Raw genomic sequence first — 72,089 nt, forward strand, 5'->3', positions numbered from 1 at the left:
CTGTACCAGCCCCCAAGTCTGTTACTTATGAATAAATATGCTATAGACTTAGAAAAATTGTTAGAGCTGCTTGCCCGGCTTAAAGAAAAATATTTAAACCTGATGTAACACAATACCTTTAACTTGCGATACACATTAGCCCCCAAGTGCCAAGTATCTTTGCTTGCAAAGTATTTGGGACTTAATATCCAGGTCCGACTTAATAATTTAGAAAGCTTTGTATACATTAGCCCCCAAGTGTCAAGTATCTTTGCTTGCAAAGTGCTTGGGACTTAATATTATTTACCGTAATCTTGACTACTATCCGGTGCAATGCAGGCCATCATAAGTCAATTTGAATCGGAGATTGTTGACCTGAAGAACCGCGTGGCAGCCCAGGAGATTGAAACTCAAAAGGCTAACTCCAAATTTGAATTCAGCGTCTCTGAACAAGAGAAGCTGAAGAAAAATTTTGAGTCGGAGAAGAAAATTTGGACTGACGAAAAGGCCGGACTAGTGACCCGGGCCGAGACAGCAGAGGCGTCGCTGGCAAATGCAACAGCCGAACTGACCGGCTTACAACGCCAGATATCTCGGATGGTCTCAGCGATCTTTGGTAAGTTATCTTAAGCAAGCATTAAATATTGTAAATATTCCTTCAATTGTTACCTGAGGTTTACCTTATACTTACCAATACAGGCCCCAGGAGCACAAACCTCAAGAAGAATATGCTGATCAAATTGAAGGCGGTGTATACTCTAGTAGAGCAACTGTACATCGGGTCACAACGTGCCTTGGCCGTTGTATCCTTATCAAATGATGTGCCCTACCTCTTGCAAGATGTGTTACAACGGCTTGCTGTACTTCCTCAGCGGATTCAAGAGTTGAGACGGGCCCAAGCAAGAGCCGGAGCAATAGCCGCTTTGAGTCGGGCCAAAGCCTGGTTACGAGGGCTAGACCCGGCCGACATCGCTCTTGGGTATCCAAGTTTAAAGGAGGATGGCACTCCATTTGATGAAAATGATTTCACCACCTGCGTGAGGGATATACGCCCTGTGGCCACTCAAATTGGAAACGACACTGACCTCACCAAGTGTCAGCCGGGTTATGACAAGGAGAATCGGAGAATCTCCACGCCGCATTATGACGATGTCAGCTTGATCCCTCCAATCCGTAAGCACACCTTTGCCCCTGAAGTCGACCCAACGGGTTTAATAGATAATGAAGCTGAGTTTGAGGCTTTGAGTGGCATTGACTGGGCCTCATCATCCTTCCAGGACAAAGCAGCCGGCGGAGAGGCGGAGAAGGATAACCCGGAAGCTTCAAGTCAACCCCAAGAGTAGATTGCCAGGCGCCACCTGCTTATGTCGTTGTAGAAAAACAATGCCACATCATTCAGACTCGGGGAGTCTTGTAATAGAGTAGAAAATACTTTGAGTTTTGCTATGCCTTTGCGCACGCTTATGGCCCTTAATACTTGCATAAGCCACTGTCACTATGCACTTTGTAGTTTATATGAATCTATTATGTCCTTTGCAGAAATGTCTTGCATTGCCTTGCCATGCTTACAGCTGCTTTTCTGGCTTATATAAGCCAACCCCTGAGGGTAAGTTTAACTCCTGAAAATTGGCACATAAAAGTTCACCTGGTACTTAACAACCTGATGTAACCAGTATTAATCCTGGAGGATTGCAATGTATTCCATTGTATTTTCAAGAGGGTCACAAGATATCCAATGTTGATACTTGTAAAATATGATGAACAAAATTCAAGGGTTTCTGATTCGAATACGATCAGTGAACCATTCCAAAGGGGTTGAGCTAAGATTCGGATACGATCTGTTAGCCCCCAGTGGCTGTGGCGATGCCGATCAAGTGGGTATCGACAGCTATGTTCTCTTTGGTTCAAATACGACCTATATTTGAACAGGAAGCCCCCAAGTGACCATAAGAGTTGTTTAATGACGCTGATTCGAATACGATCCACATCAGACCCAAAGGGGTTAAGCTATGATTCAAATATGATCAAGAAGCCCCCAAGTGGGTTTGGCAGTATGCCGATCAAGTGGGTATCGACAGCTATGTTCTCTTTGGTTCGAATACGACCTATGTTTGAACAGGAAGCCCCCAAATGATCACGGCTAGATTCAGATATGATCATAAGCCGGACCAAAGGAAAGCCGGATTCAGATATGATCCGCCTTTCCTTGGTTATCTCCACCACCTGACAAAGAAAACACATAAACCTTTTTGGGAGTGGAAAAAAGGACAGAGGTCCTGCTTTATTGCTTTATGTAATATACATAGTATAAGTATATACACATTAGAGCCGATGGCTCAAGTATAATAAGGCCGAAGATGAGCGATATTCCACGGCCGACGGGTCTCCTCCTCCGACTTACGTGAGTCTTTATGCTCCCGAATGTCGATAAGGTAGTATGATCCGTTGTTCAGATTCTTGCTGACCACAAAGGGTCCTTCCCAAGGAGGGGATAGCTTGTGCATGTCAGATTGATCCTGGATGAGTTGGAGCACTAAGTCGCCTTCCTGAAAGGTTCTGGACCTAACCTGGCGGTTGTGGTAGCGGCGTAGGTCTTGCTGGTAAATCGCCGAGCGGGCTATTGCCAAGTCTCGCTCTTCATCCAACAGGTCAAGTGCGTCTTGCCGAGCTTTTTCATTGTCTTCCTCAACATAAGCCGCCACACGGGGTGAGTCATGACGGATGTCAGTTGGCAGGACCACCTCTGCTCCATACACCATAAAGAAAGGCATGTAACCCGTAGATCTGTTAGGTGTAGTATTGATGCTCCAAAGTACAGAAGGTAACTCCTCCACCCAACAACCCGGCGTCCGCTGCAAGGGGACCAAGAGCCGGGGCTTGATACCCCTCAAGATTTCTTGATTAGCTTGTTCTGCTTGACCATTGGATTGAGGGTGAGCCACAGCTAAAACGTCAAGCCGGATATGCTCTCGTTGACAAAACTCTTCCATAACTCCTTTGGAGAGGTTAGTGCCATTATCAGTTATAATGCTGTGTGGAAAACCAAAGCAAAAAATCACCTTTTTCATAAACTGGACCGCCGTGGCTGCATCACACTTCCTGACTGGCTCTGCCTCCACCCACTTTGTGAACTTGTCAACCGCCACCAAGAGGTGCGTCTTTTTATCCTTAGACCTTTTGAAAGGACCGACCATATTAAGCCCCCAGACTACAAATGCCCAAGTAATTGGAATCATCCTCAATTCTTGAGCAGGCACATGGGCTCGTCGTGAGAATTTATGACATCCATCACATTTACTGACCAGGTCTTCTGCATCAGCATGAGTCGTCAGCCAATAAAACCCATGACGGAAAGCTTTGGCCACAAGAGATTTTGAGCCGGCGTGATGACCATAATCGCCTTCATGAATGTCATGAAGGATCTCCTGACCCTCTGTAGGTGACACGCAACGTTGAAATGCTCCAGTGACGCTGCAGTGATGTAACTCGCCATTGACAATTGTCATGGACTTGGACCGCCGGGCGATTTGTCTTGCCAAGGTCTCATCTTCAGGCAACTCTCCCCGGGTCATGTAAGCCAAATAAGGCACTGTCCAATCCTGGATAATGTGGAGAGCCGCCACCAACTGTGCCTCCGGGTCTGGTACTGCCAGATCTTCCTCTGTAGGTAACTTAACAGAAGGATTATGCAAAACATCAAGAAAGGTGTTAGGCGGCACCGGCTTACGCTGAGACCCCAGCCGGCTTAAGGCATCAGCCGCCTCATTCTTCCTTCAATCAATGTGTTCCACCACATAACCCTTGAAATGTCCAGCCACGACATCGACTTCACGACGGTAAGCTGCCATAAGGGGATCTTTAGAGTCCCACTTGCCTGACACCTGTTGATCCACAAGGTCTGAGTCTCCCAAGCATCTTACCCGGCTCAAGTTCATCTCTTTGGCCATCCAGAGACCATGGAGTAGGGCCTCGTACTTAGCTGCATTGTTAGTACAAGGAAACATAAGCCGGAGCACATAACAAAATTTGTCACCTCGAGGGGAAGTTAACACGACTCCAGCCCCCGAGCCTTCCAACTGTCTGGACCCATCAAAGTGAATAGTCCAATAAGTGTTATCGGGCTTCTCCTCAGGTGCATGTAGCTCTGTCCAGTCATTGATGAAATCCACCAAAGCTTGAGACTTAATGGCAGTGCGTGGTACGTATTTCAGACCATGAGGCCCGAGCTCGATGGCCCACTTGGCGACTCGTCCTGTAGCCTCTCTGTTCTGAATAATGTCTCCCAAGGGGGCAAAACTTACCACAGTGATAGGGTGACCTTGGAAGTATTGCTTCAGCTTCCATCTTGCCATGAACACCCCGTAAACAAGTTTCTGCCAATGAGGATATCTTTGTTTTGACTCGATGAGTACTTCACTGACATAATAAACCGGCCGTTGAACCGGATGTTCCTTACCAGCCTCCTTGCGCTCTACCACAATTGCCACACTGACGGCTCGTGAATTAGCAGCGACATATAACAGCAAAGGCTCTTTGTCAATGGGAGCTGCAAGAACTGGCGGCTCAGATAACTGCCTCTTCAAATCCTCAAAAGCAGCATTAGCAGCATTACTCCAGACAAAGGTGTCTGCCTTCTTCATCAGTTGGTACAGCGGTAGGGCCTTCTCACCTAACCGGCTTATGAAACGGCTTAAAGCGGCAACACGACCCGCCAGTCGCTGAACATCATTGATACATGCCGGTTAGCCAAAGAAGTGATTGCCTTAATCTTCTCCGGATTAGCCTCGATGCCCCTGTTTGAGACCAAGAATCCCAAAAGCTTGCCTGCAGGCACACCAAATACATGTTGGAAATATGCCCTAGAGGCAATAATAAATTGATTATTATTATATTTCCTTGTTCATGATAATCGTTTATTATCCATGCTAGAATTGTATTGATAGGAAACTCAGATACATGTGTGGATACATAGACAACACCATGTCCCTAGTAAGCCTCTAGTTGACTAGCTCGTTGATCAATAGATGGTTACGGTTTCCTGACCATGGACATAGGATGTCATTGATAACAGGATCACATCATTAGGAGAATGATGTGATGGACAAGACCCAATCCTAAGCATAGCTCATAGATCGTGTAGTTCGTATGCTAAAGCTTTTCTAATGTCAAGTATCATTTCCTTAGACCATGAGATTGTGCAACTCCCGGATACCGTAGGAGTGCTTTGGGTGTACCAAACGTCACAACGTAACTGGGTGACTATAAAGGTGCACTACGGGTATCTCCGAAAGTGTCTGTTGGGTTGGCACGAATCGAGACTGGGATTTGTCACTCCGTGTGATGGAGAGGTATCTCTGGGCCCACTCGGTAGGACATCATCATAATGTGCACAATGTGATCAAGGAGTTGATCACGGGATGATGTGTTACGGAACAAGTAAAGAGACTTGCCGGTAACGAGATTGAACAAGGTATCAGGATACCGACGATCGAATCTCGGGCAAGTGTCGTACCGATAGACAAAGGGAATTGTATACGGGATTGATTAAGTCCTTGACATCGTGGTTCATCCAATGAGATCATCGTGGAACATGTGGAAGCCAACATGGGTATCCAGATCCCGCTGTTGGTTATTGACCGGAGAACGTCTCGGTCATGTCTGCATGTCTCCCGAACCCGTAGGGTCTACACACTTAAGGTTTGATGACGCTAGGGTTATAAAGGAAGCTTGTATGTGGTTACCGAATGTTGTTCGGAGTCCCGGATGAGATCTCGGACGTCACGAGGAGTTCCGGAATGGTCCGGAGGTAAAGAATTATATATAGGAAGTGCCATTTCGGCCATCGGGACAAGTTTCGGGGTTATCGGTATTGTACCGGGACCACCGGAAGGGTCCCGGGGGCCCACCGGGTGGGGCCACCTGCCCCGGGGGGCCACATGGGCTATAGGGGGTGCGCCTTGGCCTACATGGGCCAAGGGCACCAGCCCCAAGGGGCCCATGCGCCTAGGGTTTCACAAAAGGGAAGAGTCCCAATAGTGGAAGGCACCTCCTAGGTGCCTTGGGGGGAAGGGAAACCTCCCTGGCCGCCGCCCCCCCTAGGAGATTGGATCTCCTAGGGCCGGCGCCCCCCCCTTGGCCCTCCTATATATAGTGGGGGAAGGAGGGATTTTCATCGATGCCTTTGGTTGCCTCCTTCTCCCTCTCCAACACCTCTTCCTCCTCTTCTGCGGTGCTTGGCGAAGCCCTGCAGGATTGCCACGCTCCTCCATCACCACCACGCCGTTGTGCTGCTGCTGGATGGAGTCCTCCTCAACCTCTCCCTCTCTCCTTGCTGGATCAAGGCATGGGAGACGTCGTCGGGCTGTACGTGTGTTGAACGCAGAGGCGCCATCCGTTCGGCACTAGGATCTCCGGTGATTTGGATCACGACGAGTACGACTCCATCAACCCCGTTCTCTTGAACACTTCCGCTTAGCGATCTACAAGGGTATGTAGATGCACTCTCCTTCCCCTCGTTTCTAGTCTCTCCATAGATAGATCTTGGTGACACGTAAGAAAATTTTGAATTTCTGCTACGTTCCCCAACAGTGGCATCATGAGCTAGGTCTATGCGTAGTTTCTATGCACGAGTAGAACACAAAGTAGTTGTGGGCGTTGATTTTGTTCAATATGCTTGCCGTTACTAGTCTTATCTTGATTCGGCGGCATCGTGGGATGAAGCGGCCCGGACCGACCTTACACGTACTCTTACGTGAGACAGGTTCCACCGACTGACATGCACTATTTGCATGAGGTGGCTAGCGGGTGCCAGTCTCTCCCACTTTAGTCGGATCGGATTCGATGAAAAGGGTCCTTATGAAGGGTAAATAGAAATTGGCATATCACGTTGTGGTTTTGCGTAGGTAAGAAACGTTCTTGCTAGAAACCCATAGCAGCCACGTAAAACATGCAAACAACAATTAGAGGACGTCTAACTTGTGTTTGCAGGGTATGCTATGTGATGTGATATGGCCAAAAGGATGTGATGAATGATATATGTGATGTATGAGATTGATCATGTTCTTGTAATAGGAATCACGACTTGCATGTCGATGACGTGACAAGATGATCATGGAGCCCCAAGATGGAGATCAAAGGAGCTATATGATATTGGCCATATCATGTCACTATTATTTGATTGCATGTGATGTTTATCATGTTTATACATCTTATTTTCTTAGAACGACGGTAGTAAATAAGATGATCCCTCATTACAATTTCAAGAATGTGTTCTCCCCTAACTGTGCACCGTTGCTAAAGTTCGTCGTTTCGAAGCACCACGTGATGATCGGGTGTGATAGATCCTTACATTCACATGCAACGGGTGTAAGACAGTTTTACACATGCAAAACACTTAGGGTTAACTTAACGAGCCTAGCATGTGCATAGACATGGCCTCGGAACACAGAAGACCGAAAGGTCGAGCATGAGTCGTATGGTAGATACGATCAACATGAAGATGTTCACCGACGTTGACTAGTCCGTCTCACGTGATGATCGGACACGGCCTAGTTGACTCGGATCATGTAATCGCTTAGATGCCTAGAGGGATGTCTATCTGAGTGGGAGTTCATAAGATGAACTTAATTATCCTGAACATGGTCAAAAGGTCTTCGCGAATTATGTCGTAGCTCGCGCTTCAGTTCTACTGTTTAGATATGTTCCTAGAGAAAATTTAGTTGAAAAGTTGATAGTAGCAATTATGCGGACTAGGTCCGTAAACTGAGGATTGTCCTCATTGCTTCATAGAAGGCTTATGTCCTTAATGCACCGCTCAGTGTGCTGAACCTCGAACGTCATCTGTGGATGTTGCGAACATCTGACATACACATTTTGATAACTACGTGATAGTTCAGTTAAACGGTTTAGAATTGAGGCACCGAAAACGTTTTTGAAACGTCGCGAAACATATGAGATGTTTCGAGGGCTGAAATTGGGATTTCAGGCTCGTGCCCACGTCAAGAGGTATAAGACCTCCGACGATTTTCTTAGCCTGCAAACTAAGGGAGAAAAGCTCAATTGTTGAGCTTGTGCTTAGATTGTCTGAGTACAACAATCGCTTGAATCGAGTGGGAGTTGATCTTCCAGATGAAATAGTGATGGTTCTCCGACGTCATTACCACCAAGCTACTTGAGCTTCGTGATGAACTATAATATATCAGGGACATATATGATGATCCTTGAGATATTCGCAATGTTTGACACCACAAAAGTAGAGATCAAGAAGGAGCATCAATTGTTGATGGTTGGTGAAACCACTAGTTTCAAGAAGGGCAAGGGCAAAAAGGGATGCTTCATGAAACGGCAAATCAGCTGCTGCTCTAGTGAAGAAACCCAAGGTTGAACCCAAACCCGAGACTAAGTGCTTCTGTAATAAAGGGAACAGCCACTGGAGCAGAATTACCCTAGATACTTGGTAGATAAGAAGGCTGGCAAGGTCGATAGAAGTATATTGGATGTATTATGTTAATGTGTACTTTACTAGTACTGCTAGTAGCACCAGGGTATTAGATACCGGTTCGGTTGCTAAGTGTTAGTAACTCGAAACAAAAGGCTACGGAATAAACGGAGACTAGCTAAAGGTGAGCTGACGATATGTGTTGGAAGTGTTTCCAATGTTGATATGATCAAGCAACGCACGCTCCCTCTACCATCGAGATTGGTGTTAAACCTAAATAATTGTTATTTGGTGTTTGCGTTGAGCATAGACATGATTGGATTATGCCTATCGCAATACGATTATTCATTTAAGAAGAATAATGGTTACTCTGTTTATTTGAATAATACCTTCAAATGGTCTTACACCTGAAATGAATGGTTTATTGAATCTCGATCGTAGTGATACACATGTTCATGCCAAAAGATAGTAATGATAGTACCACCTACTTGTGGCACTGCCACGTAAGTCATATCGGTATAAAACGCATGAAGAAGCTCCATGTTGATGGATCTTTGGGCTCACTCGTTTTTGAAAGGTTTGAGACATGCGAACCATGTCTATTGGTGTATTTGCATGAAGAAACTCCATGCAAATGGACCGTTTAGACTCACTTGATTTTGAATCACTTGAGACATGCAAATCATACCACATGGGCAAGATGACTGAAAGCCTCGGTTTTAGTAAAATGGAACTAGAAAGCAACTTGTTGGAAGTAATACATTTTGATGTGTGCAGTCCAATGAGTGCTGAGGCATGTAGTGGATATCGTTATGTTCTTACTTCACAGATGATTTGAGTAGATGTTGAGTATATTTACTTGATAAATCACGAGTCTGAATTATTGAAAGGTTCAAGTAATTTCAGGGTGAAGTTGAAAGATCGTCGTGACAAGAGGATAAAATATCTATGATATGATCATAGAGATGAATATCTGAATTACGAGTTTGGCACAGAATTAAGACATTGTGGAAATTGTTTCACAACTAATACAGCCTGGAACACCATAGTGTGATGGTGTGTCCGAACATCATAACTGCACCCTATTGGATATGATGCATACCATGATGTCTCTTATCGAATTACCACGATAGTTTATGGGTTACGCATTAGAGACAACCACATTCACTTTAAATAGGGCACCACGTAATTCCGATGATATGACACCGTATGAACTATGGTTTAGAGAAACCTAAGCTGTCATTTCTTAAAGGTTTGGGGCTGCGACGCTTATGTGAAAAAGTTTCAGGCTGATAAGCTCGAACCCAAAGCGGATAAATGCATCTTCATAGGACACCCAAAACAGTTGGGTATGCCTCCTGTCTCAGATCCGAAAGCAATAAGGGATTGTTTCTAGAATCGGGTCCTTTCTCGAGGAAAAGTTTCTCTCGAAAGAATTGAGTGGGAGGATGGTGGAGACTTGATGAGGTTATTGAACCGTCTCTTCAATTAGTGTGTGGCAGGGCACAGGAAGTTGTTCCTGTGGCACCTACACCAATTGAAGTGGAAGCTTATGATAGTGATCATGAAACTTCGGATCAAGTCACTACCAAACCTCGTGGGATGACAAGGATGCGTACTACTTCAGAGTGGTACGTAATCCTGTCTTGGAAGTCATGTTGCTAGACAACAATGAACCTACGAGCTATGGAGAAGCGATGGTGGGCCTGGATTCCGATAAATGGCTCGAGGCCATAAAATCCGAGAGAGGATCCATGTATGAAAACAAAGTGTAGACTTTGGAAGAACTACTTGATGGTCGTGAGGCTGTTGAGTACAGATGGATTTAAAAGGAAGGCGGACAATGATGGTAAATGTCACCATTTAGAAAGCTCGACTTGTCGTTAAGAAGTTTCCCGACAAGTTCAAGGAGTTGACTACGGTGAGACTTTCTCACTCGTAGCGATGCTAAGAGTCTGTTGGAATTATATTAGTGATTACTGCATTATTTATGAAATCTTGCAGATAGGATGTCAAAACATTGTTTCCTCGACGATTTTCTTTGAGGAAAGGTTGTATGTGATACAACCGGAAGGTTTTGTCAATCCTGAAAGATGCTGATAAGTATTCAAAGCTCCAGCAATCCTTCTGAGGACTGGAGTAAGCATCTAGGAGTTGGAATGTATGCTTTGATGATGATCAAAGATTTTGGGTTTATACAAAGTTTATGAGAAACTTGTATTTCCAAAGAAGTGAGTGGGAGCACTATAGAATTTCTGATGAGTATATGTTGTTGACATGTTGTTGATCAGAAATGACGTAGAATTTCTGGAAAGCATATAGGGTTATTTGGAAAGTGTTTTTCAATGGAAAGCCTGGATTAAGCTGCTTGAGCATTGAGCATCAAGATCTATAAGGATAGATCAAAACGCTTAATGGAACTTTCAAATGAGCACATACCTTGACATGATCTTGAAGGTGTTCAAGATGGATCAGTCAAAGAAGGAGTTCTTGCCTGAGTAGTAAGGTATGAAGTTGAGACTTAAAGCTCGACCACGGCAGAAGAAAGAGGAAGGACGAAGGTCGTCCCCTATGCTTAAGACATAGGCTCTGCAGTATGCTATGCTGTGTACCGCACCTGAAGTGTGCCTTGCCATGAGTCAGTCAGGGGGTACAAGAGTGATCCAAGAATGGATCACAGGACAGCGGTCAAAGTTATCCTTAGTAACTAGTGGACTAAGGAATTTTCTCGATTATGGAGGTGGTAAAAGAGTTCGTCGTAAAGGGTTACGCCGATGCAAGCTTTGACACTAATCCAGATTATTCTGAGTAGTAAACTGGATTCGTATAGTAGAACAGTTATTTGGAATAGCTCCAAATAGAGCGTGGTAGCTGCATCTAGGAGATGACATAGAGATTTGTAAAGCACACACGGATTTGAAAGGTTCAGACCCGTTGACTATAACCTCTCTCACAAGCATAACATGATCAAACCCAGAACTCATCGAGTGTTAATCACATAGTGATGTGAACTAGATTATTGACTCTAGTAAACTCTTTGGATGTTGGTCGCATGGCGATGTGACCTGTGAGTGTTAATCACATGGCGATGTGAACTAGATTATTGACTCTAGTGCAAGTGGGAGACTGTTGGAAATATGCCCTAGAGGCAATAATAAATTAGTTATTATTATATTTCCAACAAGTACTATTAGCAAATAATAGGTACGATCTTAACATAACTATCCTTTGAGTCTATGTACACACCTATGTATCTGTTGTGGTACAGGGATCATTCGGAGATCAACTGATCGAGCAACTAGTTATCTACCAATGCCAAAGGACTGGTACCTGTAACCTACAGCAACTATTGCCCTAGTGTAGTAATCCTCTTACTACACTACCTGTTCTGGGTTAGGATTCGGATCGTGTTTCTAGCACATCATCGTATGCTAAAACTTTTCTAATGTCAAGTATCATTTCCTTAGACCATGAGATTGTGCAACTCTCGGATACTGTAGGAATGCTTTGGGTGTACCAAACGTCACAACGTAACTGGGTGGCTATAAAGGTACATTACAGGTATCTCCGAAAGTGTCTGTTGGGTTGGCACGAATCGAGACTGGGATTGGTCACTCCGTGTGACGGAGAGGTATCTCTGGGCCCACTCGGTAGGACATCATCATAATGTGCACAATGTGATCAAGGAGTTGATCACGGGATGATGTGTTACGGAACGAGTAAAGAGACTTTCCGGTAACGAGATTGAACAAGGTATCGGGATACTGACGATCGAATCTCGGGCAAGTATCGTACCACTAGACAAAGGGAATTGTATACGGGATTGATTAAGTCCTTGACATCGTGGTTCATCCGATGAGATCATCGTGGAACATGTGGGAGCCAACATGGGTATCCAGATCCCGCTGTTGGTTATTGACCGGAGAACGTCTCCGGTCATGTCTGCATGTCTCCCGAACCCGTAGGGTCTACACACTTAAGGTTCGATGACGCTAGGGTTATAAGAAGCTTGTATGTGGTTACCGAATGTTGTTCGGAGTCCCGGATGAGATCCCGGACGTCACGAGGAGTTCCGGAATGGTCCGGAGGTAAAGAATTATATATAGGAAGTGCCATTTCGGCCATCGGGACAAGTTTCGGGGTTATCGGTATTTTACCGGGACCACCGGAAGGATCCCGGGGGCCCACCGGGTGGGGCCACCTGCCCCGGGGGGCCACATGGCTATAAGGGGGTGCGCCTTGGCCTACATGGGCCAAGGGCACCAGCCCCAAGGGGCCCATGCGCCTAGGGTTTCACAAAAGGGAAGAGTCCCAATAGTGGAAGGCACCTCCTAGGTGCCTTGGGGGGAAGGGAAACCTCCCTGGCCGCCGCCCCCCCTAGATGATTGGATCTCCTAGGGCCGGCGCCCCCCTTGGCCCTCCTATATATAGTGGGGGAAGGAGGGCCTTTCATCGATGCCTTTGGTTGCCTCCTTCTCCCTCTCCAACACCTCTTCCTCCTCTTCTGCGGTGCTTGGCGAAGCCCTGCAGGATTGCCACGCTCCTCCATCACCACCACGCCGTTGTGCTGCTGCTGGATGGAGTCCTCCTCAACCTCTCCCTCTCTCCTTGCTGGATCAAGGCATGGGAGACGTCGTCGGGCTGTACGTGTGTTGAATGCGGAGGTGCCGTCCGTTCGGCACTAGGATCTCCGGTGATTTGGATCACGACGAGTACGACTCCATCAACCCCGTTCTCTTGAACGCTTCCGCTTAGCGATCTACAAGGGTATGTAGATGCACTCTCCTTCCCTCGTTGCTAGTCTCTCCATAGATAGATCTTGGTGACACGTAGGAAAATTTTGAATTTCTGCTACGTTCCCCAACAATACACACTTCTCCGGGTTAAGCATCATTTTGTAAACCCGGAGATTGTCAAAGGTTTCTCTGAGATCAGATATAAAAGTTTCCGCCTCTCTGGATTTCACCACTATGTCATCCACATAGGCATGAACATTGCGCCCAATCTGATTGTGGAGACAATTCTGTACACACCGTTGATAAGTCGCCTGGGCACTCTTGAGCCAAAAAGGCATAGACACACAGCAGAAGGCTCCAAACGGAGTGATGAAAGCCGTCTTCTCCTGGTCCTTAACTGCCATCTTGATCTGATGATAACCAGAGTAAGCATCCAAAAAGCTCAAACGCGCACAGCCTGCCGTAGCATCAATGATTTGATCAATACGGGGGAGAGCGAAAGGATCAGCCGGACAAGCCTTATTTAAGTCCGTGTAATCCACACACATCCGCCAGGTGCCGTTTTTCTTGAGCACGAGCACCGGGTTAGCTAACCACTCCGGGTGAAAAACTTTGACAATGAACCCAGCCACCAAGAGCCGGGCGACCTCTTCTCCTATAGCTTTTCGTCGTTCCTCATTGAATCGCCGCAAAAACTGCCGGACCAGCTTATACTTCGGATCAATATTAAGAGTGTGCTCAGCGAGTCCTCTCGGTACACCCGGCATGTCAGAAGGCTTCCATGCAAAGATGTCCCGGTTCTCACGGATGAACTCGATGAGCGCGCTTTCCTATTTAGGATCCAAGTTGGCACTGATGCTGAATTGCTTAGACGAATCGCCCGGAGTAAAGTCAACAAGCTTAGTCTCTGCAGCCGATTTAAAATTCATGGCCGGGACATGCTCCGTAGTCGGCTTCTTGAGAGAGGTCATATCCGCCGGGTCAACGTTATCTTGATAAAATTTGAGCTCCTCTGCTGCACAGACAGACTCGGCATAAGCCGCATCGCCTTCTTCGCATTCCAGGGCCACCTTTCGGCTTCCATGCACGGTGATGGTACCCTTGTAACCCGGCATCTTGAGCTGTAAATAAACATAACACGACCGCTCCATGAACTTGGCATAAGCCGGCCCCGAACAAAGCGTGATATGGACTCTTGATTTTTACCACCTCAAAAGTGAACTTTTCCGCCCTAGAATCATGCTCGTCTCCAAAGGCCACCTCTAGCTCAATCTTACCCACAGGATACGCCGATTTACCAGGCACCACTCCATAGAAGACGGTGTTGGAAGTCTTTAAATTCTTGTCAGTTAAGCCCATGCGCCGAAAGGTCTCGTAATAGCGGATGTTGATGCTGCTACCTCCATCCATGAGCACCTTAGTAAATTTATAACCACCAACCTGCGGTGCCACTACCAAGGCCAGTTGACCCGGATTATCAACCCGGGGAGGGTGATCCTCCCTGCTCCAGACAATAAGCTGTTCCGACCACCTCAAGTAACGAGGGACTGCCGGCTCAACAGAATTCACCGCCCTCCTATGAACTTTCTGATCACGTTTACACAAACTTGTGGTAAACACGTGATACTACCCTGTTGGAAATATGCCCTAGAGGCAATAATAAATTAGTTATTATTATATATTTCATTGTTCATGATAATCGTTTATTATCCATGCTAGAATTGTATTGATAGGAAACTCAGATACATGTGTGGATACATAGACAACACCATGTCCCTAGTAAGCCTCTAGTTGACTAGCTCGTTGATCAATAGATGGTTACGGTTTCCTGACCATGGACATTGGATGTCGTTGATAACGGGATCACATCATTAGGAGAATGATGTGATGGTCAAGACCCAATCCTAAGCCTAGCACAAAGATCGTGTAGTTCGTATGCTAAAGCTTTTCTAATGTCAAGTATCATTTCCTTAGACCATGAGATTGTGCAACTCCCGGATACTGTAGGAGTGCTTTGGGTGTGCCAAACGTCACAACGTAACTAGGTGGCTATAAAGGTACACTACATGTATCTCCAAAAGTATCTGTTGGGTTGGCATGAATCGAGACTGGGATTTGTCACTCCGTGTAACGGAGAGGTATCTCTGGGCCCACTCAGTAGGACATCATCATAATGTGCACAATGTGACCAAGGAGTTGATCACGGGATGATGGGTTACGGAACGAGTAAAGAGACTTGCCGGTAACGAGATTGAACAAGGTATCGGGATACTGACGATCGAATCTCGGGCAAGTATCGTACTGCTAGACAAAGGGAATTGTATACGGGATTGATTGAATCCTTGACATCGTGGTTCATCCGATGAGATCATCGTGGAATATGTGGGAGCCAACATGGGTATCCAGATCCCGCTGTTGGTTATTGATCGGAGAGTTGTCTCGGTCATGTCTGCATGGTTCCCGAACCCGTAGGGTCTACACACTTAAGGTTCGATGACGCTAGGGTTATAGGGAATAGATATACGTGGTTACTGAATGTTGTTCGGAGTCTCGGATGAGATCCCGGACATCACGAGGAGTTCCGGAATGGTCCGGAGGTAAAGATTTATATATGGGACGTCCTGTTTTGGTCGCCGGAAAAGTTTCGGGTTTTATCGGTAATGTACTGGGACCACCGGGAGGGTCCCGGTGGTCCACCAAGTGGGGCCACCAGCCTCGGAGGGCTGCATGGGCCAAGTGTGGGAGGGGACCAGCCCCAGGTGGGCTGGTGCGCCCCCCCCCCCACAAGGGCCCAAGGCGCCTAGGGTTTGGGGAGGGGGCGCCTCCACCTAGCTTGGGGGGCAAGTTTCCCCTCTCCCCCCCCTTGGCCGCCACCATAGATGGGTTTGGGGCTGCCGCACCCCTTGGGGTGGAAACCCTAAAGGGGGCTCACCCCCTCCCTCTCCCCTATATATACTTGAGAACTTTGGGGCTGCCAACACATGAGTTTTGACCTCTCCATGGCGCAGCCCTGCCTCTCTCCCTATTCCTCTCCCGCGGTGCTTGGCGAAGCCCTGCAGGATTGCCACGCTCCTCCACCACCACCACGCTGTCGTGCTGCTACTGGATGGAGTCTTCCCCAACCTCTCCTTCTCCCCTTGCTGGATCAAGGCGTAGGAGAAGTCACCGGGCTGCACATGTGTTGAACGCGGAGGTGCCGTCCGTTCGGCACTAGGATCTCCGGTGATTTGAATCACGACGAGTACGACTCCATCAACCCCGTTCACTTGAACGCTTCCGCTTAGCGATCTACAAGGGTATGCAGATGCACTCTCCTTCCCCTCGTTGCTAGATTACTCCATAGATTGATCTTGGTGATGCGTAGAAAATTTTGAATTTCTGCTACGATCCCCAACAGTGGCATCATGAGCTAGGTCTATGCATAGTTTCTATGCACGAGTAGAACACAAGTTGTTGTGGGCGTCGATTTTGTCAATTTGCTTGCCATTACTAGTCTTATCTTGATTCGGCGGCATCGTGGGATGAAGCGGCCTGGACCGACCTTACACGTACTCTTACGTGAGACTGGTTCCACCGACTGACATGCACTAGTTGCATAAGGTGGCTAGCGGGTGTCTGTCTCTCCCACTTTAGTTGGATCAGATTCGATGAAAAGGGTCCTTATGAAGGGTAAATAGAAATTGGCATATCACGTTGTGGTTTTCGCATAGGTAAGAAACGTTCTTGCTAGAAACCTATAGCAGCCACGTAAAAACTTGCAACAACAATTAGAGGACGTCTAACTTGTTTTTGCAGCATATGCCTTGTGATGTGATATGGCCAAAAGGATGTGATGAATGATATATGTGATGTATGAGATTGATCATGTTCTTGTAATAGGAATCATGACTTGCATGTCGATGAGTATGACAACCGGCAGGAGCCATAAGAGTTGTCTTTATTTATTTATGACCTGCGTGTCAACATAAACGTCATGTAATTACTTTACTTTATTGCTAAAGCGTTAGCCATAGTAGTAGAAGTAATAGATGACGAGACAACTTCAAGAAGACACGATGATGGAGATCATGATGATGGAGATCATGGTGTCATGCCGGTGACAACGATGATCATGGAGCCCTGAAGATGGAGATCGAGAGGAGCAAAATGATATTGGCCATATCATGTCACTATTTGATTGCATGTGATGTTTATCATGTTTTACATCTTATTTGCTTAGAACGACGGTAGCTTAAATAAGATGATCCCTCATTAAAATTTCAAGAAAGGTGTTCCCCCTAACTATGCACCGTTGCGAAGGTTCGTTGTTTCGAAGCACCACGTGATGATCAGGTGTGATAGATTCTAACGTTCGAATACAACGGGTGTAAGCCAGATTTACACAGCAAAAACACTTAGGTTGACTTGGCGAGCCTAGCATGTACAGACATGGCCTCGGAACACGGAAGACCGAAAGGTCGAGCATGCGTCGTATAGAAGATACGATCAACATGAAGATGTTCACCGATGTTGACTAGTCCGTCTCACGTGATGATCGGACACGGCCTAGTTGACTCGGATCATGTTTCACTTAGATTACTAGAGGGATGTCTATCTGAGTGGGAGTTCATTAGATGAACTCAATTATCATGAACATACTCTAAATTGTCTTTGCAAATATGTTGTAGATAAATAGCTCACGTTGTAGCTCCCTGTTTCAATACGTTCCTAGAGAAAGATTAAGTTGAAAGATATTGTAAGCAATGATGTGGACTGGGTCCGTAGTCCGAGGAGTGTCCTCACTGCTACACAGAAGGCTTACGTCTTTGCTGCACCGCTCGATGTGCAAACCCCTACAACGTCGTCTGTGGATGTTGTGAACACCTGACAGACACGTCCTGATGACTACTTGATAGTTTTGTGCACCATACTTTACGGCTTAGAATCGGGATTCCAATGATGTTTTAAACGCCATAGAACATATGAGATGTTCCAAGAGCTGAAATTGGGATTTCAGGCTCATGCCCGTGTTGAGAGGTGTGAGACCTCTGACAAGTTCTTTAGCCAACAAGATGGAGGAGAATAGCTCAGCTAGTGAGCATGTGCTCAGAATGTCTGGGTGCTACAATCACTTAAATCAAGTGGGATTTAAACTTCCAGATAAGATAGTGATTGATAGAGTTCTCTAGCCACTATCACTAAGCTACTAGATCTTCGTGATGAACTATGACATGCAAGGGATGGAGTTGATCCCGGAGCTGTTCGCGGTGCTTAAGACCGTAAAGGGTAGAAATCAAGAAGGAGCATCAAGTGTTGATGGTTTAACAAGACCACTGGTTTCAAGAAGGGCAAGGGCTAGAAGGGAAACTTCATGGATGGCAAACCAGTTGCCGCTCCAGTGAAGGAACCCAAGGTTGAACCCAAACCCAAGACTAAGTGCTTCTATTGTAAGGGGAACGGTCACTGGTAGCGGAATTACCCCAAATGCATGGTAGATAAGAAGGCTGGCAACTTCAACAAAGTATATACGTGTTATTAATATGTACCTCGCTAGTACTCCTGGTAGCACCTGGGTATTGGATACCGGTTCAGTTGCTATTACTGGTGACTTGAAGCAAAAGCTACGGACTAAATGGAGACTGGCTAAGGGCAAGGTGACGACGTGTGTTGGAATTGCTTCCAAAGTTGATGAGATCACCATCGCACGCTCCATCTGCCTTTGGGATTAGTATTGAACCTAGATAAATGTTATCAGGTGTCTACGTTGAGCATGAATATGATTAGATCATGTTCATTGCAATACGGTCATTCATTCAAGTTAGAGAATAATGGTTATTCTGTTTACATGAATGATACCTTTCATGGTCATGCACCCTATGTGAATGGTTCATTGAATCTCGGTTGGGGTAATACACATGTTCACGCCAAAAGATGTAGAGTTAATAATGATAGTACCACTTTCTCGTGGCACTGCCGCTTAGGTCATATTGGCGTAAGATGCATAAAGAAACTCCATGTCGATGGATGTTTGGAGTCACTTGATTTTGAATCGCTTGACACATGCGAGCCATGCCTCATGGGCAGGATGACTAAGACCCCGCTTTCAGGTACAATGAAATGGGCAAGTGACTTGTTGGAAATCATACATGCTGATGCATGTGATCCAATGAGAATTGAAGCGTGCGGTGGATATCGCTATTTTCTCATCTTCACTGACGATATGAGTAGATATAGGTATATTTACTTAATGAAGCACAAGTCTGAAACGTTTGAAAAGTTCAAGCGATTTCAGAGTGAAGTTAAGAATCACCATAACAAGAAGATCAAATTCCTACGATCTGATCAATGAGAATATCTGAGTTATGAGTTTGGCAATCACTTAAGACATTGTGGAATTATTTCACAGTTGAAGCCACCTGGAACACCACTGAGTTATGATGTGTCCGGATGTCGTAATCGAACCTTATGAGATATGGTGCGATCTATGATGTCTCTTATCAATCTACCATTTTCATTTTGAGGTTATGCGTTAGAGACAGCTGCATTCACTTTAGATAGGACACCATATAAGTCCATTGAGACGACGTCGTGTGAACATTGGTTTGGCAAGAAACCAAAGTTGTCGTTTCTTAATGTTTGGGGCTGCGATGCTTAAGGCTTCAGCCGGAGAAGCTCGAACCCAAAGCGGACAAACACATCTTCATAGGAAACCCAAAGGTGACAGTTGGGTACACCTTCTATCTCAGATCCGAGGGCAAATTGTTTGTCGCTAAGAACGGGTCCTCTCTCGAGAAGGAGTTTCTTTCAAAAGAATTGAGTGGGAGGAAGATAGAACTTGATGAGGTTGTCGAACCATTACTTCAACTAGAGAGTTATGCAACATAGCAAGATGTTTTCTGTGACGCCTACGTCTGTTGAATAGGAAGTTAATGATAGTGATCATGAAGCTTCGGATCAAGTTGCTATCGAACCTCATAGGTCGACAAGGATATGTACTACTCCTGAGTGGTACGGTAATCCTGTCTTAGATTGTTGGGGAACGTAGTAATTTCAAAAAATTTCCTACGCACACGCAAGATCATGGTGATGCATAGCAACGAGAGGGGAGAGTGTGATCTACGTACCCTTGTAGACCGACAGCGGAAGCGTTAGCACAACGCGGTTGATGTAGTCGTACGTCTTCACGGCCTGACCGATCAAGCACCGAAACTACGACACCTCTGAGGGAGTCCTGGATTAGGGGGTGTTCGGGTAGCCGGACTATACCTTCAGCCGGACTCCTGGACTATGAAGATACAAGATTGAAGACTTCGTCCCGTGTCCGGATGAGACTTTCCTTGGCGTGGAAGGCAAGCTTGGCGATGCGGATATTCAAGATCTCCTACCATTGTAACCGACTCTATGTAACCCTAACCCTATCCGGTGTCTATATAAACCGGAGGGTTGTAGTCCGTAGGCAATCAACTCCATATACAACAATCATACCATAGGCTAGCTTCTAGAGTTTAGCCTCCTTGATCTCGTGGTAGATCTACTCTTGTACTACCCATATCATCAATATTAATCAAGCAGGACATAGGGTTTTACCTCCATCAAGAGGGCCCGAACCTGGGTAAAACATCGTGTTCCCTGCCTCCTATTACCATCCGGCCTAGACGCACAGTTCGGGACCCACTACCCGAGATCCGCCTGTTTTGACACCGATTTGGTGCTTTCATTGAGAGTTCCTCTGTGTCGTCGCCTTTAGGCCCGATGGCTCCTTTGATCATCAACAACGATGCGGTCCAGGGGAGACTTTTCTCCCCGGACAGATCTTCGTCTTCGGCGGCTTTGCTCTGCGGGCCAATTCGCTCGGCCACCTGGAGCAGATCGAAAGCTACGCCCCTGGCCATCAAGTCAGGTTTGGAAGCTTAAACTACACGGCTAACATCCGCGGAGACTTGATCTTCGACGGGCTCGAGCCACGGCCAAGCGCGCCGCACTATCTCGAGGGGCATGATCTAGCTCTGCCCCCGGACAGTGTCCTGGAGGCCACACATGCATCGGTTCCGACCCCTAACTCGGAGCCTATTGCGCCAATCGAGGATGAGCGGTTGGACGTCACCTCGGGGGCTGCGATCCCGAAAGCGATCGAGCCGAACGCTAGCCCCGCACTCTGCACGACTCGTGACTCTGAGGATCCGGACTCCTCCCCGGACTCCGAACCCCCCGCGCCCCTGCCAATCGAATCCGATTGGGCGCCGATAATGGAGTTCACCGCCGCAGACATCTTTCAGCATTCGCCTTTTGGCGACATCCTGAATTCTCTTAAGTCTCTCTCTTTATCAGGAGAGCCCTGGCTGGACTACGGTCAGCGAGGGTGGGATACGGACGATGAGGAAATTCAAAGCCCACCCACCACCCACTTTGTAGCCACTATCGACGATCTAACCGACATGCTTGACTTCAGCTCCGAAGACATCGACGGCATGGACGACGAAGTAGCAGACGAACAGGAACCAGCACCTGTAGGGCGCTGGAAGGCCACCTCGTCATATGACATATATATGGTGGATACTCCAAAAGATGGAGATGGCGATGGAACAGTGGGGGATGACGCCCCCAAGAAACAGCCAAAGCGCCGCGTCAGCGGCGCCACTCTAAATCCCGCCAAAGCAAAAACGGTGATTCTGGCACGGGAGATAATACTACCCTGGATAGCGTCGAAGAGCACCCACCTCAGCAAGATTCGGCACAGGAAAATGGAGAAGCCAGCCCTCATGAGAGAGCGGCAGACCGAGAGGTCGAGGATGATAACTATACGCCTCCCTCCGAAGACGAGGCAAGCCTCGATGACGACGAATTCGTCATACCATCAGACCCCGCCGAACAAGAGCGTTTTAAACGCAGGCTTTTAGCCACGGCAAGCAGCCTCAAGAAAAAGCAGCAACAGCTTAGAGCTGCCCAAGATTTGCTAGCTGACAGATGGACTGAAGTCCTTGCGGCCGAAGAGTATGAACTCGAACGCCCCTCCAAGAGTTACCCGAAGCGCAGGCCGCTACCCCGATCAGAGGAGGAAGCACCTACATCACCAGCGCATGACATGGCAGACCGGCCACCTCGCGGCCGTGACAGAGAGGCCTCTCGACCCTCCACCCAAGCCATGTCCCGACGCCGCTCAACTAAGGCACGGGAAAATGCGCCCGACCTGCGAGACATACTGGAGGATAAGGCAAGACAAACAAGATCGATCTACGGATCGCGCAGGCGCCCTACGGCATGTGACAATGATCTTCACTCCGGATACAACAAATCCGGCCGGGCCGAACACAACAGACATAGCTCTTCCGAGCTGCGTCGTGATATAGCCCAGTACAGAGGCGCCGCACACCCGCTATGCTTCACGAATGAAGTAATGGATCATAAAATCCCAGAGGGTTTCAAACCCGTAAACATCGAATCATACGATGGCACAACAGATCCGGCGGTATGGATCGAGGATTATCTCCTTCACATCCACATGGCACGCGGCGATGATCTACACGCCATCAAATACCTCCCGCTCAAACTTAAAGGACCGGCCCGGCATTGGCTTAATAGCTTGCCAGCAGACTCAATCGGTTCTTGGGAGGACCTGGAAGCCGCATTCCTCGACAACTTCCAGGGCACTTACGTGCGACCACCGGATGCCGACGACTTAAGCCACATAATTCAGCAGCCAGAGGAATCGGCCAAACAATTCTGGACATGATTCCTAACAAAGAAAAACCAGATAGTCGACTGTCCGGACGCAGAGGCCCTAGCAGCCGTCAAGCATAACATCCGCGACGAGTGGCTTGCCCGGCACCTGGGACAGGAAAAGCCGAAATCCATGGCAGCCCTCACGACACTCATGACCCACTTTTGCGTGGGAGAAGACAGCTGGCTAGCTCGCAGTAACAACTTATCAAAGAACCCTGGTAATTCGGATACCAAGGACAAAAGTGGCAGGACACGTCGGAATAAGCAAAAACGCTGCGTTAGCAGCGACAACAATGAAGACACGACAGTCAATGCCGGATTCAAAGGCTATAAATCCGGTCAGAGGAAAAAGCCATTCAAAAAGAATACTCAGGGCCCGTCCAGTTTGGACCGAATACTCGATCGCTTGTGCCAGATACATGGCACCCCCGAAAGACCAGCCAATCACACTAACAGGGATTGTTGGGTGTTCAAGCAGGTAGGCAAGTTAAGGGCCGAAAACCGAGACAAGGGGCTGCACAGCGACGACGAGGAGCCCAAGCCGCCAAACAACAATGGACAGAAGGGTCTCACAAGAGTCCTCATGGACGGCGGCAGTAGCCTGAACCTGCTTTATCAAGATACAGTGCGGAAAATGGGCATAGATCCCTCAAGGATTAAGCCCACAAGAACGACCTTTAAAGGCGTTATACCAGGTGTAGAAGCCAACTGTACAGGCTCAGTAACACTTGACGTGGTCTTCGGATCCCCGGACAATTTCCGAAGCGAAGAGTTAATCTTCGATATAGTCCCGTTTCGCAGTGGCTATCACGCCCTGCTCGGACGAACCGCATTCGCAAAGTTCAATGCGGTGCCGCACTACCATATCTCAAGCTCAAGATGCCAGGCCCTCAAGGAGTAATTACGGTCAACGGAAACACCGAACGCTCCCTCCGTATGGAGGAGCATACGGCGGCTCTCGCAGCGGAGGTACAAAGTAGCCTTCTCAGGCAATTCTCCAGTCCGGCCATTCAAAAGCCAGACACTGCCAAGCGCGCCCAGAGTAACCCACAGCAGGACCGCCTGGCACACTCTGAGCAAGCGTAGCAATGCGGCCCAACCCCAGCTTTCGCAACATAGCGAAACCAGTACCTCGCGTACATAACTACGCCCTTGAAATACCATGGGCACAGGGGAAGGGGCACAATAACGGCACGCCCAAAATACGGCTTAAAACGTACTAGGGGCTGCTGGATTTTTTTTAATTTTTTCTTACTTTCAGGACTCCATACTTCGGACGACCTGTTCGGCAATTCGACTGCCGCACAAACGATGCAAGATCCAGGGAGGCAGACAAGCCATGCTGCATTATGGAACTCCCATGTGGTCTCTGTTACGAGCGGTATACCTGTTTTAAATACAATTCCGCGGCCTGCCCCTGGTCAGGACACACTGAATAGTCCAATATCTTTTGCTTACCGCACTATTTGTATCGTTCGGCTTTGATAAATAGCCTCTCTATAAACAATGCTTAGCTTCTTGTCTATTTTTTGCATTATCTTCTTTTCACATTTATGTTTATTAAATGACATGATTGCACCCGTACACCATGGTACGGCAAACACGCCAGGGGCTTTAGTACCCCTCATAATGGTGTGAGAAGTCCGTACACTTTCACAAGTGCGGCACCCCGAACTTATAGCACTATATGCATCGGCTCCGAATCATGATTTGGGTCAATAGTTGGGTTTGCCCGGCTCCTATGTTTTGGTGCCTTACGTTCCGCTCTATCGGCTAAGGTAGCACTAGGAGAACCACTGCGATTGTGCCCCGATTCAGCTGGGTTAAGCACCTTAGTGGAGAAAGCTAAAACTGATTGTCATGATGTGGCGAGAGACCGATCGCTGTTCGAGAGGTTTTTCGAGTCCCTAAAGGCTTATGCCGCTTCGAGCGAGGAGCTGGCTTTTTCCGGCCAAGGCGTGGATAGCGCCCCGAACTCGGTCTTCCGAACTAGGGGCTTCGCCAAAATTTAAAATTATAGAGTTCTATGGCTAAGTGAGAGTGTTCAAGCATTATAGTCCGATTGCCTGGTTCGTTGTGCTGAGCGCCTCCCTCGAAGGACCCAACTATGGGAAAAAGAGCGCTCAGGTTTATCCCAAACACCCCAGCACTAGTGGCACGGGGGCAGAAGCCGACGACTGGCCATCTCTCAATTTTTGATAAACGGCCGCACAGAAAGTAATATTTTAAATTCAATAAGCATTGCTTAGCGCATATGAACAAGTTTTCAGCGCACAGGATAAACACGAGCGAGTTCATTCAAATATCACATCCTTGGTACATTCATCCGCCACAAGGCAGGCACCTACAAGAACATCCTTGTAGTAGTTCTCGGGCTTGCGATGCTCCTTCCCCGGCGGCGGCCCGTCCTTCACAAGCTTCTCACCGTCCAGCTTACCCCAGTGCACCTTTGCACGAGCAAGGGCCCGACGGGCACCTTCGATGCAGACGGAGCGCTTGATGACCTCAAGCCTCGGACAGGCCTCCACCAGCCGCCGCACCAGCCCGAAATAGCTCCCAGGCAGGGCCTCTCCGGGCCACAGCCGAACTATGAAGCCCTTCATGGCCTGCTCGGCCGCCTTGTGGAGCTCGACCAGCTGTTTCAGCTGGTCGCTCAAGGGCACAGGGTGTCCGGCCTCAGAATACTGAGACCAGAACACCTTCTCCGTCGAGCTGCCCTCTTCAGCTCGGTAGAATGCGGCGGCATCAGATACGCTGCGGGGAAGATCTGCGAACGCCCCTGGAGAGCTCCGGATTCGGGTAAGTAACAGGTAGTTCACTTTTATATTTCTGCTTTGCATAAAGAATGCCTTACCCGCTGCTATCTTCCTCATCTCCTCCAACTCTTGGAGGGCCTTTTGGGCTTCGGCCTTGGCAGACTTGGCAGCCTCTAGGGCCGTTGCAAGCTCGGATGCTTGCGCCTTCGACTCCAGCTCCAAACTCATGTTTTTTCATGAGAGCCTGCAGCTCTTGCTGCACCCCGCCGACCTGAGCCCCAAGTCTGTCTCGCTCGGTGCGCTCCGCGGCCGTTTTCTTTTTGGCCTCAGACAGCGCCTGCTTAAGTGTCGCCACCTCAGTCGTGGCCCCTACAATAAGCAGTACAATCCTGTTACTCTTTTTTGCAATCAACCTTTTATAGGCACTTTTTTTGTAAGGTATTTCTTACCTTCTTCCTCCTCGAGCCGCCGCTTGGCAAGGCCGAGCTCTTGCTCGGTCCGCTCGAGGTCTTGCTTCAGGACACCCACCTCCGCAGTCAGTGCGGCGGTGGATAGCAGCGAAGCCTGCATACACATATTGACTCTTTTTTTAGACTCCTGCGAAATTTAATAGATCCTCTATTCGGCTTTTCTTTCCGAACGCCAAACAGAGCATCAGGGGCTACTGTCTATGCGGTAATATTTTTACATATTTTTACTTACCTCGAAGCCTGTTAGAAGGCTAGCGCAAGCTTCAGTCAGTCCGCTCTTGGCAGACTGAACCTTCTGGATCACCGTACTCATAATAGTACGGTGCCCCTCGTTGATGGAGGCGTCGTCAAGCACCTCCAACAGATTGTCCGGCACCTCCGGTTGGACGGAGGCTGCCGGCTCAGAGGGCTTGCTCCTCTTGGAAGGAGTTCGCCTACCGCGGTCCGAAACTGATTCCGGCGCGGTGTCCGGCACAAAGCCGGACTTAGAGCCCTGGGGAGCCTTACCCCCTTCACTCCTGGATTCCGGGAGGTTGCCTTGCGGCTCCTCCGGGACCACCTCCTCCTGCCCCGGAGCTTGTCACGACGCCACTTCGACGTCGTCTGCAGTGCGGGGGGAGACAGCGGGCGGAACTGAGTTCACATCGGATGAGTCCAGGGAGCCGCCCGACGATTCGTCGAATTCGGCCCGGGGCGGACTGCATAATTACATTCGGCATTAGGGAAAGCTGTGCAACAAAGGAACATCATGAGTTACTCTGATATCTGAACTTAAGATTTCGCCGGACGCTTGGCCCTATTTGGCCACTCCTCTTTGCCCTCTTCGGCGTTGGGGGCATAGTCCGGCGGAGGGGTCTTCCTTTTCCTAGACCCCTCGGCCTCCCCCGTTGGGGCAGCCTTCCCCTTCTCTCCTCCCTCCGCTGGGGGGGGAGAGTTTTCTTCTTCCTCCTCCTCGTTTTCGCGGGAGGAGGGCGTCTCGGACTGTCAGATGACGAGTCCGACACCACCACGTTGCGGGCACTCTTTCGAGTCCCCGTGGTCTTCTTCTTCTTGGCCTTCTTCTCCGGCACCAAATAAGGCACCGGAACCAGCAGCTTCGCTAGCAGAGCTGGGGCTGGGTCTTCAGGCAGCGGAGCCGGACAGTTAATCGGTCCGGATATCGCCCGCCAAGCCTGTCAAAGGTAAGGGAGTTTAGATCCCGCATAGAGTCAAACTATGAAAAAAGCTTAACATCCTGTAAAAGGCGTTGATGGCATACCTCGCTAGCGTGACGCTGCAAGCTGTATCCGCGGTCCTCGGAAGCGGATGCGGGAGCCTCGGCGCCCTTGAATAGCATCTTCCAGGCGTCTTCGTACGTCGTGTCAAAGAGCCTGCTGAGGGTTTGATGCTGCGCCGGGTCGAACTCCCATAGATTAAAATCCCGTTGTTGGCACGGGAGGATCTGGCGGACGAGCATAACCTAGATTATATTAACAAGCCGGACTAGCTTGTTCACCAGGGACTGGATGCATGTTTGCAATCCGGTCACCTCTTTTTCGTCACCCCACGACAGGCCCGTCTCTTTCCAGGACATAAGCCGCGTGGGGGGTCCGGATCGGAACTCGGGGGCTGCAGTCCATTTCGGATCGCGCAGCTCGGTGATATAAAACCACCCGGATTGCCATCCCTTTAGGGTCTCCACGAAAGAGCCCTCGAACCATAGGACGTTGGCCATCTTGCCCGCCATGGTGCCTCCGCACTCCGCCTGGCTGCCACGCACCACCTTGGGCTTGACGTTGAAGGTCTTGAGCCAGAGGCCGAAATGGGGGCAGACGCGGAGAAAAGCCTCGCACATGACGATAAACGCCGAGATGTTGAGGATGAAGTTCGGAGCCAGATCATGGAAATCCAGGCCGTAGTAGAACACGAGTCCCCGGAAAAATGGGTGGAGTGGAAAACCCAGTCCGCGGAGGAAGTGGGGGAGAAATACTACCCTCTCATGGGGCCTTGGGGTGGGGAGAAGCTGCCCCTCTTCGGGAAGCCGGTGCGCGATGTCCTTGGACAGGTATCCGGCCTTCCTTAGCTTCTTGACTTTACCCTCCGTGACGGAGGAGACCATCCACTTGCCTCCCGCTCCGGACATTGCTGGAGAAGGTTGAGGTGGGAAGTGCGGGCTTGGGCGCTGGAGCTCGGGTGCGCAGGAGATGGATAGGCAAAGGAGGAAGAAGGCGTAGGTAAAAAGGTGGATCCTTGTCCCCTTATATGGGCGGATGCGGTTGTGCGTCTCCACCTGCCTAGTAAAACTCGCTTGCCTCCCAAGCGCCGTGATAAGTGGCGCGGTTGGGTTACCCACGTCCGTATTGATGAGAATCCCGTAAAAGGGGGGGTACACGATCTCTGCTTTGACAAGACATGCCAAGGAAACCGCCTCGCAAAACACGCTGAGGTGGAAAAGTCAACACGATTCGAGTGAAGGACTTGGCTGTAGTGTGATGACGCACTGCGGAATACGTCAGCAGATTTGATTTGTGTTAATATTATTCTCTCTATGGCAATATGTGGAAGCTTATTTTGCAGAGCCGGACACTACTCTTGGTGTTTACAATCTTCTATGAAGGACTTGGAGGAGGAACCCGCCTTGCAATGCCGAAGACAATTTGCGTGCCGGACTCGTCGCCATTGAAGCCTGGTTCAGGGGCTACTGAGGGAGTCCTGGATTAGGGGGTGTTCGGGTAGCCGGACTATACCTTCAGCCGGACTCCTGGACTATGAAGATACAAGATTGAAGACTTCGTCCCGTGTCCGGATGAGACTTTCCTTGGCGTGGAAGGCAAGCTTGGCGATGCGGATATTCAAGATCTCCTACCATTGTAACCGACTCTATGTAACCCTAACCCTATCCGGTGTCTATATAAACCGGAGGGTTGTAGTCCGTAGGCAATCAACTGCATATACAACAATCATACCATAGGCTAGCTTCTAGGGTTTAGCCTCCTTGATCTCGTGGTAGATCTACTCTTGTACTACCCATATCATCAATATTAATCAAGCAGGACGTAGGGTTTTACCTCCATCAAGAAGGCTCGAACCTGGGTAAAACATCGTGTTCCCTGCCTCCTGTTACCATCCGGCCTAGACGCACAGTTCGGGACCCACTACCCGAGATCCGCCGGTTTTGACACGGACAACCTCCGAGTTCTAGCACACGTTCAGCTCGATGACGATCCCCGAACTCCGATCCAGCAAAGTGTCAGGGAAGAGTTCCGTCAGCACGACGGCGTGGTGACGATCTTGATGTACTACCGTCGCAGGGCTTCGCCTAAGCACTGCTACAATATTATCGAGGAATATGGTGGAAGGGGGCACCGCACACGGCTAAGAATATGATCACGTGGATCAACTTGTGTCTCTATGGGGTGCCCCCTGCCCCCCGTATATAAAGGAGTGGAGGAGGGGAGGGCTGGCCCTCTCTATGGTGCGCCCTAGGGGAGTCCTACTCCCACCGGGAGTAGGATTCCCCCTTTCCTAGTCCAACTAGGAGTCCTTCCATGTAGTAGGAGTAGGAGACAAGGAAGGGGAAGAGGGAAGAGAAGGAAGGAGGGGGCGCATCCCCTCCCCCTAGTCCAATTCGGACTAGGCCTTGGGGGGGCGCGTGGCCTGCCTCTCCCTCTCCCCTAAAGCCCAATAAGGCCCATATACTTCTTCTCCCGTATTCCCGTAACTCCCCGGTACTCCGAAAAATACCCGAACCACTCGGAACCTTTCCGATGTCCGAATATAGTCATCCAATATATCGATCTTTATGTCTCGACCATTTCGAGACTCCTCGTCATGCCCCCGATCTCATCCAGGACTCCGAACTCCTTCGGTACATCAAAACTCATAAAATCATAATATAACTGTCATCGAAACCTTAAGCATGCGGACCCTACGGGTTTGAGAACAATGTAGACATGACCGAGACACGTCTCCGGTCAATAACCAATAGCGGAACCTGGATGCTCATATTGGCTCCTACATATTCTACGAAGATCTTTATCGGTCAGACCGCATAACAACATACGTTGTTCCCTTTGTCATCGGTATGTTACTTGCTCGAGATTCGATCGACGGTATCTCAATACCTAGTTCAATCTCGTTACCGGCAAGTCTCTTTACTCGTTCCGTAATACATCATCTCGCAACTAACTCATTAGTTGCAATGCTTGCAAGGCTTATGTGATGTGCATTACCGAGAGGGCCCAGAGATACCTCTCCGACAATCGGAGTGACAAATCCTAATCTCGAAATACGCCAACCCAACATGTACCTTTGGAGACACCTGTAGAGCTCCTTTATAATCACCCAGTTACGTTGTGACGTTTGGTAGCACACAAAGTGTTCCTCCGGTAAACGGGAGTTGCATAATCTCATAGTCATAGGAACATGTATAAGTCATGAAGAAAGCAATAGCAACAAACTAAACGATCGAGTGCTAAGCTAATGGAATGGGTCAAGTCAATCACATCATTCTCCTAATGATGTGATCCCGTTAATCAAATAACAACTCTTTGTCTATGGTTAGGAAACATAACCATCTTTGATTAACGAGCTAGTCAAGTAGAGGCATACTAGTGACACTCTGTTTGTCTATGTATTCACACATGTATTATGTTTCCGGTTAATACAATTCTAGCATGAATAATAAACATTTATCATGAAATAAGGAAATAAATAATAACTTTATTATTGCCTCTAGGGCGTATTTCCTTCAGTCTCCCACTTGCACTAGAGTCAATAATCTAGTTCACATCGCCATGTGATCTAACATCAGTAGTTCACATCTTTATGTGGTTAACACCCATGTTTCACATCGATATGTGACCAACACCCAAAGGGTTTCCTAGAGTCAGTAATCTAGTTCACATTGCTATGTGATTAACACCCAAAGAGTACTAAGGTGTGATCATGTTTTGCCTGTGAGAGAAGTTTAGTCAACGGGTCTGCCATATTCAGATCCATAAGTATTTTGCAATTTTCTATGTCTACAATGATTTGCACGGAGCTACTTTAGCTAATTGCTCCCACTTTCAATATGTATCCAGATGAAGACTAAGAGTCATCCGGATCAGTGCCAAAACTTGTATCGACATAACCCTTTTATGACGAACCTTTTGTCACCTCCATAATCGAGAAATATATCCTTATTCCACTAAGGATAATTTTTGACCGCTGTCCAGTGATGTACTCCTAGATCACTATTGTACTCCCTTGCCAAAATTAGTGTAGGGTATACAATAGGTCTGGTACACAGCATGGCATACTTTATAGAACCTATGGCCAAGGCATAGGGAATGACTTTCATTCTCATTCTATTTTCTGCCGTGGTCGGGCTTTGAGTCTTACTCAATTTCACACCTTGTAACACAGGCAAGAATTCTTTCTTTGACTGTTCCATTTTGAACTACTTCAAAATCTTGTCAAGGTATGTACTCATTGAAAAAAAACTTATCAAGCGTCTTAATCTATCTCTATAGATCTTGATGCTCAATATGTAAGCAGCTTCACCGAGGTTTTCTTTGAAAAAAAATCCTTTCAAACACTCATTTATGCTTTGCAGAATAATTCTACATTATTTCCGATCAACAATATGTCATCCACATATACTTATCAGAAATGTTGTAGTGCTCCCACTCACTTTCTTGTAAATACAGGCTTCACCGCATGTCTGTATAAAACTATATGCTTTGATCAACTTATCAAAGCGTATATTCCAACTCCGAGATGCTTGCACCAGTCCATAGATGGATCGCTGGAGCTTGCATATTTTGTTAGCACCTTTAGGATTGACAAAACCTTCTGGTTGCATCATATACAACTCTTCTTTAAATCCATTAAGGAATGTAGTTTTTTTTATCCATTTGCCAGATTTCATAAAAATGCGGCAATTGCTAACATGATTTGGACAGACTTAAGCATCGCTACGAGTGAGAAAATTTCATCGTAGTCAACACCTTGAACTTTGTCAAAAACCTTTTTCGACAAGTCTAGCTTTGTAGATAGTAACACTACTATCAGCGTCTGTCTTCCTCTAGAAGATCCATTTATTTTCTATGGCTTGCCGATCATCGGGCAAATCCATCAAAGTCCATACTTTGTTCTCATACATGGATCATATCTCAGATTTCATGGCCCTCAAACCATTTCGCGGAATCTGGGCTCATCATCGCTTCCTCATAGTTCGCAAGTTCGTCATGGTCTAGTAACATGACTTCCAGAACAGGATTACCGTACCACTCTGGTGCGGATCTCACTCTGGTTTACCTACGAGATTCGGTAGTAACTTGATCTGAAGTTACATGATCATCATCATTAGCTTCCTCACTAATTGGTGTAGTAGTCACAAGAACAGATTTCTGTGATGAACTACTTTCCAATAAGGGAGCAGGTACAGTTACCTCATCAAGTTCTACTTTCCTCCCACTCACTTCTTTCGAGAGAAACTCCTTCTCTAGAAAGGATCCATTCTCAGCAATCGAATATCTTGCCTTCGGATCTGTGATAGAAGGTGTACCCAACATTTTCTTTTGGGTATCCTATGAAGACGCACTTCTCCGATTTGGGTTTGAGCTTATCAGGTTGAAACTTTTTCACATAAGCATTGCAACCTCAAACTTTAAGAAACGACAGCTTAGGTTTCTTGCCAAACCATAGTTCATACGGTGTCGTCTCAACGGATTTAGATGGTGCCCTATTTAACGTGAATGCAGCTGTCTCTAATGCATAACCCCAAAACGATAGTGGTAGATCGGTAAGAGACATCATAGATCGCACCATATCTAATAAAGTACGGTTATGACGTTCGGACACACCATTACATTGTGGTGTTCCAGGTGGCGTGAGTAGTGAAACTATTTCACATTGTTTTTAACTGAAGGCCAAACTCGTAACTCAAATACTCTTCTCTACGATCAGATCGTAGAAACTTTATTTTCTTGTTACGATGATTTTCACTTCACTCTGAAATTCTTTGAACTTTTCAAATGTTTCAGACTTATGTTTCATCAAGTAGATATACCCATATCTGCTCAAATCATCTGTGAAGGTCAGAAAATAACGATACCCGCCGCGAGCCTCAACACTCATCGGATCACATACATCAGTATGTATTATTTCCAATAAGTCAGTTGCTCGCTCCATTGTTCCGGAGAACGGAGTCTTAGTCATCTTGCCCATAAGGCATGGTTCGCAAGCATCAAGTGATTCATAATCAAGTGATTCCAAAAGCCCATCAGCATGGAGTTTCTTCATGCGCTTTACACCAATATGACCTAAACGGCAGTGCCACAAATAAGTTGCACTATCATTATTAACTTTGCATCTTTTGGTTTCAATATTATGATTATGTGTATCACTACGATCGAGATCCAACGAACTATTTTCATTGGGTGTGTAACCATATAAGGTTTTATTCATGTAAACAGAACAACAATTTATTCTCTTACTTAAATGAATAACCGTATTACAATAAACATGATCAAATCATATTCATGCTCAACGCAAACACCAAATAACACTTATTTAGGTTCAACACTAATCCCGAAAGTATAGGGAGTGTGCAATGATGATCATATCAATCTTGGAACTACTTCCAACACACATCGTCACTTCACCCTTAACTAGTCTCTGTTCATTCTGCAACTCCCGTTTTCGAGTTACTACTCTTAGCAACTGAACCAGTATCAAATACCGAGGGGTTGCTATGAACACTAGTAAAATACACATCAATAATCTGTATATCAAATATACCTTTGTTCACTTTGCCATCCTTCTTATCCGCCAAATACTTGGGGTAGTTCCGCTTCCAGTGACCAGTTCCTTTGCAGTAGAAGCACTTAGTCTCAGGCTTAGGTCCAGACTTGGGCTTCTTCACTTGAGCAGCAACTTGCTTGCCGTTCTTCTTGAAGTTCCCCTTTCTTCCCTTTGCCCTTTTCTTGAAACTAGTGGTCTTGTCAACCATCAACACTTGATGTTTTTCTTGATTTCTACCTTCGTCGATTTCAGCATTACGAAGAGCTTGGGAATCGTTTCCGTTATCCCTTGCATATTATAGTTCATCACGAAGTTCTACTAACTTGGTGATGGTGACTAGAGAATTCTGTCAATCACTATTTTAATCTGGAAGATTAACTCCCACTTGATTCAAGCGATTGTAGTACCCAGACAATCTGAGCACATGCTCACTAGTTGAGCGATTCTCCTCCATCTTTTAGCTATAGAACTTGTTGGAGACTTCATATCTCTCAACTCGGGTATTTGCTTGAAATATTAACTTCAACTCCTGGAACATCTCATATGGTCCATGACGTTCAAAACGTCTTTGAAGTCCCGATTCTAAGCCGTTAAGCATGGTGCACTAAACTATCAAGTAGTCATCATATTGAGCTAGCCAAACGTTCATAACGTCTGCATCTGCTCCTGCAATAGGTCTGTCACCTAGCGGTGCATCAAGGACATAATTCTTCTGTGCAGCAATGAGGATAAACCTCAGATCACGGATCCAATCCGCATCATTGCTACTAACATCTTTCAACACAATTTTCTCTAGGAACATATCAAAATAAACACAGGGAAGCAACAACGCGAGCTATTGATCTACAACATAATTTGCAAAATACTACCAGGACTAAGTTCATGATAAATTTAAGTTCAATTAATCATATTACTTAAGAACTCCCACTTAGATAGACATCCCTCTAATCCTCTAAGTGATTACGTGATCCAAATCAACTAAACCATGTCCGATCATCACGTGAGATGGAGTAGTTTCATTGGTGAACATCACTATGTTGATCATATCTACTATATGATTCACGCTCGACCTTTCGGTCTCCGTGTTCCGAGGCCATATCTGTATATGCTTTGGCTCGTCAAGTATAACCTGAGTATTCCGCGTGTGCAACTGTTTTGCACCCGTTGTATTTGAACGTAGAGCCTATCACACCCGATCATCACGTGGTGTCTCAGCACGAAGAACTTTCGCAACGGTGCATACTCAGGGAGAACACTTCTTGATAATTAGTGAGAGATCATCTTATAATGCTACCGTCAATCAAAGCAAGATAAGATGCATAAAAGATAAACATCACATGCAATCAATATAAGTGATATGATATGGCCATCATCATCTTGTGCTTGTGATCTCCATCTTCGAAGCACCGTCGTGATCACCATCGTCACCGGCGCGACACCTTGATCATCCATCGTAGCATCGTTGTCGTCTCGCCAATCTTATGCTTCCACGACTATCGCTACCGCTTAGTGATAAAGTAAAGCATTACAGCGCAATTGCATTGCATACAATAAAGCGACAACCATATGGCTCCTGCCAGTTGCCGATAACTTGGTTACAAAACATGATCATCTCATACAATAAAATTTAGCATCATGTCTTGACCATATCACATCACAACATGCCCTGCAAAAACAAGTTAGACGTCCTCTACTTTGTTGTTGCAAGTTTTACGTGGCTGCTACGGGCTTAAGCAAGAACCAATCTTACCTACGCATCAAAACCACAACGATAGTTTGTCAAGTTGGTGCTGTTTTAACCTTCGCAAGGACCGGGCGTAGCCACACTCGGTTCAACTAAAGTTGGAAAAACTGTCACCCGCTAGCCACCTTTGTGCAAAGCACGTCGGGAGAACCGGTCTCGCGTAAGCGTACGTGTAATGTCGGTCCGGGCCGCTTCGTCCAACAATACCGCCGAACCAAAGTATGACATGCTGGTGAGCAGTATGACTTATATCGCCCACAACTCACTTGTGTTCTACTCGTGCATATAACATCAACACATAAAACCTAGGCTCTGATACCACTGTCCGTGAACGTAGTAATTTCAAAAAAATTCCTACGCACACGCAAGATCATGGTGATGCATAGCAACGAGAGAAGAGTGTGATCTACGTACCCTTGTAGACCGACAGCGGAAGTGTTAGCACAACGCGGTTGATGTAGTCGTATGTCTTCATGGCCCGACCGATCAAGCACCGAAACTACGACACCTCTGAGTTTTAGCACACGTTCAGCTTGATGACGATCCCCGGACTCTGATCCAGCAAAGTGTCGGGGAAAAGTTCCATCAGCACGACGGCGTGGTGACGATCTTGATCGTCTACCGTCGCAGGGCTTCGCCTAAACAACGCTACAATATTATCGAGGATTATGGTGGAAGGGGGCACCGCCCACGGCTAAGAATATGATCACTTGGATCAACTTGTGTGTCTATGGGGTGCCCCCTGCCCCCGTATATAAAGGAGCAATGGGGAGGCCAGCCGGCCCTTGTGGGCGCACCAAGGAGGAGTAGGATTCCTACTCCTAGTTGGAGTAGGTTTCCACCTTTCCTAGTCCAACTAGGATCCAAGTAGTAGGAGTAGGAGACAAGGAGGGAAGAGGGAAAGAGAAGAAGGAGGGGGCGCAGCCCCTCCCCTTAGTCCAATTCGACTAGGCCTTGGGAGGGGCGCACGCCACCTCCTGGTCCTTTCCACTAAGGCCCATTAAGGCCCATTGCTTCTTCCTCGTATTCCCGTAACTCCCCGGTACCTCCGAAAATACCCGAATCACTCGGAACCTTTCCGATGTCCGAATATAGTCGTCCAATATATCGATCTTTACGTCTCGACCATTTCGAGACTTCCTCGTCATGTCCCTGATTCTTCATCCGGGACTCCGAACTCCTTTCGGGTACATCAAAACTCATAAACTCATAATAATAACTGTCATCGGAACCTTAAGCGTGCGGACCCTACGGTTCGAGAACAATGTAGACATGACCGAGACATGTCTTCGGTCAATAACCAATAGCGGAACCTAGATGCTCATATTGGCTCCCACATATTCTACGAAGATCTTTTATCGGATCAGACCACATAACAACATACGTTGTTCCCTTTGTCATCGTATGTTACTTGCCCGAGATTCGATCGACGGTATCTCAATACCTAGTTCAATCTTCGTTACCGGCAAGTCTCTTTACTCGTTCCGTAATACATCATCCCGCAATTAACTTATTAGTTGCAATGCTTGCAAGTCTTATGTGATGTGCATTACCGAGAGGCCCAGAGATACCTCTCCGACAATCGGAGTGACAAATCCTAATCTCGAAATACGCCAACCCAACATGTACCTTTGGAGACACCTGTAGAGCCCCTTTATAATCACCCAGTTATGTTGTGACGTTTGGTAGCACACAAAGTGTTCCTCCGGCAAACGGGAGTTGCATAATCTCATAGTCATAGGAACATGTATAAGTCATGAAGAAAGCAATAGAAACATACTAAACAATCGGGTGCTAAGCTAATGGAATGGGTCATGTCAATCACATCATTCTTCTAATGATATGATCCCGTTAATCAAATAACAACCCTTTTGTTCATGGTTAGGAAACATAACCATCTTCGATTAACGAGCTAGTCAAGTAGAGGCATACTAGTGACACTCTGTTTGTCTATGTATTCACACATGTATTATGTTTCCGGTTAATACAATTCTAGCATGAATAATAAACATTTATCATGATATAAGGAAATAAATAATAACTTTATTATTGCCTCTAGGGCATATTTCCTTCATAGATATCATGTTGTTGACAACAATGAACCTACGAGCTATGGAGAAGCGATGGTGGGCCCGTATTCCGACAAATGGTTAGAAGCCATGAAATCCGAGATAGGATCCATGTATCAGAACAAAGTATGGACTTTGGTGGACTTGCCCGATGATCGGCAAGCCATTGAGATAAATGGATCTTTAAGAAGAAGACGGACGTGGGCGGTAATGTTACCGTCTATGAAGCTCGACTTGTGGGAAAGAGTCTTTTCACAAGTTCAAGGAGTTGACTACGATGAGAATTTCTCACCCGTAGCGATGCTTAAGTCCGTCGGAATCATGTTAGCATTAGCTGTATTTTTCGATTATGAAATCTTACAGATGGATGTCAAAACAAGTTTTCTTACCAGTTTTCGTAAGAAAAGTTGTATGTGATACAATAAAAGGTTTTGTCGATCCTAAGGATGCTAAAAGGTATGCTGGCTCCAGCAATCCTTCTATGGACTAGAGCAAGCATCTCGGAATCGGAATATATGTTTTGATGGAGTGATCAAAGCTTTTAGGTTTATACAATGTTTGCTAGAAACTTGTATTTACAAGAAAGTGAGTGGGAGCACTACAACATTTCTGATAAGTATATGTGGATGACATATTGTTGATCTGAAATAATGTAGAATTTCTGGAAAGCATAAACGGTTGTTTGAAGAGTGATTTTCAAAGGAAGACCTGGATAAAGCTGCTTACATATTGGGCATCAAGATCTATAGAGATAGATCAAGACGCCTGATGATACTTTCAAAGAACGCACACCTTGACATGTTTTTGAAGGAGTTCAAAATAGATCAGTCAAAGAAGGGGTTCTTACCTGAGTTGTAAGGTGTGAAGTTGAGTAAGACTCAAAGCTTGACCACGGCAGAAGAAAGAGAAAGGACGAAGGTCGTCCCCTATGCTTTTGTCATAGGCTCTATACGGTATGCCATGCTGAAGTACCGCACCTGATGTGTGCCTTGCCACATGTCTGGCAAGAGGGTACAAAGGTGATCTAGGAGTAGATCACCAGATAGCGGTCAAAATTATCCTTAGAGGAATAAGGAAATGTTTCTCGGTTATGGAGGTGATAAAGAGTTCGACGTAAAGAGTTACGTCGATGCAAGCTTAACACCTATCCGGATAGCTCTGAGTAGAGATACCGGATACGTATAATGGAGCAACAATTTGGAATAGCTCCAAGTGGAACGTGGTAGCAGCATCTACGATATGACATAAAGTTTTGCGAAGTACATAGGGATCTGAATATGGCAAGACCCGTTGACTACAACCTCTCTCACAAGCATAACATGATCAAACCCAGAACTCATTGAGTATTAATCACATAGTGATGTGAACTAGATTAGTGACTCTAGTAAACTCTTTGGATGTTGGTCACATGGCGATGTGACCTGTGAGTGTTAATCACATGGCGATGTGAACTAGATTATTGACTCTAGTGCAAGTGGGAGACTGTTGGAAATATGCCCTAGAGGCAATAATAAATTAGTTATTATATATATTTCATTGTTCATGATAATCGTTTATTATCCATGCTAGAATTGTATTGATAGGAAACTCAGATACATGTGTGGATACATAGACAACACCATGTCCCTAGTAAGCCTCTAGTTGACTAGCTCGTTGATCAATAGATGGTTACGGTTTCCTGACCATGGACATTGGATGTCGTTGATAACGGGATCACATCATTAGGAGAATGATGTGATGGACAAGACCCAATCCTAAGCCTAGCACAAAGATCGTGTAGTTCGTATGCTAAAGCTTTTCTAATGTCAAGTATCATTTCCTTAGACCATGAGATTGTGCAACTCCCGGATACCGTAGGAGTGCTTTGGGTGTGCCAAACGTCACAACGTAACTGGGGGTCTATAAAGGTACACTATAGGTATCTCCGAAAGTGTCTGTTGGGGTTGGCACGAATCGAGACTGGGATTTGTCACTCCGTAAACGGAGAGGTATCTCTGGGCCCACTCGGTAGGACATCATCATAATGTGCACAATGTGACCAAGGAGTTGATCACGGGATGATGTGTTATGGAACGAGTAAAGAGACTTGCCAGTAACGAAATTGAACAAGGTATCGGGATACCGATGATCGAATCTCGGGCAAGTATCGTACCGCTAGACAAAGGGAATTGTATATGGGATTGATTGAATCCTTGACATCGTGGTTCATCTGATGAGATCATCGTGGAACATGTGGGAGCCAACATGGGTATCTAGATCCCGCTGTTGGTTATTGGTCGGAGAGTTGTCTCGGTCATGTCTGCATGGTTCCCGAACCCGTAGGGTCTACACACTTAAGGTTCGATGACGCTAGGATTATAGGGAATAGATATACGTGGTTACCGAATGTTGTTCGGAGTCCCGGATGAGATCCCGGACATCACGAGGAGTTCCGGAATGGTCCGGAGGTAAAGATTTATATATGGGAAGTCCTGTTTTGGTCGCCAGAAAAGTTTCGGGTTTTATCGGTAATGTACCGGGACCACCGGGAGGGTCCCGGTGGTCCACCAAGTAGGGCCACCAGCCCCGGAGGGCTGCATGGGCCAAGTGTGGGAGGGGACCAGCCCCAGGTGGGCTGGTTCGCCCCCCCACAAGGGCCCAAGGCGCCTAGGGTTTGGGGAGGGGGCGCCTCCACCTAGCTTGGGGGGCAAGTTTCCCCTCTCCCCCTGGCCGCCACCCTAGATGGGTTTGGGGCTGCCGCACCCCTTGGGGTGGAAACCCTAAAGGGGGCGCACCCCCTCCCTATCCCCTATATATACTTGAGGACTTTGGGGCTGCCAACACATGTGTTTTGACCTCTCCATGGTGCAGCCCTGCCTCTGTCCCTCCTCCTCTCCCGCGGTGCTTGGCGAAGCCCTGCAGGATTGCCACGCTCCTCCACCAACACCACACCATTGTGCTGCTACTGGATGGAGTCTTCCCCAACCTCTCCTTCTCCCCTTGCTGGATCAAGGCGTAGGAGACGTCACTGGGCTACACGTGTGTTGAACGCGGAGGTGCCGTCCGTTCGGCACTAGGATCTCCGGTGATTTGAATCACGATGAGTACGACTCCATCAACCCCGTTCACTTGAACGCTTCCGCTTAGCGATCTACAAGGTTATGTAGATGCACTCTCCTTCCCCTCGTTGCTAGATTACTCCATAGATTGATCTTGGTGATGCGTAGAAAATTTTGAATTTCTGCTACGATCCCCAACATGCCCACTGTTTAGCTGTTTTGGATGGCTCTGATAACCCGACTGCTGCTGCTGACCTCCTTGACCAGACTGCTGTTGATTATAACCACCCTGGCTTCCTTGAAAACCGGATCCTGAACCGCCGCCCGGGCCATGAAAGCCGCCAGCTCCTGAGCCGCCGCCTGGGCCTTGATTGCCATCAAACGTATTAGAATTCTTGAAAGCCTTCATGATTGCACAATCCTTCCATAAATGAGTCGCTGGTCGTTCCCGGGTGCCATGTTTCGGGCAGGGCTCATTGAGTAGTTGCTCAAGAGACGGACCTGACCCGCCAAACCGAGGGGGTGGCTTTCCTTTGTGCTTCTGATTGTTACCCTGTGCATTGGCCACAAATTCTGGGTTACCGTCCGCCTTACGCTTATTGCCTCCTTGACTCGCCGGGTTATGCTGCTGACCCTTTCCATTACCGTTCTTCTTTCCCTTCCCTGTCTTTTCCTCATCAGACGCGGGATCCTTGGTACTATCAGAATCGGCATACTTGACTAAAGCCGCCATCAGCGTCCCCATATCGTTGCAATCACGCTTAAGGCGCCCCAGTTTCTGTCTCAGAGGCTCAAAACGGCAATTCTTCTCCAGCATGAGAACTGCTGAGCCGGCATCCATCTTGTCAGACGAATGTATTATATCTTTGACCCGGCGCACCCAATGAGTCGTAGATTCACCTTCCTCCTGCTTACAATTTGTCAGGTCCACAATCAACATAGACTGCTTGCAAGTGTCCTTGAAGTTCTGGATGAAACGGGCCTTTAGCTCCGCCCATGAACTAATGGAATTGGGTGGCAAACCCTTTAACCAAGAACGGGCCGTTCCGTCCAACATCATGGTGAAGTATTTAGCCATCGCTTCATCACTAACCTCCAGCAGCTCCATGGCCATCTCGTAACTTTCAATCCACGCCCCCGGCTGTAAATCGGCCGTATAATTCGGCACCTTTCGAGGTCCCTTGAAATCCTTGGGCAGACGTACATTACGTAGAGCCGGTACCAGACAAGGAACTCCTTTGGTTCTAGTAGCAACACCTTCCTCAACGGAAGTCGTCGGGTAAGCCGGTGAGTCCTGTTGGGCTGCTAGCTGAGCCGCTAGTTGAGCCGCCCGCTCGTCCTCCTGACGTATCCGATCCTGAACCGGGTTATACCTGCCGGGTTGGTTCCGGTGCTGAGCGCTACTTGACAAGGCCTCTGACTCCATGTGTCTACTGTAACTCGGGCTCCGGTTTTGACCATGCGGAGCTAACCAGGGCGAAGGAGTTGAGTGAATCCTGTCCCGGCTGTAGGAGTAGGTCTCTTGCTAAGCCAGGGCTGTTTGGACAAGTTCCCTGATCCTCCGGGTTTCCACCGCTGTCGGATCATCACCATCTACTGGGAGAGCCGCCAAACGTGTTGATGCTGCGATTAAGTTCTCCATGGGGTTGGAGAAGTGACCCTGTGGTATTGGTACGTAATGGGGCGGTGCCATATTGCCGTGAAGAGGCGCCGTCACCGGAGGCTGGACTGGGCCTCCCGCTCCGGATGTCATAAACTGATTTGCACCTGGCGGGTTACTTGGGCCGGCCCCGGGTGTAGCAAAGAGATTCCGAGGATCATAAATCTGAGGTAAACGGGACTGAGTTTTCTGATGTCTCCTCCTCATTACCTCATTAGATGCGTTCAAGCTCAACGTGAGCTGAAAAGCCTCTGCCTGAAGTTGCTGCGCCCGTACGTCCAAAGCCGCCCGCTCTGTGGCTAATCTAGTATCTTCAGCTGCTAAGGTTTCCCTGGCCAGGGCGATCTCATCGCGAACCTGTGCCACCTCTGCCTCATGCTCAAATTGGTTCACAGGGGCGACTGTAGTAGTTAACAAGGCCGTAAGTTTATCCATGAGATCCATCAGCACCTGAGCCGGTGAGCGCACAGGGCCTCCTTCCCCGGCTGCTCCTAACCCGGACGTTATCGCCGCTGAGGCCGTAGAATTTTGGCTGGGTTGAGAACCAGCCATGAAGACTCCTGCCCAGTTTGGCGACTCTGAGGGGTCCGGAATAGTCCTGCCATCGGAACAGCCCCCAAGCACACCATCTTGAACTTGATATAGCGAATCTGTTGAGCCGGCGGACGAATCACCGTCAGGGAGGACGGCCGGCTCACCATCACCTTCAGATCCTTCTGAAAGTTCACCTCTGTGGATGCAACCCACAAAGGCACGCTTCACGACGGGTTGAGCTCGGGCGGGTTTCGCATGCTGAGCCGTCTCGACGAGGTCGGTGCAGCTGTCCGGCTCAGGGCCCGGCTCACCAATCCGGCCGATGAAGATGTGAATTCCGCCAAAGGGGACCCGGTACCCGTACTCAATTGAGCCGGCGTCGGGGCCCCAGCCTTCGTCGTCGATGTAGATCTTGCCGCGACGACTCTTGGTCATCCGGCCAACTGTGTATCCCTTGAGCCCTTCGAAGCTGCCCTTCAAGAACTCAAATCCACTGTGCACTGGCCCCACGGTGGGCGCCAACTGTCGTGGAATTGTCACGGCAGATGTCCTCTTGCAAGGACTTAATCGTGGAGCCATCGCAACTAGGAAGCTTAAAGGGGTTAATCGGGACAAAGGACACGCGAGGTTTATACTAGTTCAGCCCCTTGCGGTGAAGGAAGGCCTACGTCTAGTTGGGTTGGTATTGCTTGAGGTTTCGATGACCAGGGAGCGAGATACGCTATGCCCGGTTCTCGATTGGTTGTTTCTTGCCCTAAGCCGCCGGCGGGTCGTTCCCTTATATACACGGGTTGACGCCCTGCGGCCTACAGAGTCCCGGCCGGCTCATAAACAGTGTCCGGCTCGGTGACTAGTTACCTCTACCTTATGTTACAAGTCATGCCATTACGGCGGTTTGTCTCTATGGGCCTTAAGCTCTATGAACTGCCATCCTCACGCTGGGTCTTGGGCTTCCTTTACGATGAGTCTTCTTTGCATAACCCGGCCCCTCCTGGCCGGCTTACTCAAATAGTTATATCCCCAACATTAGGCCCCAGATTGATTTGGACCGGTTCATGTCAATCTTAAAATACCTTAAGAATCAGTCCTTCTGTCTTCTGTCCGTGAAAAGGTCATAACCCATTGTGATGTCATCTTCTGGATCCGGGTTAACCCACCGTGACATCATCTTTTAATTAAATCATTATCTTATTTCATCATATCTTCAACGGATCTTTGCCTTAACTGACCATCCCTAAAATCGAGGCATCGGGGTCGTTGTAAAATGATATTCCGTCTCCTCATTTCTCGCGCCGTCTTGGTCGGCCCCTCCTTATAAATAGATACGACCTAGGTCTTTTTCATTTCCTTCAGTCGTCTTCTTCCTCGCACCTCCTTCTTTGCTGCTCAAGCTCCGCCGCCGCCGCCGTAGACCCCCTCGTCTTAACCGACTCAGGCCGCTGCATCACCCTGATTCTGACCAGAAAATGATGGCGACCCTCCGCAGTTCTTCCGCATCTGTGAGTTCCTCTTTTCCCCCTTCTCAGATCTGCATTGAAACCGTTTTGAGTTCGTCGTCGTTCATCGCCGCCCGACGCAAACCTCCATTAGTTCTCACCTCCAATGCCTTGTTTAGATTATGAAAAACAACTTAGAACTGTTGCGGAAAATGTTTGTGCTTATCCTGTATGAGAACAGATCTCATTTCCCTTGTTTTGGATGCCCTCCGCGAGTATATGAACTTCTCTGTACTGTTTTAGGTCTAGAAATATTTTCCTTTCCAGAGCATCGTTTGATCCAAAATAATGATTGCAACTTGTGAAACCTGTTTGTTCCACACTTAGCCAAAAAACTGCGTCTGTTAACTCTGTTTCAGCCATAGTAGTCCGTGTAGCCGGTTTAAGATAATACCGGCTGTCAGCACCGCTTGCCTCTGGCGACTTAAGAAAACCTTAATCATCTTTAATACCTGCAGCTGTGAAAATAGGCTTTTGGCACCTTACACCACCAATTTGTTTGAAATCAAGCTATAATCCTTAACATAAGCTATGCACATGGTAAAGAAGAAATACATTACCTTTTGATGACTGATGCACACCCGTAAGGCATTAATGATTACTCTAACATAGATGTGTTGACAGTGAATTGCACCTTAGATGGAGTTGCGTGCAAAGAGGATGGCACTGATGCAAGTAGTTAACATAAGCAGTAATATATGTTTGCAATGAGTGGACTCTATTCCTCGATCGACATCCATGCAGGAAAAAATGTAAACAACAACAGACTGTTCATACCAAATATATATGCTTGGTTGACCAATTATAGGAGAAGCTGGAGCAAAATTGGCCACCACCTGTCAGAATAGAGTACATCCATCAATGTTCACACCGCTATTGTAAAATTGGTTGATTCAAGTGACACGTTAGAAATTGCTTTAGTAGTTAGTATAACAACGATCCAAATATTGACCCCTGCTGGCTGCATCATCTTGAAAGGAAGTAGAAAAATACATGTTTGCAACTTGCATACGACTGGAATGGCATTACTGTTAAAACTAAAATACCTTATATTCATCAACAGAACTTGAGAATATAAATATTATTTTTGATATCCAGTAGCTCCAAGATTCTGATTGCAAACAAAAGAACATAGGCAAAAATGCACGACCGAAATGTTAGTGATCAACTTCAAAAAAAATGTTAGTGATCAACTAGATCAAATGAAGAAACAAAAGCTATATAAACATGACAACCACCCACCACAAAATCGTGGCATATCGCTCAGATATACCATCTTGACTTCATCCGTTGAAAAATTTCACGTGACAGAGAGCAAGTCGCTAATATGAGAGATGCTGGACATCACAGTGTCCAAAGAGAAATTCGGAACCGGAGAAAATAGAAGGGATAAGATGCTGCATCTTACCTTGGAGTGCAGTGGAGGGCAGGGTGCTGTTGCAGGTCTTTAGGTCATGGCGGGGCGCCTAGGAGGCGAGGAGTATGGAGGAGTCGTAATCCAGGACCACGAGCGGAAGGTGGCTGGAAGATGAACATGAAAACCAAGTGCATAATATGGTACCGAATAGGTGGCCTCCCGTCGGTTTGTAGAAGAGGAAAGGAAAATGGGAGTAAATGAGATAGAAGCCAAAGAGCTTCACGTGATGCCATTGAAAAATGAGAATGGGGCAGACGAACCATGGAGAAGAGATGGATGCGAGCTGCAGCTGAATGGGCCAAAGGATGGGCTTGCTTCCACGGATGTTAATTCCTTTAAGGCTGGAAAGTTATGGATGCAACTCTGTTCAGACTAAAAATATACAGTTGATTGTAAGAGTAAAATAAAAAATAAAATGACATGGAATAACTGCAAGTTAGTGGGGAGAAGGGGTGGGCCTACTGATGTGGCATAGTTGAATGTTGAGAGAAATCATGTAGTGGGGTCTCCTATTTAGATATAGAAGATAGGATTAGTGCCATGGCATTTTTTTCATTAAGAGGATGGCAGTTTTATTATTAAGAGCATGTCATTTTTATTTGTAATATGGCATTTTTATTTTTCAAGTGGATGGCATTTTTATTTTCAAGTGGATGGCATTTTTATGATTAAAAGCATGACATTTTTATTATTAGGAGGATGGCAGATTTATTATTAACTGGTGGTAGTTTTATTTTTGAGATCGTGTCATTTTTATTATTCATAACATGGCATTATTATTATTAGGAGGGTGGCCATTTATTTTCGAGAGGATGTCATTTTTCATGTTTAGTTACATGTCATTTGAGGGGGCGGGGGGGAGGGACTTGTCAGGTAAAATGTTTTGAATGTTTTCTCTAGATGATGGCAGTTTTATAAAGTATCATATCAAATTTCAATTATTTTTTTAGAGTATGGCATTTCTATAAATTTACAATTTTTTTTCTCATGGCATTATTTATATATAGGATGACAGTTTTCCGATTTACGATGGAAAAAACAGATTCTATATCACTCGACCTATTACTTTGTATAAGAAACATCAGAATATTTTTAATCTACTTTAATTTGTTCATTACTTATGACAAACTTCGGTTTGTTTTGTCGATTAGTTCTTAATTCCGGTGCATATCAACGTCTTAGTTTTCCATAACTATTGTGGAAAAATATTAAAGAGGGTAAAATTTTCGACGTCGTTATTCAACCTCTTCTGACTACTGACATCCGATCCTACATTGACAATATTTGGTTCTTCATGAAAGTGTGTGTGCTCACGCTAAGATGGCTACTTTAATGATGGCGACGGCACAAAAAACATGTCATGTAACTTGTGGTTCCGGACGAATTTAAATACATGCTATCGTTTATTTAGACTAAACTTTTTTACTTCATTATAATTATAATGTGAGTCTTAACATATGATCACAACTAGCACAATTTTTTATTGTACTACCTCCGTCACGGTTTAGAAGGCGCGCTTGGAAATTCTCTAGGACCTAGGTGATTATCTATTGGTTATGAGATGGGCTAAAAAATAGTATTCACACTACGCATGCATATAGAAATAGTATATCGGAGTACTAATTAGCTACTAGAAATAAATGCAATGCGCTCTAAACCTTGTCTATTGAGGAAACACACGCAAATTTAACTGTGCCTTCTAAACCGGGACGGAGGGAGTACTTAACAACTACAAAATGATACAACTAAAAATACTAAGATATTTTTGTATGACTTAATATATGTTGTGGAAAATGCAATTTCACTATATTTGAAGCATATTTACACGGACTATGGCATAGTTGTTTCCTTTTTGAGGCACCACCTCTTATTTATTTATTTTCAATTTACATAATCCTTCTAGATTAAATTAATGGAAAAAAAGTGTTAGTCTTCATAGATTAATTTTTGTCACTATGATGAACTGCAAACATAACTTGGGATTTGTGTCTATTATAGTTTCACTAAATATCATGTCAAAATGCTATAATGTTGTTTGATATTTTCTACACAATGCATGAGGAAAGATAATAATCAGATACTAAATATAAAATTTTAGAAATGAAAAATATCTATGAGTGGCATGGAAATTGTGTAACGTCTAGTAGCAACAACAATCATCTTCTGGGTTTCAGTGGAGTGGCTTGGCATATTAAGAAGAATTTGTCGTTTCATCTTCAACAATCCAAAGGCTCTCTATGCAACCGTGATTGGACGAGTAGATCTTGTTGACCTTCTCCCTAGAAGTTTTCTGTGGGACATTTATATGGAAGTTAGGGACATGATACATCTCTCCTTTGTAGGGTGCGAGATACCCCTTTCTATTAGGATAGCCAGTATCTACAATGTAGTACTTATACCCTTTCTATTAGGATAGCCAAAATCTACAATGTACTACTTGTCTGAAAACAACAAAGAGAACAATCATCTAGGTTGTTGCATATATGACATGAGTTATAACCAATAAAAATGTTCACCCTTTGGATGATAGGGGAGATGGCCTTGTTAGGTTGTCCAAGTGAGGCATACACTGTGCAGCGACGTGCTATACAAACGATTTTAACTCCTTTCCGCGACGGAGTTTTAACCCGTCGCCTGATAACTCACAGGTTGCGTTAGCGACTCCAGGTTTCCTAGGTCGTCGGATGGGTTTCATGGAAGATTCAGAGGCATGTCGGGATGGGACGGGGATGTTCTGGAAGGATTCGGGGTCATGGTCGAGCTTGGTTGCTGCATGTGGCAAGCGAGGCGGTTGGTTGCGTGCGCTCAGGTCCGATGAATCACTCGTGCGCTTGGTTCGTTGGTTGGTTGGGGCGTCACCCCGCCGGTAACTGGAGCACTTGTGTTGTCGTGATTACGTTTGGCTAAACAAAATGCATCTGAAATATATATTTTTCTTTAGATTAAGGAGCATAGCTCTAAATTCCGTTCATCATGGAAAGTTGAAAATGGTAACACGGTGAGGGCGATCGACCCTCCGAGAGGGGATCCAAGAACAGCCAAGGAATTTTGCGCCTCCCATCGGCCCCGCTGCCGCATATCGGTTTATGCTTTGTTTTTTGTTCTTCTTTTGTGTCCGTTTAGGGTTTCTTCCCTGCTCGGGAAGACGAGATGGCGGTGGCTTTTCTGTGGCTAAAATAAGGTTCTCACAGCCTAGCCCCCACTCTGGTGCTGCGTCTAGCGCCATTGGAGGGCATGTGGAGGTATCTCCGACGGATCTCACGGGATTCAGGGTGGCGTTTGTTTTTGGTGGATCCAGTCTTTGTCCGTCTGTGCTCATGTGTATTCAGGTTGGATCCTTATGATCTACGCTTCTTGATACGTCCATTTCGCATCATGCTTTTATATCGATATTTATCGTATTATGGGCTGTTACTACACATTATGTCACAATACTTATGCTTATTCTCTCTTATTTTACAAGGTTTACATGAAGAGGGGGAATGTCGGCAGCTGGAATTCTAGGCTGGAAAAGGAGCAAATATTAGAGACCTATTCTGCACAACTCCAAAAGTCCTGAAACTTCATGAGAGCAAGTTTCAGAATATATAAAAAATATTGGGCGAAAGAAGTACCAGAGGGGGGCCACCCACCGTCCACGAGGGTGGGGGCGCGCCCTACCCCCTGGGCGCGCCCCTTGCCTCGTGGGCCCCCTGGCAGCCCTCTGATGCCCATCTTTGGCTATATGGAGTCTTTCGTCGAGCAAAAAATCATAAGCAAGCTCACGGGACAAAACTCTGCCGCCATGAGGCGGAACCTTGGCAGAACCAATCTAGGGCTCCGGCGGAGCTGTTCTGCCGGGGAAACTTCCCTCCGGGAGGGGGAAATCATCACCATCGTCATCACTATCGATCCTCTCATCGGGAGGGGGTTAATATCCATCAACATCTTCACCAGCACCATCTCATCTCAAACCCTAGTTCATCTCTTCTATCCAATCTTTGTCCCAAAGCCTTAGATTGGTACCTGTGGGTTGCTAGTAGTGTCCCCTATACTTGTCGAAAGGACTAGATAGATCCCCTATACTTGTGGGTCATCAAGACTCTTTTCTGGAACTGTTGCCGGGGAGTGAAGCGCCTTTGGTAGGTGGAATTTGGTAAGGAAAAATTTATATAGTGTGCTGAAATTTACTGTCACTTGTTACTATGGAACATAATCCTTTGAGGGGCTTGTTCGGGGTATCTTCACCCCGACCAGTAGAGCAAAGAGTTGGTCCTCAACCTACTGAACCTACTGAAAATGTTTACTTTGAAATTCCTTCGGGTATGATAGAGAAACTGCTAGCTAATCTTTTCACGGGTGATGGAACATTACATCCCGATTTGCACCTAATCTATGTGGATAAAGTTTGTGGATTATTTAAGCTTGCAGGTATGCCCGAGGATGTTATCAAGAAGAAGGTCTTCCATTTATCTTTGAAGGGAAAGTCATTGACATGGTTTAGGCTATGTGATGATATGGGATCATGGAACTACAACCGATTGAAATTGGAATTTCATCAGAAGTTTTATCCTATGCATCTTGTTCATCGTGATCGTACTTATATATATAATTTTTGGCCTCGCGAAGGAGAAAGCATCGCTCAAGCTTGGGGGAGGCTTAAGTCAATGTTATATTCATGCCTCAATCATGAGCTCTCAAGAGAAATTATTATTCAAAAATTTTATGCTCGGCTTTCTCTCGATAATCGCTCCATGCTCGATACTTCTTGTATTGGCTCTTTATGATGAAGACTATTGAATTCAAATGGGATTTATTGGAAAGAATTAAATGCAACTCTAAAGATTGGGATCTCGACGAAGGTAAGGAGTCAGGTATTGTTGGAGATATGCCCTAGAGGCAATCATGTATGATGATATTTCCTATGTGTTTATGAATAAAGATAGTCCTTGGATATTATCAATGATGTGTATCAGCAAGTACGTGACTTGTTTGTGGGACTATGCATTGTATGATGACTGTCCTAAAAGGTCCATAGTCGAAAGGGCTGTGTGGACGTGCAGCCAACTAGACTAGCATATGACACGGTCGATGGCTTGGTCTCACTAGCCATGGAGCATTGGATGCTAACCGGATAATATGGACTTGGAAGGATCTGGTCGGATTCGACGTAGTCGGATCCGAGTCGAGATAAGGTCCAAGTCGGATAGACCAAACTATGAGACGCAGAGATATGTCATCTATGAGTCTCTACTACAACATATGTTCTATGTCCTAAGACCTGAGCTGACGCATGTACTCGGGATGGTGACAAACTTGCTTTGGGCCGACCAAACGCTACTCCATAACTGGGTAGTTATAAAGGTAGGTTTCTGGTTTATCCAGAACCATGCTGCGAGACGTTGTCGAGCAAGATGGGATTTGCCCCTCCGATCAGGAGAGATATACTCTGGGCCCCTCGTGTGATCCGACCAGGATAAGCATGGCCATGCGACAAGGATTATGAGATAATCCGGTTTGTGGTCGGCATCACTGGAACGAGAAAGAGGTCGGGCTAGCACAAGGATGACAGACTCGCCTTGAGCTCGACAACATATATCGTGTGGCAAAAGGAATGGAAGTGTGATGTGCAGGTTCGCTAACCAGCTTCATAGTCTGCTTGGTGTTCGGCATGCCTTGCTAGAGGCCGCTACCAATCGTGCAATTCGGAGGTGATCCGAACTGCGACCAAGCCGACTTGAACCTAAGGGGTCGCGCACTTAAGGGAAGGAACCTACGAGGTCGGATCCGAGGACACTGGTCGGATGTGATCCGAACTGTATGCGGATTGTGGCCGAGTAGACTTATGGGCTTAGGGTCCGTGCAAGGCCCAAGTGTTGAGCCCGCGACGGACGCCTATATATATAGTGGAGGTGCCGCACACTCATGCGGTTGATCGCTTCGGCGCTGTCACTAGGGTTTGCATGTGTTGCGAATAGACACCTCCACTCGCCGCCGGTTGTGTGATCGGACCTAGCAGTCCGCCGCACGACGTTCCTCCTGCATGCGCGGATACCGTTAGAGGCGGTGCACTTGCGCCGCTCCGGCGAGCCTGTACGTGGGAACCAACCACCGGTTGTACAAGGGAGATTGGACAAGGAGGAGATGATCCACACGGACGTGCTGCCCCAACTCTTCTTCCACTGCACGACATTGCGCGTCTAGTGGTAACGAACTGTGATCCATCTCCCGTAGCATGTTCTTGGTTGTTCTGCGCGTAGGAAATTTTAATTTGCAGTCGACACACCCTACCGTAGATCCCAACAGGTATAACACCTAAGTTTGATTGTGTTAAATCTGTTATGGATACCGATGCTTTCCATGAATTTAGCACTAAATATGGACTTGACTCTGAGATAGTAGCTTCTTTCTATGAATCCTTTTCTACTCATGTTGATCTCCCCAAGGAGAAGTGGTTTAAATATAATCCTCCCATTGAAGTAAAAGTAGTTGCACCTATTAAAGTTGAAGAAAAGACTATCACTTATAATGATTTTGTTGTTCCTACTGCTTATATTGAGAAACCACCTTTCCCTATTAGAATAAAGGATCATGCTAAAGCTTTAATTGTGGTTCGTAAGAGTAATACTAGAACACCTACTCCCTCTGAGCAAATTAAAGTTGAACCTAGTGTTGTTATGGTTAAAGATCTCTTGGCCGATAATATTGATGGGCATGTCATTTACTTCTATGATGAAGCTGCTAGAATTGCTAGACCTGATACTAAAAATAAACATAGACCTGTTGTAGGCATGCCTGTTATTTCTGTTAAAATAGGAGATCATTGCTATCATGGCTTATGTGATGTGGCTGCTAGTGCAAGTGCAATACCTCATTCCTTATACAAAGAAATTATGCATGATATTGCACCTGCTGAGATAGAGGAAATTGATGTTACAATTAAGCTTGCCAATAGAGACACTATTTCACCAGTTGGGATTGTTAGAGATGTTGAAGTTTTGTGTGGGAAAGTTAAATATCTTGCTGATTTTCTTGTTCTTGTTTCCCCACAAGATGACTTTTGTCCCATTATATTTGGTAGACCCTTCTTGAATACTGTTAATGCTAAGATAGACTGCAAAAAAGATGTTGTTACTATTGGTTTGGGGGATATGTCTCATGAGTTTAATTTTGCTAAATTTCGTAGACAACCCCATGATAAAGAATTGCCTAGTAAAGATGAAATTATTGGTCTTGCTTCTATTACTGTGCCTCCTAATGATCCTTTAGAACAATATTTGCTAGACCATGAAAATGATATGCTTATGAATGAAAGAAGGAAAATAGATGAAGTGTTCTTTAAACGGGGACCTATTTTGAAACACAACTTGCTTGTTGAAATTCTAGGGGATCCTCCTCCACCCAAGGGTGACCCCGTGTTTGAGCTTAAACCTTTACCCGATACTCTCAAATATGCTTACCTTGGTGAGAAAGAGATATATCATGTTATTATTAGTGTTAACCTTTCAGAGCATGAAGAAAATAAATTATTGAAAACTCTAAAGAAGCACCGTGCTGCTATTGTATATACTCTTGATGATCTTAAGGGCATTAGTCCTGCTCTATGCCAGCACAAAATAAAATTGGAGAAAGACGCAAAACCGGTTGTTGATCACCAACGACGGTTAAATCCTAAAATGAAAGAAGTGGTAAGAAAAGAAATACTAAAGCTTCTGGAGACAGATATAATTTATCCCGTTGTTGATAGTCAATGGGTAAGTCTTGTCCATTGTGTCCCTAAGAAGGGAGGTATTACTGTTGTTCCTAATGATAAAGATGAATTGATCCCACAAAGAATTGTTACAGGTTATAGAATGGTAATTGATTTCCGCAAATTAAATAAAGCTACTAAAAACGATCATTACCCTTTACCTTTTATTGATCAAATGCTAGAAAGATTATCCTAACATACACATTTTTGCTTTCTAGATGGTTATTTCGGGTTCTCTCAAATACTTGTGTCAAAAAAGGATCAAGAAAAGACAACTTTTACTTGCCCTTTCGGTACCTTTGCTTATAGACGTATGCCTTTTGATTTATGCAATGCACCTGCTACCTTTCAAAGATGTATGACTGCTATATTCTCTGGCTTTTGTGAAAAGATTGTTGAGGTTTTCATGGATGATTTCTCCATACACGAAACTTCTTTTGATGATTGCTTAAGCAACCTTGATCGAGTTTTGCAGAGACGTGAAGAAACTAATATTGTCTTGAATTGGGAGAAGTGCCACTTTATGGTTAATGAAGGTATTGTCTTGGGGCATAAAATTTCTGAAAGAGGTATTGAAGTGGATAAAGCTAAGGTTGATGCTATTGAAAAGATGCCGTGTCCTAAGGACATTAAAGGTGTAAGAAGTTTTCTTGGTCATGCCGGTTTTTTAGGAGGTTCATTAAAGACTTCTCAAAAATCTCCAGGCCTCTGACTAATCTCTTACAAAAAGATGTTCCTTTTGTCTTTGATGATGATTGTGTAGAAGCATTTGAAATACTTAAGAAAGCTTTGATTTCTGCACCTATTGTTCAGCCTCCTGATTGGAATTTACCATTTTAAATTATGTGTGATGCTAGTGATTATGGTGTAGGGGCTGTTCTAGGACAAAAAGTTGATAAGAAATTAAATGTTATCCAATATGCTAGTAAAACTCTAGGCAGTGCTCAAAGAAATTATGCTACTACTGAAAAAGAGTTTTTAGCAGTTGTATTTGCCCGTGACAAGTTCAGACCTTATATAGTAGATTCTAAAGTAACTGTTCACACTGATCATGCTGCTATTAAATATCTTATGGAAAAGAAAGATGCCAAACCTATACTTATTAGATGGGTTCTCTTTCTACAAGAATTTGATTTGCAAATTATTGATAGAAAGTGAGCCGAGAACCCCGTTGCAGACAACTTGTCTAGGTTAAAAATGTTCTTGATGACCCACTACCTATTGATGATAGCTTTCCTAATGAACAACTAGCTGTCATAAATGCTTCTCGTACTGCTCCATGGTATGCTGATTATGCTAATTATATTGTTGCTAAATTTATACCACCTAGTTTCACATACCAGCAAAAGAAAAAGTTCTTCTATAATTTAAGACATTACTTTTGGGATGACCCACACCTTTATAAAGAAGGAGTAGATGGTGTTATTAGATGTTGTGTACCTAAGCATGAACAAGAACAGATCCTACGCAAGTGTCACTCTGAGGCTTATGGAGGACACCATGCTGGAGATAGAACTGCGCATAAGGTATTGCAATCTAGTTTTTGTTGGCCTACTCTCTTCAAGGATGCCCGTAAGTTTGTTTTGTCTTGTGATGAATGTCAAAGAATTGGTAATATTAGTAGACGTCAAGAAATGCCTATGAATTATTTACTTGTTATTGAACCATTTGATGTTTGGGGCTTTGATTATATGGGACTGTTTCCTTCCTCTAATGGGTATACACATATTTTAGTTGTTGTTGATTACGTTACTAAGTGGGTAGAAGCTATTCCAACTAGTAGTGTTGATCATAAAACCTCTATTAAGATGCTTAAAGAAGTTATTTTTCTGAGGTTTGGAGTCCCTAGATATTTAATGACTGATGGTGGTTCACATTTTATTCATGGTGCTTTCCGTAAAATGCTTGCTAAGTATGATGTTAATCATAGAATTGCATCTCCATATCACCCACAGTCTAGTGGTCAAGTAGAATTGAGTAATAGAGAGCTTAAATTAATTTTGCAAAAGAATGTTAATAGATCTAGAAAGAATTGGTCCAAGAAACTTCATGATGCATTATGGGCTTATAGAACTGCATATAAAAATCCTATGGGTATGTCTCCATATAAAATGGTTTATGGAAAAGCATGTCACTTACCTCTTGAACTAGAACATAAGGCATTTTGGGCCATTAAAGAGATCAACTATGATTTCAAACTAGCCAGTGAGAAGAGGCTTTTTGACATTAGCTCACTTGATGAATGGAGAACCCAGACTTACGAGAATGCCAAACTGTTTAAAGAAAAAGTTAAAAGATGGCATGATAAAAGGATACAAAAACATGAGTTTAATATAGGTGATTATGTATTATTATACAACTCTTGTTTAAGATTTTTTGCAGGAAAACTCCTCTCTAAATGGGAAGGTCCTTACGTCATCGAGGAGGTATATCGTTCTGGTGCCATAAAAAACAACAACTTTGAAGGCACAAATCCGAGGGTGGTGAACGGTCAAGGAATCAAACATTATATCTCAGTTAATCCTATAAATGTTGAAACTAATGTTATTGAAACCGTAACCCCGGAGGAATACATAAGTGACAATTTCCAGAATGCTTCAGACTCCGAAAAGGAAGAGGTATGAGGTACGGTAAGTAAACCAACTCCAAAGCAGTTCTAATAGCAATTTTTCTCCGTTTTCGAATATTTAAGAAAATAGGAAAATAAGAAGCAGTCCGGGAAGGACACGAGGCGTCCACGAGGGTGGAGGGTGCGCCCTACCGCCCTGGGCATGCCCCCTGCCTCGTGGGCACCTCGTGTGCTCTCCGGACTCCGTTTTCTTGCACGATACTTCTTTTAGTCGGTAAAAAATCATTATATAATCTCCCGAAGGTTTTGACCACCGTATCACGCAAATATCTTTTGTCTTTGTTTTGAGCTGTTTTCTGACAGATCTAGATCACCATGGCGTCTTCAAGTTTCCCCAAGGACAAGTTCTTCGAGAAGGTCATCTACCCCTACCTCGCGGAGGTGCTGCAACACCCTCAAACCATTGAGATGCGTGAGGGGTTGCTCCACATCTGCGATGTTGAGGGACCAAGGAGGACCGGAAGCGTGGAGACAAGGCTCGAGGCCATGGAGCAACAAGTTTTCAAGTGCCAGGAGATGGTGGAACATGGACTCAACTCCAATCATATAATGATCACAGAGTTCACCAACAAACACGAGCTGGATGACAAGAACATTTGGGATGCCATCTTCAAGCTTCACGAGAAAATTGAGCGCCTCCAAGCCTAGATCTATGACCTGCAAAACCAAAACTGTGAGTATGAATATAGATTCAAGAGGGTGATTTTGGCTGCAGATTTGAGGATCATGGAGACTCGATCATCCTTCTATGATGGTGAGCCTATGCCTTGGAAGATGGACGACAAGCCCACATCATCAAAAACTCCATCATCACCACCTCCGAGGAAGGAGACATAAACACATGGGTATGGGCACTCCCCTTGGCAACTGCCAAGCTTGGGGGAGTGCCCCTGTATCGTATCACCATCACACTTTTATCTTTACCATTTTTCTTAGTTCGATCCTTTTGGTAATATCTTGATCTAGTAGAATAAAGTTTTAGTATGATCTAGTTTTGAGTTTTGATTTATGATCCTTCTATGTAATCAAGTTCGTGAGCTATATATAATAAAGATTAGTATTGAGTCAAGGGTTTGATTATCTTGCTATAATCTTGTGGGAATAAAATAAAAGAGAAAGAATAAAAAGAAATAAAGGGATTATATGGATCTTATGGAGAGTAATGACTTCACATATAAAGAGTATGATGAATAAAAGTTGTTGAGAGTTGACAAACATAGTTTTGGTCATCGTTGCAATTAATAGGAAGTAATAAAGAAAGAGAGGTTTTCACATATAAATACACTATCTTGGACATCTTTTATGATTGTGAGCACTCATTAAAATATGACATGTTAAAGAGTTGATGTTGGACAAGGAAGACAACGTTATGGGTTATGTTTTCTTATATCTGAAATAAATTATATTGTCATGGATCATCCAACATGTTGAGCCTGCCTTACCCTCTCATGCTAGCCAAATTCTTTGCACCAAGTAGAGATACTACTTGTGCTTCCAAATATCCTTAAACCCAGTTTTGCCATGAGAGTCCACCATATCTACCTATGGATTGAGTAAGATCCTTCAAGTAAGTTGTCATCGTTGCAAGCAATAAAAATTGCTCTCTAAATATGTATGATTTATTAGTGTGGAGAAAATAAGCTTTATACGATCTTGTGATGTGGAAGAAATAAAAGCGACGGACTGCATAATAAAGGTCCATATCACAAGTGGCAATATAAAGTGACGTTCTTTCGCATTAAGATTTTGTGCATCCAACCATAAAAGCACATGACAACCTCTGCTTCCCTCTGCGAAGGGCCTATCTTTTATTCTTGTCTTATACTTCATGCAAGAGTCATGGTGATCTTCACCTTTCCTTTTTACATTTTATCCTTTGGCAAGCACAATGTGTTGGAAAGATCCTGATATATATAGCTAATTGGATGTGAGTTTTCATGAACTACTAGATCATCGATGGCGCGCGTTGCCGCGCCCGTCGATTTTGAATTTTATATTGTAGTGTTAGAATGTTTTCTAAAACATGGAGTTCAAGTTTCTTTTCAAGGTGAGAATGCGGTATGAATGTTCCATCATATTCACTGGGCTTGTTATGGGACTTAGTTTTTTGCATTGTCCCATGGACCCCAGCTCAAACCTTATCTCTTCTCTAATTTCTTATCTTTATTTTTAGATTTTATTTATTTAACCCTAGAAAAAAATGATGTTATCTAATTTATTGTGGTGAGGAACCTAATGATGCACAATGGCAGCCATCCAGTTTTTCCAATGGGATGGTAGTGATTTCAACAAATATATGGGTCGGAGGTTAGAAAGGCATTCTTCAAATGCCATTTCATATTAAAGAACATAACGATAATTAGTTTGAAGAACAATGCAATTTTTTTAAACAGTGTCATTATTTGGGAACATATGTCTGGTAATTTTTGGAATAGAATACAATCAGTTCAAACCGGATATATATGGCGTAGATTTCTCATCCAACAGTTGATGTATCAAAATAGTCGGTGCGCTATCAAGTACCATGTGTAACATACTGAATCTACAAAACCACTATATCTGAAGGAAATCATTCACCTAATCTACTATCGTTGTTTGATTCAAGCTATAATTAAACAAAATGAAAAACACAAATCTAACTAAGAGCAAATTAGCATAGGCATTTACCCAAGATGGTGTGTTGTTGCACGTGTCTGTTTTCATAATGGTAGCAGAGTCCAAAAGTATATCAAGTGCTCGATGACTGAATTGGAAAGAAGTGTTATGTTTACCAGTGCCATAACTTTTCATCTCAAAACTGTATCAATTCATCATTCAACATGAATGAAAAAACGATGCATCACTTAGGTGAGTAGCAATAGTTCTCAACATGCCTATAGTATTTGCCATGAACAAGCAAACATACAGGTTACATGAGATAGGTTATAAAGAAAGCGGTAATCTGATCAAGTCTATAAATATACTTCAAATATGGATGGTCGAAAGGAACGGTTTTAATAAAACATGTCGGCTTATTCATAGAAACTGGAGATGAACAATTCCAAAGTTTCCTGATGGACTCTAAAAAGTCAATATCATTTATCATTGACCATTTCTTGCTTTCTTCTGATTTGTTTGCCAGCCAGATTGAATGTATGCTAACTCAGATTTGAGGAGCTATTCTATGGTTGAATAACTATGTATGATCTACAAAAGAAGCAAAAGTTTCTTAAGCTAAAAATCATCATAAAATGCACGATCAAATCAGTTGGATTGAATTTGTGCTAAATCAGATTTGAGGTGCTCTTCTCTGGTTCATTACATATGATTACAATAAGAAGGGCATTTTCTTAAGCGAAAAATCATGTTCAAACACACTATAAAATTGTGGCAGGTTGTGAAATAATCGCTCAAGTAGAACATGCAAGGCAACTTGCTCACAGTGAAGCAACCTAATGTCTTAAATTGGTGAAGCAGTCAACCAAGGTATCAATACAGAAATATGGTCCCAACTAAAACAATTTATAGTTGCTCTATAAGATAACATCACCTTCCTTGGTAGTTTATTTGAAAAAAAATATAAGGAGTTCAGAGAAACAAACTTTGACCACAATATGCATAATTGTTGGAAATATGCCCTAGAGGCAATAATAAAAGGATTATTATTATATTTCCTTGTTCATGATAATTGTCTTTTATTCATGCTATAATTGTGTTATCCGGAAATCATAATACATGTGTGAATACATAGACACCAACATGTCCCTAGTAAGCCTCTAGTTGACTAGCTCGTTGATCAACAGATAGTCATGGTTTCCTGACTATGGACATTGGATGTCATTGATAACGAGATCACATCATTAGGAGAATGATGTGATGGACAAGACCCAATCCTAAACATAGCACAAGATCGTATAGTTCGTTTGCTAGAGTTTTTCCAATGTCAAGTATCTTTTCCTTAGACCATGAGATCGTGTAACTCCCGGATACCGTAGGAGTGCTTTGGGTGTACCAAACGTCAGAACGTAACTGGGTGACTATAAAGGTATACTACGGGTATCTCCGGAAGTGTCTGTTGGGTTGACACGGATCAAGACTGGGATTTGTCACTCCGTATGACGGAGAGGTATCTCTGGGCCCACTCGGTAATGCATCATCACAATGAGCTCAAAGTGACCAAATGTCTGGTCATGGGATCATGCATTACGGTACGAGTAAAGTGACTTGCCGGTAACGAGATTGAACGAGGTATTGGGATACCGAAGATCTAATCTCGGGCAAGTAACGTACCGATTGACAAAGGGAATTGTATACGGGGTTGCTTGAATCCTCGACATCGTGGTTCATCCGATGAGATCATCGAGGAGCATGTGGGAGCCAACATGGGTATCCAGATCCCGCTGTTGGTTATTGACCGGAGAGCCATCTCGGTCATGTCTACATGTCTCCACCCGTAGGGTCTACACACTTAAGGTTCGGTGACGCTAGGGTTGTAAAGATATGAATATGCAGTAACCCGAAAGTTGTTCTGAGTCCCGGATGAGATCATGGATGTCACGAGGAGTTCCGGAATGGTCCGGAGGTGAAGAATTATATATAGGAAGTGCAGTTTCGGCCATCGGGAGAGTTTCGGGGGTCACCGGTATTGTACCGGGACCACCGGAAGGGTCCCGGGGGTCCACCGGGTGGGGCCACCCATCCCGGAGGGCCCCATGGGCCAAAGTGGGGAGGGGAACCAGCCCATAGTGGGCTGGTGCGCCCCCCTTGGCCCACCCCATGCGCCTAGGGTTGGGAACCCTAGGGTGGGAAGGCGCCCCACCTGGCTTGGGGGGCACTCCACCCCTTGGCCGCCGCCCCCCTAGGAGATCCCATCTCCTAGGGCCGGCGCACCCCCTAAGGGGCCTATATAAAGGGGGGGAGGGAGGGGGCAGCCGCATCCTTGAGTTTTGGCGCCTCCCTCTCCCCTGCAACACCTCTCCCTCTCGTAGTAGAACGGCGAAGCCCTGCTGCGGTGACCCCTGCATCCACCACCACGCCGTCGTGCTGCTGGATCTTCATCAACCTCTCCTTCCCCCTTGCTGGATCAATAAGGAGGAGACGTCACGCTGACTGTACGTGTGTTGAACGCGGAGGTGCCGTCCGTTCGGCGCTAGGATCTCCGGTGATTTGGATCACGTCGAGTACGACTTCCTCATCCCCGTTCTTTGAACGCTTCCACGCGTGATCTACAAAGGTATGTAGATGCAATCCGATCACTCGTTGCTAGATGAACTCATAGATGGATCTTGGTGAAACCGTAGGAAAAATTTTGTTTTCTGCAACGTTCCCCAACAATAATAAATTAGCAGTGCAAGCATCTTAGATCTTCTTGTATTACACCTTGAGTAGATGGATGCTTTTGCTGCACTTCTGTAGTATAGGACTATAGGGTGACAAAAAATAGTATCACTGCAAGTGCATCAGAAAGACAGACATGAATTTTGCGAAGCACCATCTTCTTACAGGGATTTTGTGAAGCACTTGATTTAACTAATGCAACTACTTGGTGGCCGAGCTAACAATATCATCATTGTTGATTCCTGTTTGCGCTAAGGACGCCCAGCCGGAAGGAACAGATGAGCAAGAGTTGTGAACCTAGGTTTGTAGAAAAAACAAAGAATAAAGGATTGAAACCAGTCATATTGGGTGACAAAACATGATGTGTAATCGATAATCACACATGGCCGCCACATCAGGAGAAGCTCTTCGCATGGTGGATCCATATCAACCAGCTAACGCTTCAATTTCCTTCATGAGAAAGTCAAAGATTATGTTCCCAACCTTATTCTCGTGAACCCAAGAATAAACATAATCAACAATACATCGGATTCGTGGTACGCATCCCGATTCTTTCTAAGAAATTCCAGGGAAAACTGGGAGACCAGACCTTAAAATCATCGAAACCATGAAAGATTTGTGGTACATAATAACGTACCTGTACCGAGGCAGCGAAGGATGGAAACAGAGAGGAAACTATCCAATAATCCCCACCGGCGAGGGGCGCACATCATCCGCCGTGAAGAGTGATTACTTCCCATCGATCCCCTCATACAGCGACGAACTCCGCCACCTAGGGCTCACGAAAGGAGAGGGATCGGGAGAGGTCGGGAGAGGTGCCCGATGACCCGGGGTCGGCCCCTCTTCAGCCCCTCAACCCGGTCTGTGATGGCTCCTGCGACTTCAGGTACTTGATGCAGGCAATGCAATTGCCGAGATTGGGCTCCTCGCCGGACATGGCTACTGCGGTGGCGCGGACGCGCATTGCAAGGGCCGTGCCGCTGCAAAAGTATGTCTAGGGTCTTACCCCAAAGATCGCGAGAAAAAAGATGAAACGGAGGGGATGCGAATGGCGATGGAGATTGGAGAGGCGATGCGTCGATTTCCTTCTTTTTTCTGCGGCGAGTGGCTGAGGTATCTTTTTTCGAGGGCACGAGGCTAAATGGGTTGCGTAGATGGCCCAGTTAACCAGAAACCTTCGATTTTTCTACCGGAGTAGCGGTTTAATGGATAGCCGGCCCAAGACGTTATAGCTTCGACTCAAACGAGGACTCGACGGTAGATGACGATCAGAAAACATGATCGAACGGCCCAGGAGAATGGAGGCATGAGAGGCCAGCAAAGTGGCTCAGTTTTACTATCCTAAATTATTGTTGACATTACCCTTGAGGTAAAAGGTTGGGAGGCAAAACTATAAGCTTCTATCTTTCTCTGTGTCCGATTAAAACTTCATAACCATAAATATGGCGTGAGTGTTAGCAATTGTGAAAGACTAAATGATAGTTGAGTATGTGGACTTGCTGAAAAGCTCTTATATTGACTCTTTCTGATGTTATGATAAATTGCAATTGCTTCAATGTCTGGGATTATAGTTTGTTGGTTCTCAATGAAGTTTATGATTCATACTTGAAATTGTGAATGAATTGTTACTTTAGCATAAGAAATTATATGACAATATTTATATATGTTGAAGTTATAAGAATGATCATGATGCCCTCATGTCCGTATTTTATTTTATCGACACCTGTATCTCTAAACATGTGAACATATTTCGATATCGGCTTTCGCCTGAGGACAAGCGAGGTCTAAGCTTGGGGGAGTTGATACGTCCATTTTGCATCATGCTTTTATATCGATATTTATCGCATTATGGACTGTTACTACACATTATGTCACAATACTTATGCCTATTCTCTCTTATTTTACAAGGTTTACATGAAGAGGGGGAATGTCGGCAGCTGGAATTCTGGGCTGGAAAATGAGCAAATATTAGAGACCTATTCTGCAAAACTCCAAAAGTCCTGAAACTTCACGGGAGCAAGTTTACGGAATATATAAAAAATATTGGGCGAAAGAAGTACCAGAGGGGGGCCACCCACCGTCCACGAGGGTGGGGGGCGCGACCTACCCCCCTGGGCGCACCCCCTACCTCGTGGGCCCCCTGGCATCCCTCTGATGCCGATCTTTGGCTATATGGAGTCTTTCGTCGAGGAAAAAATCATAAGCAAGCTCATGGGACGAAACTCCGCCGCCACGAGGCGGAACCTTGGCAGAACCAATCTAGGGCTCCGGCGGAGCTGTTCTGCCGGGGAAACTTCCCTTCGGGAGGGGGAAATCATCACCATCGTCATCACCATCGATCCTCTCATCAGGAGGGGGTCAATCTCCATCAACATCTTCACCAGCACCATCTCATCTCAAACCCTAGTTCATCTCTTGTATCCAATCTTTGTCCCAAAGCCTGTGGGTTGCTAGTAGTGTTGATTACTCTTTGTAGTTGATGCTAGTTGGTTTATTCGGTGAAAGCTCATATATTCATATCCTTTATGCATAGTAATACCCCTCTGATTATGAACATGAATATGATTTGTGAGTAGTTATGTTTGTTCCTGAGGACATAGGAGCAGTCTTGCTATAAGTAGTGATGTGAATTTGGTATTCGTTTGATATTTTGATTAGATGTATGTTGTCTTTCCTCTAGTGGTGTCATGTGAACGTCGACTATATGACACTTCACCATTGTTTGGGCCTAGAGGAGGGCATTGGGAAGTAATAAGTAGATGATGGGTTGCTAGAGTGACAGAAGTTTAAACCCTAGTTTATGCGTTGCTTCATAAGGGGGTGATTTGGATCCATATGTTTCATGCTATGGTTAGGTTTATCTTAATACTTCTGTTGTAGTTGCGGATGCTTGCAAGAGAGGTTAATCATAAGTGGGATGTCTGTCCAAGAAAGGGCAGTACCCAAGCACCGGTTCACCCACATATCAAATTATCAAAGTACCGAATGCGAATCATATGAGCGTGATGAAAACTAGCTTGACGATAATTCCCATGTGTCCTCGGGAGCGCTTTCCTTTATATAAGAGTTTGTCCAGACTTGTCCTTTGCTACAAAAAGGATTGGGCCATCATGTTGCACCTTATTTACTTTTATTACTTGTTACCCGTTATAAATTATCTTATCACAAAACTATGTGTTACCGATAATTTCAGTGCTTACAGAGAATACCTTACTGAAAACTGCTTATCATTTCCTTCTGCTCCTCGTTGGGTTAGACACTCTTACTTATCGAAAGGACTACAATAGATCCCCTATACGTGTGGGTCATCACTTCTCTTCATCGGCCGCGGCTGTTGTTCCGATGCGCTGGTCCTATTGGGCCTTAACACGACGACTCCCCGACTGTCTACCACAACAAGATTTGCCCGACTCCAGTGAGTGAGGGGCGATGACGGCGGCACGCCTTTGACTTGCTCCAGTGCTTGTACGATTGCTAGGTGCTCTATGGATATGGATATAATTTTTACTTCTAGTGTTCTTTATAGTACTGCTTTGAAATATGATGAATATATTAGAACTTTTTACCACAAAAAAACAGCGAACCAGTGGCACTCTTGCAAAAAGCTAGGACTGTAGCAACTTGTTGCTGTAACGACAGCTTTTCTAGTTTTGGAATTTCTGAACCATTTTTTAAACATAAATATACATAATTTGCGAAAAAAATTGAACAACGAAACATTTTGTGAAATTTGAAACAAAATTTCCAAAAACACAAGCGTTTTTTTTGAAAATCCCAAACATTATTTGAATTTCTAAACAAATTTTGAAAATGAGAACATTTTTATTAGTCCAAACGATATTGAAACAACAACCATTTTTAAACAATGCAAACATGTTTTGAAACTCCAAACAAAAAATTGAAATTTCACAAAACTTTCTGAAAGAGAGAAAAAATCATAAAAAGAAACAAAAAACAAAAAACATGAATGCAAATAGCAGAAAAAAATAAATAGGAAAAAACAATAAAAAAGACCAAGACCTTTCGGATGGTTCCAAAAACCAAAAAACCATTGCAAAGCTCAATGGCCCGGCCCATTTTGGTTGCTCGCACTACTATCTATATACGGGGAAAGTACATGAATGAACCCATGGGCATATGATTCCGCTTCAGAAAACTGAATTATAAATACCAAAAAATCCTGAAAAAAGTTCCACGCATACATCTTCACATTCTATGTGCACGCAGAAAATTTCACGGAAAACAAACTTTTTTGGCCTGTGCAAAAAAGTGAAAAAATGTGCCATGGAACGCTATTTAGAAGCACTGAAATTTATCTTTTTCGTGGAGGCAAAAAAAATATTTTTTTCACAAAACTTTGTACCCCACACACAGTTTGCGCAGATATATGCGTAAAAGTTTCTTTTAACATTTTTAAAATGCATTTTTAAAAAGTGGATTCATAGGCCCATGGCTTCAGAACATGCGCACTCTGCGATTTGGCGCCTATTTGACACAAAATGCATTAAGTAGTGAATTCCTTTGGTAACCATAATCGGCCCCAAAACCAGTACCCGGCTTCTCGCTAAAACAATATAACTAGGCGATCTTTGCAGGAGCATTTTTTTAGGTGATCCAGGCGCATTCATCTCTCGCTTCAAACCAGACAGAGAAAGCTCCTAGTCGAAGCACACGATAGCGATTCTTTTTTTTAGAAACGCCTGTAATTTTATTCATACTCATAACAATTGCAAGTACACTAATTTGGATCTAAAATCTCAAAAAAAATACAAAGTAACTCCTCTGACTAAGAATTGCAATGAAATTTCTTGGAAACACCTTCGCTGCATCAATCTTTGTTAGAAGACGTCGGATCACAAAATCATCACCATGACGTCGATGAAACACTTCAACTTCATCAAACCAACAGAAAAAGTTTGACACCCCCCCCCCATCCCCCCGTTCGCCCACGCGCATCCTTCGGGCCGGCCCATTGCAGGGTTAGACGCTCCTGCTTTTTTTTCATTCTTTCTCTTTTTTTTCTTTTCAGTCACGTTGCTTCTTCAAAAAAAATCAGGACTCCAAAAATAGTTTTGAACTTCGAAACAATGTTCAAAATTTTCAAAATATTAATGGACATGAAAACAAAATTCCGAATTACAAAAAACGTTCTACATTTCATAAAAAGATCATGAATATCAAAAGAATCAAGAATAAAAAGAAACTGAATAAATTTCCATAATTTCTAGAATTTGAAAATTGTTCCTGTATTTCTATAAATGCTATCTCACAAAATATTCATGAAGTTAAGAAAATATTCAAGACTTTAAAAACTTCATGATTTGAAAAATGTTAAAAATTTAGAAGTGTTCATGAAATCAATAAAGTATTTGCCATTTTGAAATATGTTCATGATTTCAAAAAAACTGGAATTTGTCAAAAAAACACGAATTCAAGAACTTTTATGAAACAAAAAAATGTTAATTTGCAAATTGGAAAAATTCCATGATTTCCAAAAATAACTATTAATAATTTCAAAAAATGTTCTTGAATTCAATAAAAATCATGATTTCGAAAAATGTTAACAAATTTGAAATATGTTCACCCAATATTCGCAAAATATGTTCACAATTTCAAAAAAAAAATTTATATAGAAATCTTTCTCATATTTGTAACATGAAAGAGAGTAGAATATAAAGTAAGAAGTACTAGAAAAACAATTAACACAGAGTAACACATGGGAAAAAGAAAACCGGTTTGGTAAGATTCTAGAACCTGCTATCCCTTTAAAATGGGCAGGCCAAACAGCTTCGTTTGCATATCCCTGCGCGTACCTTGCTAACTGTACGCGTTGTTGAATAGACGAAATCACTAGATGAAGAGTACTTGTTGCAAAGATCACTCCAACTTTTCTGGTTGCGATAAGTGGCGCACATGTAGCGCGTCACTTGTCGCAACTTGAGAATTTTCTTTTTTTTCCAGATCCATTTATTTAAAATGTTTTATCTCTCAGACTGTGCGTCAAAATCTCGAACCCTTTCACCGTTGGATTCCTCACGTCGAGATCGTTAAAACTAGATCCCATATTGATATGTTTTGACGAACTTTTTTCATGAAAAAACCGGATGAAAATACCGAACCGGGAGCACGAGTTTTCTCCCTTTTTGAAAGAGGCACGCTCATGCCTCTCACAAATACACAATTGTGCATCTCACGTAAGCAAAACTATGACTCTCGTGAAAGAAAAAATTATGTTTTTTTCGTTTTCGAGGAGGCACGGCCGTGACTCTCGCGAAAGCACAACCGTGCCTCTCGCGGAAACAAAACCGTGACTCTCACGAAAGGAAAAAAATAGAAAGCGCGTTTTTTTCGTTTTCGAGAGGCACGGACGTGACTCTCGTGAAAGCACAACCGTGCCTCTCGCGGAAGCAAAACCGTGACTCTCGCGAAAGGAAAAAAACAGGAAACGTGTTTTTTTCGTTTCCGAGAGGCACGGCCGTGACTCTCGCGAAAGAAAAAAACAGAAAACGTGTTTTTTTTCATTTCCGAGAAGCACAGTCGTGACTCTCGTGAAAGCACACCAGTGCCTCTCGCGGAAGCAAAACCGTGACTCTCACGAAAGGAAAAAAAACTGAAAACGTGTTTTTTTCCTTTTTCGAGAGGCACGGCCGTGACTCTCGCGAAAGCACACCCGTGCCTCTCGCGGAAACAAAACCATGACTCTCGCGGAAGGAAAAAAAACAGAAAATACGTTTTTTTTCGTTTTCGAGAGGCACAACCGTGACTCTCGTGAAAGCAAAACTTGCGGAAGCAAAACTATGACTCTCGTGAAAGGGAAAGAAGAAAATGTGCTTTTCCGCGCAATTTTTTTTTCAAAAAATATTTTTTTTGTCGAAAAGGTAAGGAAGATCGGTAGAAAACCAGAACGTCGAAAAAAGGGAAAAACCGTTTAAAAAGCCAAAAACGCGTGCGAAAAAATAAAAATAAAAATAAAATCTGAAGGGAGCGGCCGGAGCGCGACACGTGGCGAATGGTTGAGAGCGCACCAAGTGGCGCGGATCGTTGCGAGGCTTCTGAAGGAGCGCTCGTTAACTAGTTGCTCTATGAAATAGGATCCGCCCGAGACGCCTCAACCGACTTTATAGTGGGCCCACCCTTTGGTTATTCTGGCCATTAGAATAGTTCGTAGTATATTTCTTTTATTTTTCCCTTAATTTTTATTTTTATAAATTTCTTTATATTTCGAAATTATGTATTATAAGATTATATAAAGATTAATTTACTTGTATTTCAAAAAGATCACCGCACATTAAAGCAATATTTTTGCAATGTACACGTTTGTTTGTGCAATGTTAAGAAAACTGCTCCTGTACTTAGTAGAAAATATTTTTACCATTCAAATTTTTTTCATCACATTTAATGAATGTTCGCGTGTTTCAGCATATATTTCATGACATTTAATAAACAAGTTCATGGAACAAAACATTTATTCTTGCAATTTTAGAATACTATTCATGACTTATAAAAATGTCCATGTCATTAAAACCGTTATAACAAATTAGTAATGTTTGCAAAATTTTAAAAATATGTTTATGACCTTTTTGAAATCTTCAATGTGTATTTACAAATGTTCAGTATGCATAGAAAATGTTCAATGTTCAGGTTACAAGTTTTCATCAAGTATTTGGACAAATATTCAATATATATTTAGAAATTTTCAATGTGTATCTAAAAATATTCAACATGTATTTGAAAAATGGAAATAAACTAACAGGAAAAAGAGAGAAAGGAAATCAAAAAATCATAAGGAAAATCACATACAAGATGAAGAAAAAAATAGGCATAAGGTTCCGTGAATCGGCCTTTAGAAGCTTCCCAAAGTCGCTTCTTGGGCTATCCAACTTCAGCGATCCCCATAGGCGAGGTTACCGTGTGTCTCGCAGCAAGTGTGATATAACAGTGACGGATCATTCGGCTTCTTCAGAACATTCATTAAGGCTATTGAACCAAACATTCAACAGAGAATCTCATATCCTTATTGATGTTTCAGCTCTTATACATACCAACTGTTGCAGCTCTTATACATACCAACTGTTGGGGAACGTAGCAACAATTCAAAAAAATTCCTACATGTCACCAATATCAATTTAGGAGATACTAGCAACAAGAGAGAGAGTGTGCATCTTCATACCCTTGAAGATCGCTAAGCGGAAGCGTTACAAGAGCGCGGTTGGTGGAGTCGTACAAGTAGCGATTCAGATTGCGGTCGATTCTGATCTAAGCACCAAACAACGGCGCCTCCGCGTTCAACACACGTACAGTCCGGGAACGTCTCCTACTTCTTGATCCAGCAAGGGGAGAGGTGAAGTTGAGGGAGAACTCCGACAGCACAACGACATGGTGGTGATGGGGCTCGTGGTTCTCCGGCAGGGCTTAGCCAAGCGCTACGGAGGAGGAGGAGGCGTAGGAGAGGGGGAGGGGCTGCGCCAGGGGAGGGTGTGTGGCTGCCCTCTCTCTCCCTCACTACATATAAGGGGAAGGGGTGGAGGAGGCGCCCTAGGGTTCCCTAGGGGAGGCGCCCCCATCTCTCCAGGTTACGTGAGATGGGGTGGGAGGGGCGCTCAGCCCCTTAGTGGGCTGATGTGCCCCCTCCCCTTGGCCCATAAGGCCCCCCAACGCTTGCCGGGGCCTCCAAAACCCCTTTCGGACACGCTGGTCGTCACCCGGTACCCCCGGAACAATTCCGAACTACAATACCCTTCGTCCAATATATTGATCTTCACCTCCGGACCATTCCGGAACTCCTCGTGACGTCTGGGATCTCATCCGGGACTCCGAACAACCTTCGGTAACCACATACTATTTCCCATAACAACTCTAGCGTCACCGAACCTTAAGTGTGTAGACACTACGGGTTCGGGAACAATGTAGACATGACCGAGACATCTCTCCGGCCAATAACCAACAGTGGGATCTGGATACCCATGTTGGCTCCTACATGTTCCACGATGATCTCATCGGATGAACCACGATGTCAAGGATTTAATCAATCATGTATGCAATTCCCTTTGCCTATCGGTATGTCACTTGCCCGAGATTCGATCGCCGGTATCCCCATACCTCGTTCAATCTCGTTACTGGCAAGTCTCTTTACTCGTTCCGTAACGCATGATCCCGTGGCTAACTCCTTAGTCACATTGAGATCATTATGATGATGCATTACCGAGTGGGCCTAGAGATACCTCTCCGTCATACGGAGTGACAGATCCCAGTCTCGATTCGTGCCAACCCAATAGACACTTTCGGAGATACCTGTAGTGCACCTTTATAGCCACCCAGTTACGTTGTGACGTTTGGTCCACCCAAAGCATTCCTACGGTATCCGGGAGTTGCACAATCTCATGGTCTAAGGAAATGATACTTGACATTAGAAAAGCTTTAGCAAACGAACTACATGATCTTGTGCTACGCTTAGGATTGGGTCTTGTCCATCACATCATTCTCCTAATGATGTGATCCCGTTATCAATGACATCCAATGTCCATGGTCAGGAAACCGTAACCATCTATTGATCAACGTGCTAGTCAACTAGAGGCTTACCAGGGACATGTTGTGGTCTATGTATTCACACATGTATTACGGTTTCCGGTTAATACAATTCTATCATGAACAATAGACAATTATCATGAACAAGGAAATATAATAATAACCATTTTATTATTGCCTCTAGGGCATATTTCCAACAGTCTCCCACTTGCACTAGAGTCAATAATCTAGTTCACATCGCCATGTGATTAACACTCATAGTTCACATCGCCATGTGACTAATACCCAAAGAGTTTACTAGAATCAATAATCTAGTTCACATCACCATGTGATTAACACTCAATGAATTCTAGGGTTTGATCATGTTATGCTTATGAGAGAGGTGTCAGTCAACGGGTCTGCAACATTCGGATCCGTGTGTTCTTCGCAAATCTCTATTTCATATTGTAGATGTTGCTACTATGATCCAGTTGGAGCTATTCCAAATGGTTGCTCCACTATACGTATCCGGTTTGCTAATCAGAGTCATCCGGATAGGTGTTAAAGCTTGCATCGACGTAACCCTTTACGCCGAACTCTTTATCACCTCCATAACCGAGAAACATTTCCTTATTCCTACGGACAATTTTGGTCGTTGTCCAATGATCCACTCCTGGATCACTCTTGTACCCCCTTGCCAAACACGTGGCAAGGCACATCGCGGTACACAGCATGCCATATCGTATAGAGCCTATGGCTAGGGCATAGGGAACGACTTTCGTCCTTTCTCTTTCTTCTGTCGTGATCGAGCTTCAAGTCTTAACTTCACACCTCACAACTCAGGCAAAAACTCCTTCTTTGACTGGTCCATCTTGAACTCCTTCAAGATCATGTCAAGGTATGTGCTCTGTGAAAGTCTTATCAGGCGTCTTGATCTATCTCTATAGATCTTAATACCCAACATGTAAGCAGTTTTACACAGGTCTTCCTTTGAAAAACTCCATTCAAACAACCCTTTATGCTTTCTAGAAATTCTACATCATTTCCGATCAACAATATGTCATCCATATATACCTATCAGAAATGTTGTACTGCTCCCACTCACT

The sequence above is a fragment of the Triticum urartu genome, chromosome 6 (genome assembly GCF_003073215.2).
Source record: "Triticum urartu cultivar G1812 chromosome 6, Tu2.1, whole genome shotgun sequence".
Lineage (NCBI taxonomy): Eukaryota > Viridiplantae > Streptophyta > Magnoliopsida > Poales > Poaceae > Triticum > Triticum urartu.